Source organism: Poeciliopsis prolifica, unplaced genomic scaffold, assembly GCF_027474105.1.
Source record: "Poeciliopsis prolifica strain line A6 unplaced genomic scaffold, Auburn_PproV2 SCAFFOLD186, whole genome shotgun sequence".
Classification (NCBI taxonomy): Eukaryota; Metazoa; Chordata; class Actinopteri; order Cyprinodontiformes; family Poeciliidae; genus Poeciliopsis; species Poeciliopsis prolifica.
Genome location: NW_026562561.1, coordinates 152,501 through 215,000, shown reverse-complemented (window position 1 = coordinate 215,000; position 62,500 = coordinate 152,501). Strand labels below are relative to the sequence as shown.

Below are 62,500 nucleotides of genomic sequence, written 5' to 3'. Positions count from 1 at the left end.
GGTCTGAGTTTTTCCTCCAGGACAAATTGGAAAATTGACGATAAAAGTGAAGATTGTCTCTACTGAGACAGACTGTCTCTGACCCGTCGCTTTGTTCTTCACCTCCTGGCAAAAAAGGTCATAAAGATAATCAAGCTTCAGAGTAAAGCTCCTGCTGCAGGCCAGGGTGTCTTCCACTGTCTCTCCTCAACTTTCTCCGCTACGATTTAAGAGCTCATCTTCCTGAAATGGGAGCCGCAGTAGAAAATCTGAAAACTGGGAATTTATTTTGCAGGGCAGTAAGTTTCCTTCCCTGGAGGAATGCTGGTACTAATCCGTAAAAAAGTCTCTTTTCTGTCTGTTTGCAGCCACACCTCCTTTCATCAGGCTGGAAATTAGCTGACTTGCATGTTTTTCATATCTGAAGACTTAAAAAAATACAATTTCCACACAAAAATTGGAGCACATGCACCAAAAATGCAAACTGTGCACAGCTGCATGTGGATGAATGCAAATGCGAAGCAAATACTCACATTCACACCCAGAGAGGGAGGAGGAAATACAAGCATTTAGCTGTGAAACACTTCCCACTGTGATTATTAATTACATTCTCCTTCCCTCACCACCTGTGTGTGTGTGAGTGTGTGTGTGTTTCTTGCGTCATCCCTCTGCCTGAACGTAATGACCCAGCTTCTAGCACACTGCGGGGAACGCGCTCCGGCACACACTGACGGATAATTAAGGGAGTAATCGGGAAAGAACGACACAGGAAGACATTAAGCTTTACACGCCGTAAAACGGCGACTGGAGAGGAAGAAGTGGAGGATTTCTGTCCAGGATGAACCGGCTCTGTTCAAACTGAGGAAGTTCTGTTCATTTCCTACAAACTGAACCAGATCAGCTGCTAATACTCCAACCAACACCAACCAGAGCCGCAGACATAAAATCCACAGTTTCAGATAAATTAAACCTCTGAGCCTTGAAAGCTTCAATCAGGAGGGAATCAGCAAAGGAGGAGCAACACAAAAACTTTTTCTCTTTATTCACATGAAAAGATGTACATGTGTCTTTATCGAATCGACTTTCTGATAAATTGTTTACAGATTTTATTGTAAAGAAAACCTAAAAGCTGATCATCAGATCATCAACAGTTTTGTTCTGATTTTCTCTCAAATGATGATTTTTATAGAAACTTTGTCCAAATTCAGATTGATACCAGAATCTGCTTTCAGGCCAAACCGGACCTGTGGTTCTGAAACTGGGTCCAGTTTGGATGCCAAAGCAACAGAACCTGTTTTTTTTTCTCTTGAAATCAAATAAAATTATTAAAATCAAACCAGGTTTGAAAAGTTTTCGGATATTAAAACAGATCCGGCTCTCCATCCAGGTTCTACCAGCCTGAAGCTCCAGACCTCAGATCCAGATCCAGGATCTCCAGAACCAGAAACTCGGAGCCCTTGTTGCAGGCAGAGAGAGCAGCTCTGTGCCGCCACAGCAGCTGACAGTCACTCTGATCCTGAGCTGCTGCTTCCTCCTCCTCTTCCTCCTCTTCCTCCTCCTCCTCCTCCTCTTCCTCCTCTTCCTCCTCCTCCTCCTCTCCTTTTGTTCCTCCGTCTTTGTTGACACTTTCTCATTTCTGTGTCACCCCGCCCCCATGGAGCGCTGTGCAGGGCAGCCTCTGTGTGTGTGTGTGTGTGTGTGTGTGTGTGTGTGTGTGTGTGTGTGTGTGTGTGTGTGTGTGTGTGTGTGTGTGTGTGTGTGTGTGCGTGCGTGTGTGTGTGTGTGGGTGTTGATGAGAAGCCACTCACTGGCCGATTGAGACGATTTGATGGAGGCAGAGGGGAGAGGGACGGTAAATGAGGACGGACAGGAAGTGTTCAGCGTGGCTTTAATTGTGCTGCATGCTAATGGAGGTTCATGCATAATAAAAGTCATTTCAGGTGCAGGATGTAGCACGTTTGTTATTTTCTCTTTAAGGCAAAACTCCAGCAGGCAGACGGTCCTGATCCAGTCATTCCAGCTCCACGTTTTACTGAGTTTGGAACCATAAAACTCAACATCCAGGCTTCAGTCTCTCAAACTGACATATTTTATGCTTGTCTGACTTTGTTGATGGATCTGATGATGGAAACTAACCAAGGCTGCGATTGGTTGCTTCAGAGAGGCACGGCTCGCTCTGATTGGTCTGATTGGTGTGTACTGGACTTCCTGTCTGGGCCGTAGACGCAGCAGCACCGGGATCCACCAGAACAGAACCAGGATGTTCAGTCCTCTCTGCATCAGAGGGCCGTCGACATGGTTACCAGGTTCTGCATGACTCTGTTGTTTTTGCAAACATTTATTTTAACAAGATAGCGTTTCATTTGCATAGAGCCACACACAGTAGAAGTTATCTGAGCTTTAAATCTGCAGGTGTCCGTTGACTTCTGAGTCCGGTTGGGTTCTGCAGGTCCGTCTGCAGGATAACCTGAGATTAGCTGCAGCAGCTGAAAACATCTGGAATAAAGACGACTTCCTTCAGGGTTCTGATGTCGTCTGCAGTCAGAACCGGCAGCTCTGGGTTTGGACCGTGAGGGGTTCAGATGAAAGTTCTCTCAGCAGGATGAACAGATCAGCTGATTTTTGGCTTTAGCCTTTTTGCTAACTGTGATCCTGATCCTCAGCGGTTTGCCTGCGATCTCTGATCTGAGGTTCCTCCTGCTTTCTAACTGAGCTTTGTTTCTACATAAAGACTTAATGCAAGCGATGTTGTTTTAAACCACAATGCTCCATTTAACATTCAGAGAGTTGCTCTATTTATTTTTCAGCATTGCTGAATCCTTAAACAAGGCAGCTATGTGTACAGCAGCGATTATTGATCCAATTAAAGCCTCACAAAGTTTCTCCAGCACAACCAATTATTCAGATTCTGAGTTTTATTTCTCTAATCACACCGACAGTGATTAGAAGATTCTTCAACTCACTAAGATGTTGGATTATAGATTTAGGATGAAAAATGTAACAACAAACAGAAGCATAGAGAGAAATCATTGAGGAACCGAGGAAAAGGTCAGAGAGAGAAAAGCTGCAGGGAGAGAAGCAGGAGAACAAGCGGAGCAGCTCAGATGGAGAGCAGGGTTCAAGAGATCAGCAGATCAAACATTTCAATTTAGGCTGGATTCTGTCTGTTCCCATTTCTCCCTCGTCTTCCTCCTCTCCCTCCTCTCCCTCCTCTCCCTCCTCTTCCTCCTCTTCCTCCTCTCCCTCCTCTTCCTCCTCCCTCCTCTCCCTCCTCTCCCTCCTCTTCCTCCTCTTCCTCCTCTCCCTCCTCTTCCTCCTCTCCCTCCTCTTCCTCCTCTTCCTCTTCCTCCTCTTCCTCCTCTCCCTCCTCTCCCTCCTCTTCCTCCTCTCCCTCCTCTTCCTCCTCTTCTCCTCTCCCTCCTCTTCCTCCTCTCCCTCCTCTTCCTCCTCTCCCTCCTCTCCCTCCTCTCCCTCCTCTTCCTCCTCTCCCTCCTCTTCCTCCTCTCCCTCCTCTCCCTCCTCTCCCTCCTCTTCCTCTCTCCCTCCTCTTCCTCCTCTTCCTCCTCTCCCTCCTCTTCCTCCTCTCCCTCCTCTCCCTCCTCTCCCTCCTCTTCCTCCTCTTCCTCCTCTCCCTCCTCTTCCTCCTCTCCCTCCTCTTCCTCCTCTTCCTCCTCTTCCTCCTCTTCCTCCTCTCCCTCCTCTTCCTCCTCTCCCTCCTTTCCTCCTCTCCCTCCTCTCCCTCCTCTTCCTCCTCTCCCTCCTCTTCCTCCTCTTCCTACTCTTCCTACTCTCCCTCCTCTCCCTCCTCTTCCTCCTCTTCCTCCTCTCCCTCCTCTTCCTCCTCTTCCTACTCTCCCTCCTCTCCCTCCTCTTCCTCTCTCCTCCTCTCCCTCCTCTTCCTCCTCTTCCTCCTCTCTCTCCTCCTCCTCCGTTGCTGGGGGAAACGAGCCGCTCTCCAGACCTGAAACAGGAATCTCCTTCTGAAAGCACCAATAGTCACTTAGTGCCTGGTTCTGTGTGCGAGGCGGCGGAGCAGAGCAGCGGTTCTGACCCGAAGCTGTGGGCGCTTTGCTTCCAGGTGGAGGATGAACCACGGAAACCATGGAAACAGTGATGAAGAGGAGCACATCTGTGTTTGGGAGAAGAACCTGGTGATGAATGTGCGCGGTCCGTCCACACAGCTGCCGGTTCAGCTCAGGGACCATCCCAAGCTCTGCACCAGCTTTCTGACTCCTTCGCCTCCGAACCATCGATTCGAGCGAAACGTGTCATTTTCATCTTGTATTATTGAGAAACCGGCGCCAGGTATCAATAAATCCTGCGGATCCTCAGCAGACGCTCCTGAAGGAGGGCAGATTCCAGCCGGCTGCGCTCTGCCACCAACGACGGCCCTCAAAACCTCAAACTGACAAAGGAATCAAACCCACAACCCAAACTACCCGAAATAAACCGGTTTTATCTGGAAACGTCCCAGACAGCAAACAGCAGTCCCATGTCAAAGGTTAAAGGTCATGAGCCTACAGCAGCGTGCATTAAACACCCAAGGAAAAGTTCATCATGTTTCATAAACTGCAGTTGAAATGTTGGACAGATTGGATTAAAGTTCATGATAAACCTGGAGCTGAAAGGATTTTGGTGAATTTTTAAGCCAAAAATGACTGAAGAGTTTAGAGTTTAATGTAAAATCCCAGATGTGCAGCTGAGAAACAATCTGCTGTGTTCAACATGTTCACGCTGGAGCAAACCTTCAGTCCCTGATCAGCTTCCTGGTCTTTCCTGTTTCCTGTTCAGTTAAATCCAGCCACTCCAGCAGATCGGCTCCAAATGGGATATTTAAACCGCAACCCAGGATTGTTCCCTCCTTCAGCGTTTAATGTGATTCTGCAGGATGTTGAGCCGCTCTGTCCCCAAAGAGAAGACATCTGGGGTCTGTCCACAGCAAGATGGGAGGTAAGGAGCAAACGTTCAGCAGATGCCAGACAGCAGCTGGTCTCCGTCCGTCCAGGGAGAACTAAAAGGCCGGAGCTTCTCCGAACGCAGCAGCTGAACAAGGAGAGGAGAAGCTGGAAAACACGGAGTCTGGCTGACAGACGAGAACATCAGAGGTTTGATCTGCTGCTCAGAAACACTTTATCCAAACTGGGCCGAACAGGACTGGACCCGGCCGGGCCGGACCGGGCCGTCACAGGACCGGACCCGGCCGGGCCGGACTGGGCTGTCACAGGACCGTCACAGAACCGGGCTTTCACGTTTAAAAGAATTTGGGTTATTTAGTCTGATTTCGTCTGAGGGAAAATGAGGAGTTCAGTTTCAAATGTGAATCATTCTTTCATAAATGTTACAGTTTCAAAAGAACATATAAATATAAGAACGACACATTTAGATGTGAGGCGCAGCAGATCTGCAGCGACAGATGATTCAGAGTTTATATTGAGCTTCTCAGCTTTTAGTTTAACATTAGCCTGCAAGTACATTAGCATATTAGCTAATCATGTAACTCTGAGCTGACTAAATATTTGGCTGGATCAGAGCTGAATTTGAGCCAAATTTGAGCTACTTAGATTGTTAATTAAATATTTAGTTTAATAACTGAATGATTAACACGATGAAAATATGACTTTGAAAAATGATCCCCATTTTGTTCTGTTCTGACAAACTAAATAACCCAAAATACTGCTGATAATTTATGACTGTAACTCCACAAACATCAGAGGCAGCCAGTAAAAAACTACAATAATTCACAAAGTATTTCATTGTATTAAAGGTGAGATATGGCAGCACAGAGCTTTTGTGACACATAGTGAACCAGAGCCAAAGGAACTGGAACCGCCATGACAGGAAAGCAGGACGATGAGAGGGCAAAGGTCACCAGGCCGGGAATCGAACCGGCGACTGCCCCGTCCACCACCAAGGCCTCCCCACGTCCCGCTTCCCGTCCCGCTCAGAAGTGGATGAGGACGGCGCAGAGGGAACCTGAGCAGGTGAAACGGCGTTTAGGAAGGTGAGAGTCTCATGTTTTTTACATCGGATGGTTGGTTCATGTGCAGACGAGTCCAAACTGACAACATTTGGTTCACAGGAACTCTGGGAGGAAATGTGAACAGAGAGTTTTATTCAAACTTCAGTCTCAACATCATCAGACTCCAAAACCTCTGGACCAAACTGGTTTGTGTTACTGATTGGCTGGTATCAAACTGATAATAAGGAAACCAGACATGTTGGAACCAGAACTTTTCTCTGCAGACATTAACCTTGCCGATCGCCTTATACTCGTGCTTTGATTGGTAATCAAACAAACCAATTTAACATCAGTGCAGCGAAGCAGAACCAACATCTATCAGCTCCAATTAGCGCCTGATGACGTCGTCACGATAAAACCCGACTCTGAGATAAACCCGGTTCTGTCTGGTTTCTCTGATGTGTTCATGCTAAAGGATGGGGAAGGGCTGATTTGGACCCGGCAGGTAGAACCCGGCGTGGAATCAGTCAGCACAGAATCTGGAGTCAGCAGGCTTTCTCCACTGACTTCCCAGTCGGCCATGTTGTTCGTCTGGAGAAGTTTGATAGGATTTTCTGCTCATTTGTGTGGATCACACACTGTACCACCAAACCTGATACATTTATGTTTATCAGGATGCTTGGAGTCCATCAGGTTTTGAAAAATTGTCCATGTGAACCAGGCATTACAGGAAATCTTCACCTGGTTCGCGGGTGAAACAATCCCCAGTAACTGATTCATTCCTTTCTGTTTCACAAAGTGTGACGTTAGAGCCACTGATCATCCAAATTATTGTCAATAAAACTCACGTATCCTCCTCTGTGTTGAGGTCTGAGGTTTATAATGACATCAAATCAATATTTCCATGTTACTTTCTTAGAATAAAGAGATTTGTGTTAACAACAAGTCTTTTTAAAATAATCAGTGAACTATCATTTCACCAGGGCTGCTGTTTGGTTTTATGGTCTAAATGAGATCAGAACCTGGTTGGTATCGGTTCATCTCCCGGTCCTTCAGAACCAGAACCACTATCTGGTTTGTCATCCTCTAAACGTTTGCATCGTCTCTGTGTCCCAGGCCAGCTGAGCAAACTAATCGATTATAGTCAGGTAACTAATCAGGGTGCAGGTAGACCAATTAGGGAGCGGCAGGAATCCTGGGAGTTTCAATTAGAGGAACTGATTCGGTCTAATTTAGAGCAGCTGCTGCCGAGCTCCGGGTGACGCTGCTATTCCCTCTAGCTAGGACCAAGGTGTCTGCACGACACACACACACACACGCACACACACACACACACACACACACACACACACACACACACACACACACACACACACACGCACACACACACACACACACACACACACACCCACACACACCCACACACACACACACACACACACCCACACACACGCACACACACACACACCCACACACACCACACACACACACACACACACACGCACGCAGAAACGGATAATAATCCAAAGTATTTGCTCAGACTAACCATGCAGAACCACACTGAACTCTTGAGGACAAAGTGACTTTCTGTCTGTCTCCTCTCCCTCTCTTCTGTCCTCTTTATCTTCTGCTGGTTTGCATCCCTTCCTCCTCTCATCCCGCCGTCCTGTGCTCTTCTGTAGAGGTCAGAGTGTAAAAACCTGCAGTTTAGTGTGACTTGACATGCAGTAATATCCTGTGTCTGCACTGTGAGCTGATAAGGAGCAGAGATTTATCAGCAGGTTGGTGCAGAGTAGTAAGATGATGTCATGATGTGAAGCTGCAACCGGAGCTGCTGCACGCTGCTACACACAGCGCTGACTCAACCTCACTCTAAACTCCTGTTTATCCACGATCACTAATGGAGTTTGGATGTGATGGTTCCCAGTATAACAGGCTGAACTGCAGCCATTTTAAGTCTCCTTGAGGTTATTGTGTGTAATGCTTCAGGCCCTTCGATCGGTCCCGGATGAATCCCGCTGCTGCCGTTATCTCGGAACAGGAGAGGTTTGTTGGGAGCTCTTCAGGTAACCTGCTGGTCAGGATAACCTGTTGGTTTAATTTAGCGGCTGTAGATCAGAGGAGTTCGCTCTGCCTGGGTGAATATCTCTGGGTGAAACAGACGGACTAAACTCTTCCTGTCTGTCTCTCTAGCGCCATTTCATTTGGGAATATCTGGCCACCAATGTTCCCTCTAATTGTTCATGTGTCTTGGCGTACACACAAGCTTCCTGGGCACACTGAGGACCACTGTGAGCATCATCAGTGTGCACGGCGTGGCCATGCACAAGTATCATAAATCTGGGATCATAGAAAGTTGCATGGCTTATTACGAAAATCAAATTACATCAGCAATTTTCATTCGTTTGCTTTTAATTTAAGTGATTTGCTCAATTAAAATAATAATAAAAATAAAACATTGCTGTTCATGAGATGCATGCTATAAGTAAGAGTCCTGCTTCAGCCAGGGTGAGAAATGAGACATTACACCTTTCAGACATAAATGTTTGTTCATATTAAAACATTCACATTTTGCACAATGAAATGTTTTCTGTAGCTTGTGATGCAGTATAAATTCTTGTAAAATATTTAATTACAGTTTTTTCACGTCTGCCCTTCTCACTTCTCCAGTGGTTGTTCACTTAGCCCAGGTTGATGGTCAGTCTGCTTCTTGCTTTATGTGCTTGAATTCAGCATATTGACTGTTAATGGCCTCCATAATCTGTGGGTGGAGGAGAATGGCCTCATACTTCTTTGCCAGTGTACAAATGTCTGCTTATCCATAGTCAAAAGTCTGAACTCAACATTTCAGTATCAAATGCAGACCATTCCTTTCATTTGATTTGATTCCATTTGGTCTTAGAAGAAGTGCATTTCTTTTTTTTTTACTGTGGCTTGGTGAGTGGATGTCCCACTAGACATGATAAGGTGATGGCTTTCACGTTTTTTAACTCTACGCTCTATTCTCACCTGCACGGCCATATGACCAAGGCACGTAACCCACGTAGCGAAAGTGAACCGTATCGTATCATTGGCTGGATTCCTGTCACTCACTGAGTTCGATCGCAAAGTAGTACGGAAAAAAATTTTATTGGTCCATAGTCAAAACTGATGTCTGAGCTCAATGTCCACTTTACGTTGGACTTTATTTCATGCGCTACATAGATTTTCTTGTGCGCTGAGAATATGTGAGCAGTGCGCGATTGCGCAGCTTAGAGGGAACATTGCTGGCCACTGCTGCTACCAGGAAGGCTTTCCCATTCCTCTTCCCAACTCTTGAAGAGTTCCTGGAGTTATTTTGGTTCATTCTTCCTATAAACACGTCTGACAATGTGAAGCAGTGGGAGACATGGTTCTATTTCTGGTTCCCTGCTCCTCCTCAGCCGGGCCTTTGGGTCGGACCGACCCGCCACAGGGACATTTCATTTCCCTGCTGTAAGAAACTGGAACCAGATGACTAACTATCAGCAGCTACATGTTTAGCATTCAGATGCTATTTTGGGCTAGCATAGCTTCGCTGATAGGCTAGCTCCTTTTAACACAACTTCAGCACAGTGATGGTGTTTCCATCGTCCAATCAGATCGCTGGAGTTGAAGGACCAGAGAAGCAGCTTGGTTGTCTATCGCTGCTGTTGGCGGATGTAGCTGTGCATCAGATTAATGGGCGTACCAGAAACATGCAACCAGAAAGTTCCTCACAAAGGTTCCCGACCTGCGAGAACTTTAGCATGTAAACAAAATTTGGATAAAATGAATTCAAATCTTTAACATCCAGTTGTTTTCTGCTCGATGACGTTTGGTCCAATGTTTTCCTCCCAGGTTCTGCCTGCTGGTTCTAAATGCCAAGGTCAGAGGTCACGAAGCTGAAGCTCCTCCAGGTTCCTCCCAGGGTTTTTTCTGGTTTTATTCTGAGAAACATGCCGTCCTTTCAGCACCAGCTGTCCTGGCTCCGTGACCAACGCAGCATCGCTCTGGTTCAGACAAAACCTGAAACTTTCCCAAGAGACGAAGATTTTCTCTGATCCCACAGGAAGATTAGAAGAAACTTTCTGAAGGACCTAAAACACCCTGACCTGCCGACCCTGGAGCAGCTCAGAGACACGTTCACACTCTGATCCTCCCTCTGCTTTCACACACGCACACACACACACACACACACACACGCACAGAGACACACACACACGCACACACACACACACACACACACACACACACACTCACACACACAGACACACACACACAGACACAGACACACACACACACACACACACACACGCACAGAGACACACACACACACGCACACACACACACACACACACACACACTCACACACACAGACACACACACACACAGACACAGACACACACACACACAGACACGCACACACACAGACACAGACACACACACACACACACACAGACACACACACACACACACACACACACACACACACACACACAGACACACACACACACACACAGACACGTGCGTGTGTGTGTGTGTGTGTGTGTGTGTGTGTGTGTCTGATAATCAGTCTAATGGTTCGATTTATTAACTTTTGGTTTGTATCTCTGAAAATGTGACGGGCGATCGCGGACGGGAACAGCGCGACCTTTGACCCCACAGGGCGTCTCATTGAGCCGGTGCGCTGCAGCAGTGTGGGCGTTTGCTCAAACCCAGCAGCTTTCAGTAAAATTAACTGGCTTTGTTTCCACGGCGATCTGCTGGAAGAGCAAGGCACTTTCCCAGTCAGGGTCAGAGGTTTGATTCCCTGAGGAGCAGAAACACACTGAGCATGAGAGCCGCTTCTTTCAGGCTTCATGCTGTTAAAAACGGATATAAATCCACTGCAACATCTGATTCATCTTTGATGTTTGTCCGCCTTCAATAGTTTGCATTTTCAACGTCCTGAAAATATCCGATTTATGGCTGAAGGTTCACCTTCACCTCGTTGCCTCGTTGCTCTGCTTTATGAAACAAACCAGACACTCCTGTTCATTTTTCTACAAACTGATCCAACGTTGGCATGGCTCCAACATCACCTGAGTCTCCAAACTTCTTCTCCACCCAGGAGTCGGTTTATCTGCTGCTGTAGGTCTGCAGCTGCGACCGACGTGAGAGGGAAAACACGCAGCAGCAGCACGTCGGAGTTAACCTCAGCTGATTGCTCCAGAAACATCCAGCCGCCTGCAGTGGATTTAAACTTCTGATCCCATCGCTCCATCTGAGAGCACCTCTGACCTCTGACCCCTGTGGGATGGTGGCTAATGGAGGAACCAGACGGATGAAACTTCCTGTTTTACATGTTGTGGAAATCGGAAATCGGCAGCACCTTCTGTAGGTTCCAGGCGGATCTGAAGCTGGACTGGCTTCAGGCTGGAAAGCAGCAAACCGGGCCGGGGGCCCGGCCTCCTGCTGGACCAGAGCAACGCTCCGTCAGATCTGCTCCACGTGACATTATTGCGACATGGTGCTGTAGAAATAATCTGAATTTACTTAAATAGATCACAGAATCCAACACAAACTTTCATCTGAATCACAGTTATAAAAACTAATGGAAAGAAAATCATATTTAAGATTCGCAGGTGCAAGAAGAGTCATTTCTGAAACCATCAGAGGAACTTAGCTCAACCTCTGACAAACTAAATCTGGAAACATAGAGGTGACAGAGTGATGGCTGTCATGTTTCCAGAGGTCAGAGGTCACAGATGACCTGCGATGGAACCCTGAGACACAAACCCACAGAGACGCTCCTGCATATCACTCATTTTAAAGACCAAGGTGAGCAGAAGCTCCGTCCCTCCTCCTGTCGCTCGCAGGTCAAATTAGTCATTATTCTAAAGGTGACACTCGGAGGTTGCAGCGTGAGCGGAGCTGCAGGGAGGAGGAAAAGACAATCAGGGTCCATTCTCTCTTTGGATTTTAATCGAGACTGAAACTGCTGTCGTGATCAGAGCACCTCCTGAACCCGGCCTCATCACAATGGCTGCTTAATGAGAGCGCAGGTGATTGGAGAGGGTCGGCTGTTGCAATAACAAAGAGGAGGACATTCATCGCTGATTAGGCTGCGCTCCGCATGCAGCCGCAGCGGCTTCCATAATCACAGGGCAGCGATACGCTTTCAAACAAAAACACTGCGGATCCACAGAGACGCTCATCGTGCTTCCATCAGAGCCGAGTCCAGAAAAACCTGCAACCAGAGTTCAGTCCAAACACCAGCAGTGAAACCAGGCTGGGCCGTGGATTTCAGGGCCTGAGAGCTGGACGACACGTCAACGTGTTGCAGCCATCTTCAGAAAACTTTGACTACACCAGCTGAAAAGAACAGAAATAAATCTGTGGCTCCTGCTGGAGGTGGATGAAAAACATTCAAAATATTCATAATTTCAATACCAAATCTGAGTTAGTGTCAATATTAGCATAACAAAACTTTAGTTTCAGATTCCCTCTTGATTTTATTTGGGTTGTCGTTTCTCAGCTCTACTTGCTCTGAAATATATTTTGCATTTTGATTTTTCTAAAACAATCTATACATTTTATTTTTCTATTGTTTTGTTTATCATGTAGATATGTCAAAGTATTTTATTGGCCGAAATATGTTTAATTTTTCTGCTAACTAACAATAAGCTGCTATGAAACGTCAAAAGTCACAATTACTACAACTATACAAATGTTATATTTCCCACCATGGAGGGCGCCATTTTCCACCTTCCCAGTGCATGCTGGGTGGACGGCAGTCTGGTGTTCAGTGCTGGAGTCTACAGACTGAACACAGGGAAAGTAACTTTACCCGAGTTCTTCTATAATGTATAAATTTAGACAGCGTCTCTGTTAAAAATAGTTTGGAGAGTCTTCATCACTTCCCACAGTAAATCATGAAGAAGAGCGCAGTGGGATACCTCCACTGATTTACGTTTCCCTCCATAAGACTGGGCCTGGTCTTATGGGCTCTGACAGATGATCGGTACCTTCACAGCTAAAAACAAAGGCAGTTTCCATCGCAAAGCAGAGCCGCCACCGGACCGGACACAGCGCTACAGAACCGGATCTCAGGTCGGACCAGAGGTCATTGTTTCGTTCATGGAGGCCGCAGCTTCTTCCTCCGTTGCTCCTCCTCATCTTCACAACGCCGCGTGATTTCAGTCACCTGAAAACCGAAAAAAGCCCAAATAAAATGACTCGTTAAGCCCCAGACGCAGCATTTGTCATTTACCCAGAATGCATTGCAGCGTAAACAAAATGCCGACATCTGTGTGGTAATACTATTTTAAAATAGCATTACTACACAAAAGTATATTAAAAAACAATTCACAGTATTTGTACTGTATTGTTCTTACAACTAAAATAAGTATTTATCAAATATTGTCTATTGTTACAACTAGTTGTGAATCTATAACCACATAATTAAAGGAGAGAAACAGAAAAATGCCTGAAGGCCAGAAGTTTGCTGTGGGCTGTACTGGCCCTGTTCTGACCCGGTATCTAATAAACACCAAAATGCAGCACTGCACACCTAAACATTCACAGAACATTTGTTTGGAAATAAAGTTATTAGATGATTTGACATTTTGCAGAAACATTTTCATTCTCTGCATCGTCACTGGGATCAGATCCAGCGCTGGGATCTGATCCCATGCTGCGTCTGTGTGTGTGTGTGTGTGTGTGTGTGTGTGTGTGTGTGTGTGTGTGTGTGTGTGTGTGTGTGTGTGTGTGTGTGTGTGTGTGGCTGGATCTGATCGGGGATCAGATCCGTTCATCCTGACGGAGCATTTGATGATCTGTCATCTTTATTCCTTGCTTCACACTTGCTGACTGTGATATTTTCGATCATGTGAAGCACTTTGATCTGCCTTGTTTCTGAAATAAACTGGACTTGACAGCAACAGGAAGTGCAGGGATGAACATGAGAATCCAGAGCAAAGTCTGGATTTGCATTTTCCATAATAAATCAAGAAAATGTCAGAATCAGTCGGGACCCACCAGCATGCTGCCATAAGACAACACAACTGAAATAATCACTGATTATAAATAATCAGTGATTGATTTTGAATTTGACTGCAGATCAGATGTGGCTAAATGTTGCAGAGGTTTTAACCTCTGGTTGCTCAGAGTAATAATCCCTCAGATCGCAGGTCTGACTGCAATCTGAGGCTGATAAACTCTCATCTGAGCCAGATGAGAGTTTATCAGCCTCAGATTATATTCTGAGGGTAATGATGCAGCTCGGCTGCCTCTGGGAGCTGCAGCTCCTCTCATGTGTACAACAAGATTTCTGATGGATTCTGGTGATCCTGATTAGCTTTAGCAACACACACACACACACACACACACACACACACACACACACCACACACACACACACACACACACACACACACCACACACACACACACACACAGAGAACTCAGCTGAAAACTTGGTTCATTTTATTCAGTTTTAGAGTTTTAGATTGATCAACAGTCTGAGTCTGAAGAAGTTACCGTGAACTTTGACCCTGTGTGATCAATGGGGTCGGCCTGCAGGGAACAATAAACCCAACCTCATCTCAACAGGAGTTTGACTCCATGGACTTTGTTTTTCTCTGACTCCAGCACTCCTCGTCTGTGAAAGTCGGTTCTGACCGGAGGACGGATCAGAGTCGATGGACCGGGAGGTTCTGGTTGAATAAAACAAACTGTTTCTCTGAGGAAGGTTCCTCAAAGAACCACATCATGACTGACTGCAGAACCTGGGACCAACCACGTTGAAAGTTTGAATCAGCAGTTCTTACAGTTCTTCTGTAGATGTGCACATTCAGCCTTTTGGACTTTCTTACCATCTCTCACAATGAAACATGGTGGTGGCAGCATCATGCTGTGTAGAGATATGTGAAGACTTCCAGCTCTGCTCGACCCAATAGGTTCCTCCACAGTCATTGATCGTCAGTGACACATTATGCTTCACTTTGTGTTCGTCTGTTACTAGAAATGTTTTAATGGGATAAAAATATGAAAATCATGGAGTGTGAAAATAAAACAACTCTACATCAACACTGACGTCTGTTTCTGACTTTGACCAGAGAAACTTAGGAAAATAAAGTTGCTGGTTGATTAAATCTGATAGCTGCTAGTTTCTAGTGTTAGCTGCTAGCTTCTAGTGTTAGCTCTAGTTTCTAGTGTTAGCTGATAGTTTTCTAGTGTTAGCTGATAGCTCCTAGTGCTAGCTGATAGCTTCTAGTGCTAGCTTCTAGTGTTAGCTGCTAGTTTCTAGTGCTAGCTGATAGCTTCTAGTGCTAGCTTCTAGTGTTAGCTGCTAGTTTCTAGTGTTAGCTGATAGTTTCTAGTGTTAGCTGATAGCTTCTAGTGCTAGCTGATAGCTTCTAGTGCTAGCTTCTAGTGTTAGCTGCTAGTTTCTAGTGTTAGCTGATAGTTTCTAGTGTTAGCTGATAGCTTCTAGTGCTAGCTGATAGCTTCTAGTGCTAGCTTCTAGTGTTAGCTGCTAGTTTCTAGTGCTAGCTGATAGCTTCTATTGCTAGCTTCTAGTGTTAGCTGCTAGTTTCTAGTGTTTAGCTGATAGTTTCTAGTGTTAGCTGATAGCTTCTAGTGCTAGCTGATAGCTTCTAGTGCAAGTGGATAGCTTCTAGCGATAACTGCTAGCTTCTAGTGCTAGTTGCTGGCTCTCAGCTGCTGCTAGCTTGTAGTGCTAGCTGCTAGCTTGTAGTGCTAGCCTCTCGTCTTCCTCCTCTCTAAACTCAAAGTTCACATGAAACCTTTCCATCATAACCTTTGGAAAAAAACAATCTGACTTTGATTTCCTTCTGAATATTTATAAGAAATTATCTCTGAGATTACATAAAGCAAGACAACAGTTTTCTCATGTTGTTTCAAAATTAACTGCAGTAAGTTGATTTATTTTGTCTGCGATATTTTCATAATAACATTTTCACCATGTAATTGATTTTTTTTTAAATGTCACAGTTTCAATTTTAGAATGGAACTAAATATTTAGTTCAATTTTTAATCCTTTTCTCTGCTCTTCCTTGTACCTTGAAATGGACTATCAAAATAAAAGCTGGGTTCTGAGAACCTTTGCGGAAATGTTTCCTGCTTTGTCCTTCAGCCTTCAGTGCTGAATCATCCCTGTTGCTGCAGATTCATTGGAAACGTTGCTTTTAAAACGGGTCAGCCTTCGGTTGCAGGTGAATGTTGGACCTGAAAAGAGGAAAGAAACGATGAACACATGAAGTGATTCGAAAACAACTTGAATTATTGTTGTTCATTTTGACTGACGGCTCCCCGGGGATTCTGCTCCAGTTCCACACCATCGGTTCCCCGACCCGCTGCAGAGGTCAGCGGTCAGCCTCCTCAGGCGGGTGGACTTCAACCCCCTCGGCTCTTCGTCCTTTCAGAAAACGCAGAGAAACGGAAAAGGCGCCTCCTTCACGGCTTGTTTTAGAAAGCAGCTGTTGAGTTGAATGTGAGATGAATCTGAAGCCAAACGGCCCAATTAGCTGTCAGAGGGAGACGGTGGTGCAGAGGGAGGAGCAGGGCTGCCGTTGTTCTCCAGCAGGGAGCCCTCATCCATCCAGGGTGGCCCGGCTTTAAGCCGTTAAGCACTTCAGACGGGATTGGTTGGACGTCTAAGAGGATTGGCTGGAAGTGACCTCCAGATCATTGCCTTTGGTTGCAACAAATACGACGAGAGCTTTACTGCAGCATGGCTGAGTTCACAGCGGGGCAGAGGCTCCGTGGGAGGGAAGGCAGAAAACGCCTTTTGCTTTGTTTCATGGTGGCTTTTTAAAAAGAATCATCCAAACTACAAACAGAACTCACATTTCAGCAGAACCTTCAACCTGGGTAATAAAAGGAAGGCTGCATTTGTTATGGATCAGCGTAAAGAGCAAACTGTCGAAGTGAAGACCGGTCTGAGACCGGGGGGCCGGACCTGGATGGTACAGAATCTGGACTGTGTGGATGAAAGGTTGGTGATGCTGCTGCCCCTTGGCACTGCAGCCATCACTCCTCTCACTGCAGTTCCACACAGCCCCGGGCTGCAGGTAATCGCCATTGATCTGTGTGTGTGAGGATTGATCCAGCAGCTCAGCCTCCAGAGTACACAGTGTGTGTAACAGTGACAACAGATACTGGAAAAGCTCTGTCATCAGGCCTTAATAAACTCCATCTGCATGTTTAGTTCTGGGCAGAACCTTTGGACCGACACACACCTGGAGGCGGTTCCTCTTTCCGATCGGATTCCCAGCAACACGGCGCCATTTAAATGATTTCCATCCTGAGCATCCAGCAACATGTGAAACTGCAGGTTCACTAAAGGTTCAGTCCACTTCAGTCCCACTCCAGTCCGTCTACCTCGAGAGTCCGGTCCGGTCCGGTCCGGTTGGAGAGTATGAACGCCAATTGACCTCTGACGTCTGGTCCTCCAAACCTCAGTCTGAGTTCAGTTGAAGTGAACTCAGACTGTGAACGCCAAGCAGACCGAAGACCGCTCCAAAAGCAGGAAGTGGAGCACAGCGCAGGGCATTCTGGGTAAATCCAACCAAAACAGCAGCCTGGAAAGGGTTGCCATACGACTCTCAGGCCTCGGGACTCCAGAGAGCCGCAGCGAGACCCACGACCCACGTATGGATCACAGGTGGATCATGGGACAGTGGACAACCTTCAGCATTAGTCGGTCCACCAAACTTTAAGACCAAAACTGAGTCAGCGACTCAGATGCTGGTTCTGCTCACTAACCGCAGAACCAGGCAGGATGGTTCTGCTGCTAGTTTTCTATGAACTGATCAGGAACCGTTGGTGCTGTCCACCCAGTGGATCCGCCGCTCTTCAGGAAATATTTCCTCCAGTTCCTCTTCAGCCCTGCTGGAGGAGGACAACATTTCTGTAAACGCCCCAGAAAACATTCAACAACGAGTGAAAAAAAGAATTTGAAGTGGTGTCAAAATTTCTGCACAGCTCAATAAGTCACACTTGTTTCTGGATTGTTTTCCAAGCAGTTCAGTGGTTGAGGTTCTGGTTCTACAGCAGGTCCGGTTATAGTATCTTTGGGTCTTGTTGGCTGTACCCACATCCACGGTACCGTCTGTCAGGGCGGAGACAGAACAGAACCTCCCGTGTCTGCGTTGACCCAGTCAGGCTCTGGTTGTGGACCAGAACCGGACTGGGGATCATTTGGATCCGGTGAGGATTCCTGCCTCGATGAACAGACCCACTGAAGGTCCACCAGCCGTTTTCAGGACACATTCTGCTTTTGGTTTGTTTTTTACCAGGTTCATAAGTATTTAAGTAAAAACTGAACTCTGGTTTCTGACCTTTCAAGAATTGATTCTGTTTGCTGACCTTCCTTCTCTGCAGCCTGCAATCGCTCTTCTCTTTGTTTCCTGACTCATTCTCTCAGCTGAAGGTGTGTGTGTGTGTGTGTGTGTGTGTGTGTGTGTGTGTGTGTGTGTGTGTGTGTGTGTGTGTGTGTGTGTGTGTGTGCGTGTGTGTGCGTGTGTGTGTGTGCGTGTGTGTGTGTGTGTGTGTTTATCTGCTCGCATGCTGAAGGTCGCTGCAGCAACAAGCCCATTGATCAGATTCCAGAGAAACTCCGGGGGAACTGGCGCTCTTTGTCTGCGTGACTCTCAGGAATCTTCTGGAGAAGAATCCCGGGTGTCGGCCCGTCGGCGGCTCCCTCCTTTCTCTGCTGCGGTGTTGAGTTTCAGCTCCACCTCCAGGTGTGCAGAGACGATTCATCAGAAAGCAGAGCGTTCCTGCTGGAGGCAACATGCAGAAGTGAAGCTGGATCATCATCTGGGTGAAGGAAGTATGGACGGTCGTCTGCTCTGAAATAATCCTGATTCAGATGAAGCTCAGATCAACATTTCGTCAGGATTTAGTCGTGTTTATACTTGTAGTTGATTCATGTGAGTTTCCTGTTCCTGCAGGATTCCTCAGTTATTCCCAGGCCAGACTGGCCTTCAGTTGCCTCAAAATGGGGCACACCTGGAAAACCTGAGGTGGTGATTGTCATCAATGCATCCTGAAGCTCATGAAGAGAACACCAGCAGAACTCTGACGTCCTAACCCAGCCCAGGACCGGACCTTAAGCTCGACCAGAGAAGTCCGGATGGGACAGCACTGGGGACGTTCCTCTGGCCTTCGCCTCCCTCTCCGGGGTGTGGCTCTAACTGGTTCTTTCCCAGTCCGCCCAGGCCAGATTCGTTCCCATTTGCATTTCTTGCACGAGTCTTTCCTGATTTCTGGACCAGTTTAGGCGTGGTACAGTCCGGGTATTTCACTCAAACGATTTGATTAACAGAAAACTGTATTTGTTGGCATGTGGAGTTACATCACTGGGCGAGTGAAGGCGGCTCTCGCAAACTCCTCAAACAACAGTAACATATCAGAAACCATTTTAATCTGCAACAAGAAGGTGAGCCACGAATCAACATAAACAGAAGTGCATAAAAATATAGTGATAAGCCAGAGAAACTGACCGCTGAGCAACAACACATCCACAGAAACCAGAGACTGGAGGAGCTCCAGGATGTCCACAACATCCGAGTGCAGTTACTGACTTGGTGTTGAATGAAATTCAAAGTAAGGATGTGGAGCGATGGATGGAGTCGTTGCGGTCTGCAGGAAAACATGACTGATGTGACGGCTTCATTTAGGGAATGATTCAGCAGTGTTTTCATCCAGTGTTCATTGATTTTTAACTCTTCGCGGAATCACAGCGCACCTTCACTTCAAACAGACGCAGCATGAAAAACAAGCAGAGGGCCATGGATCCATGTACCTTGTTAAAGCCATTATTGCTCAGTTAACCTTGTTTGCTCTGAGTAAAGATGAATGCTTGGTTTTGCTGAAAAATTGGGTGTGTTCATGCGTCAAAGATGGAGGCTAGAAATGGCGAAATGAATGCCTGTGTGAGTAAATGGATGAATGGAGAAATGTGCTTTCTTCTCTTTGTAAATGGAGGTTGTGAAGCAGAAAGTGATGTGAGAGCAGATGAGGCTCTGAAGCCGATCGTCTTCTGTCCAGGTTCCTCCTGAAATGTTTATGCATCGATTTCAAGCTCTGTTTGAACCCACGGCTTTTGTTCAGCTGCATGTGTGAATGAAAAGCATCTTTAAAGATGGCAAATGTGTAAACAGTGAACTCTGGCAAAACAAACATCATCATCATAATTAACACCTGCAGCCATCAGGGACCCCGGAGTCCTGTCCTCACCGGAGGACAAGGACGAGGATTCGTCCTCATTATCGTCCTCAGAGCTTCAACCATCACTTCTTTCATTTGTTTTACTTTACTGTGACATTTTAAATCTGCACTGCAGAAGGAATTATTCTTTTAAAACTTCACTCTTTGAGATTTTACTCAGTAGAAAATATTTCTGACTTTTTGGCAGATCTTTGTTTAAAGCAGCAGCTTGGATCCTTCAGGGATCCAGTCGGGTCTGCAGGGCTCCTCTCACTAGATCCGTCCAGCTGACCGCCTTTATGTCCACAGTAACTCACCATGGAGCCTTCAATGAACGCCAGATGAGGCTCAGATGGAACATTTCTCGCTTTTGCTGTGATATTTTTCTGACTTGTTGATATTTTCTATGTTTGCTGCAGTGGAAAGTTTCAGCGTTTCCGTCTGCTGCATCTCTGAGATGCTAACTGAGAGAAAAGCCAGCAGGTAAACCTGGAGGAAGTGATCAGGTGAACCACAGGCGTCAGCGTCCTTCAACGTTCAGATGTGCCTCTGAAGCACCTGCACCAAATAACCGGGTCATTAGCAGGACTCTGGAGAACTTGTCCTGCTAATGGACAAGTCAGCAGGACTCGCGTGGAGTTTGACAGCTCTGAATAATCAGCAGGTGTTCAGGGCCCGGCACGGTCGGTCCGGAGTCAAACTGCTTTTCACCAGTGAGCCGGGCTCCAGTGAGTCGGGCTCCCAGTGAGTCGGGCTCCCAGTGAGTCGGGCCCCCAGTGAGTCGGGCTCCCAGTGAGGCCCCCAGTGAGTCGGGCCCCCAGTGAGTCGGGCCCCCAGTGAGCCGGGCCCCCAGTGAGTCGGGCTCCCAGTGAGTTGGGCTCCCAGTGAGTCGGGCTCCCAGTGAGTCGGGCCCCCAGTGAGTCGGGCCCCCAGTGAGTCGGGCTCCCAGTGAGGCCCCCAGTCAGGCCCCCAGTGAGTCGGCCTCCCAGTGAGTCGGGCCCCCAGTGAGTCGGGCCCCCAGTGAGTCGGGCTCCCAGTGAGCCGGGCTCCCAGTGAGCCGGCTCACTGGGAGCCCGACTCACTCACTGGGAGTTGGGCTCCCAGTGAGTCGGGCCCCCAGTGAGTCGGGCCCCCAGTGAGTCGGGCTCCCAGTGAGTCGGGCTCCCAGTGAGTTGGGCCCCCAGTGAGCCGGGCCCCCAGTGAGTCGGGCCCCCAGTGAGTCGGGCCCCCAGTGAGTCGGGCCCCCAGTGAGTCGGGCTCCCAGTGAGTCGGGCCCCCAGTGAGTCGGGCCCCCAGTGAGTCGGGCTCCCAGTGAGGCCCCCAGTGAGGCCCCCAGTGAGTCGGCCTCCCAGTGAGTCGGGCTCCCAGTGAGTTGGGCCCCCAGTGAGCCGGGCCCCCAGTGAGTCGGGCCCCCAGTGAGTCGGGCTCCCAGTGAGTCGGGCCCCAGTGAGTCGGGCCCCCAGTGAGTCGGGCTCCCAGTGAGTCGGGCCCCCAGTGAGTCGGGCTCCCAGTGAGTCGGGCCCCCAGTGAGTTGGGCCCCCAGTGAGGCTCCCAGTGAGCCGGGCTCCCAGTGAGCCGGGCTCCCAGTGAGCCGGGCCCCCAGTGAGTCGGGCTCCCAGTGAGGCTCCCAGTGAGCCGGGCTCCCAGTGAGGCTCCCAGTGAGTCGGGCCCCCAGTGAGCCGGGCTCCCAGTGAGCCGGGCCCCCAGTGAGTCGGGCCCCCAGTGAGCCGGGCCCCCAGTGAGTTGGGCCCCCAGTGAGGCTCCCAGTGAGCCGGGCTCCCAGTGAGCCGGGCTCCCAGTGAGCCGGGCCCCCAGTGAGCCGGGCCCCCAGTGAGTCGGGCCCCCAGTGAGCCGGGCTCCCAGTGAGTCGGGCCCCCAGTGAGTCGGGCCCCCAGTGAGTCGGGCTCCCAGTGAGGCCCCCAGTGAGTCGGGCTCCCAGTGGAGGTCATGGTGATAAACATCCTATCACCACTTCACGAGTTCGTAGGAGGAGGAAATAATGATTAACGAGGCGTAACGTCTACGTTTATCTTCCACGTTGTCAGAACAGAGTTGAGTAGTTGGGAATGTTTTCCACATAAATAATCCGACCAGCCAGGCTGCGTTTCTCCAAGCAGACGGGGTGAAATGTTCACCGGGGCGTTGACCGGAAGGCGGACAACAAAATGACGTGATTTTTGTTAGCGCCACCTTCACCAAACCCTCCTTAACTGCTCTCACTGCTGACTTGACCTCTGACCTCAGAGCCTCCACAGACGTTTGTTTGCACCCAGCCTGCTCTCCCTACAATCACAGCATCATCGCGTACACCGCTAACCTGTCTGAACTCAACTACCGCAAACAAGTCGCAGTTTAGATCCGATGCCCTTGATCCGTGTTATGGTAGAGGTCAGAGGTCAACTGAGTCTTTTCAGCTCAACCCTTGAAAACTGTCCATGTTGTCATGACTGCGGTACAAGCCAGAGGAAACTTCCTGCCGTGCTGCAGCTGAAATGACGGATGTTGAGCAGCATGACTGTGGTGTGCGCCGATCCGCCTCTGAACGCAGACGCCTCCACCGCAAGGCGGAGGCGTCTGCAGGGCGCTGTGTACGCACGGCTTCCTCATCCGGCCCGGGCTGGGCAGGTTGGGTCATGAAGACGCTTCAGCAGCTCCTGTTTTCTCCTCATGAGGAGGAATGGATCATTTACCTTCCTCCCCCCGACTCTGGAAAGTCCCGGTGGAAGTGAGATGATGGAGCACTGAACACACTCTCAGTGATGCTTCTCCACCTTCTATTCTGGAGTTGAACGGTTTCAGTTATTAAAATGCTGTTCTTGCTGCTGATGTGTTTAATGCAAACACTATTTGCATTAATGCAGCGACTTGTTATTCAGCCTCCGCATCGCCGGAGCTGCTCCAGAGATTTGCTCCTCACAGGAAGGCTTTCCGCTGTCAGACACTCTGACAACATCTGACTGGATGCTTTAATATTCAGCGTTAATCGCAGGTATTTATTAAAGCTGGAATAAGTTCAGTGCATGATAAAAATCGAACCAGTCCCTCTGCTGTCACTGGTTATTCTTATCTAAGGGCAGCAGCTGCAGCGGCGCTGCGTGCCTGCAGCTGCAGCTGCAGCTGCGTGCCTGCAGATGCAGCGGCGCTGCGTGCCTGCAGCTGCAGCGGCGTTTCAGAGCAGACTTTATTATTGTCTGTCGTCATGGTATGTGGGTCAGCAGTTCTTAGTTTGTACATGAAGCTGAGTCTGCTGTCCCACACTCGTTTTACTCCTGCTAATCTTCATGCATGATTCAGAACGCATTCAGACAAAGACGAAGCGTTTCCACGGCCCTAAAAAGACTAAACAGAGAAAACCAGTGGAAATGGGAAAGACAAGAGAACATACCATTAAAATAAAATTTTTACTTTTTCCTCCAGCTGAGGAGAAACTGCTGGATTTCCTCTGAAAGCCAAACTCAGATTAACAGAAATTGATGGATCTTCATTACTGGTACCAGTTTTATATGTTAGCTAGCACTTTATTTAGCAGAAAACCACCAAAAACGTCTGAATTGTTCCTGGGAGCCAGTGAGGTCTAATGCCTGATGAAATGTGATTCCCTGCCTGTTCTTGACCTCTGCAGGGTGTTGGGACAAATGCTTCCCCAGGGGACTGGAAACCATTCAATGGTTCTGCTGGGGGCTCTGGGACTTTGGTGTTTGTAAATATTTGTATTGATTAAAATGTATTTTATGGATGCAGATGGAGGAACGGTGACTGCAGGATCTGCAGCCTCTTCATGAGCTGCTCGTCTGACACATCTGGACAATAAAACGTTTGTCGTCTCTACTGAAAACTTGACGCTTTAAAACTTCAACCTGCACGAAGCTGTTGGTTTATTTCAGACATGAAGCTGCAGTGACTTTAGCGACTGGCTGCTTTCAGGAGTGAGTTTGAACCTGAAGTATAAAACAGGCTTTTTATTCCCTGTTTAGCATAGAATCAGAGCAGGAAGGTGGACCTGGAGGCCTGGGGGGAGGGACGGTACCACCAGAACCGCACCTCGTTACCTGCACCCCTTAGCGACGCACGGCGGGTCCAGATCTGTCATCTGGTCGTGTCGGGCCGTTTCCCCACAGAACCGTCTGACTGTCTGAACAATGTGAGCCCTGAGGGAAGCAGACCTGCTCTGTTTTCACATTCCTACAGCCAGGGGCAGCAGCGCAGTCAGGGAGGGGCAGATTGGACCCTGAACTCCAGAATTGCAGCATCCATGACATGACTTCACATGTCGCTCAGCACAACACAGAATACCTTTGTGACCCGGTCATGTGGCCTGAAGGCAGAGTGTGTGTGTGGTGTGTGTGTGTGTGTGTGTGTGTGTGTGTGTGTGTGTGTGTGTGTGTGTGTGTGTGTGTGTGTGTGTGTGTGTGTGTTTGTGTGAGGTTGTAAAGCCATGAAGAAGAGAGCAGCTCTGTAATTAGATGAGGGATCCTGGAGCCTCCTGGTTATTGATGGCTCAACAGGTGCTGCAGAAGATCTGATCTCCGTGTGAAGGAATCCTCCTGCTGACCGCGCCGCAGCGTGCTGCAGCACGCCGCAGCGTGCTGCAGCACGCCGCAGCAACTCCATCTATGCTAATGTTTCCTTCTGTTCAGAGAAGTCTCAGCGGGAAGAAACTGGGCTGTTATTAAATCTGATCTCAGAACAACATGTAGAAGCAGCACACGCCATCGTCCATTTGGCCTGCAGGCCTCACTGAGCAGGTCAAAGGTCCACAGGACTGAGATTAGCAGAGCAGCATGAGGAACGAGATTTCTTCATGCTGAAGTGAAAAACAACACACTGAAAGAGTCCAAATGATGGAGAACTCTTTGTCTTGGTTATCACTGTGGGGTTTTAGGATTTATTATTTCACATTTTAATCGTGTTTGTTGTGCCAACCTTCAGTCACAGGGAAACGAAGCGGAGACATCTGGAGATTAATGTCTGCTTCATCAAGCGCCGCTGATCTCCGGCTCTTTGAATCCCTAATCAGACCCCTGTCGCTTTCAGGAGACCACATCCAGATCCCTGATCTTGTTTACCACATAATCCTCTAACTGGATGCTGTCCTCATGTCCCAGTGGCCTTTTCATGCCTCAGCAGCACAAACACAGCATCCAGTTACCAGCAAACACAGGAAGCTCAGCAGCAAGCAGAGGCTGGATAGTTTATATCTGTTAAACATGAAGAAGTTTGTCTTTATGTTCTTTAAAATCCCATTGATGGATTTTTCTCCTGTTTTCTCTGTTTCTTCCTCAATAACATCATAATATCTCATTATGGGGTCAGGATTTTATCATCATGAGTTTAATTAGGGAATTTGAAAGCTGATGGATGGATGGACGGATGATGGATGGATGGATGGATGGATGGATGGATGGATGGATGGATGGATGGATGGATGGATGGATGGATGGATGGATGGATGGATGGATGGATGGATGGATGGATGGATGGATGATGGATGATGGATGGAAGAGGCAGAGGTCACGGTGAGGCAGAGGTCACCGTGGGATTGTGTCAGGCCTGGTCAGTGTCTGTTCTGGTGAAAAGAGCGAGAGGTCAGAGGTCAGACGCTGTTATTTCAGGACGAAGCCCTGAGGCTCCTGAACATCAGTTATCTCCTGCCACAGGCTGAACACTCATCTCTGCCCGAAGTGCCCCCTGCTGCTTCCCCGCTCATATCTCTGCTTCTGCTGGCTCTAAAACGCTCTTATCTCCACCTTAATTCCCCACATTTCACTTTAAGAGCCGCTGTGCAGCTTGATAATCCTCACAGCTCTGTAATGTAGTCGGGACGCTCTGCTCCCGGTCGCAGCCAGTCATTTCATCTCCTGTCCAGCAGGTCATGATGAGTCTGTGTTTTATTTGCTCCAGTCACATCAGTTTGTTCTCATGGAAAGTCTTCAGCAGAAACCAGCAGCAGCTTCATCTACTCTGACAGGACCAGACCAGTTTGGGCTCAACCAGCCGCCACTAGGCTGAGGCTGGACTGGGGTCATCCTGCTGGTCCGGGCATGACCTCTGACCTCAAACAGACACACACTGTGACCCAAACAGAACTCTGTTAATTTAACTTTGGCTGACCTTCCCTTCATGTTCTACTGACATAAAAATCTGGTTTATTCAGAAAAAATATGTTAATTTCTGACATTTTCAGCATGTTATTTATATTTTCACTGTTTCACAGTAAATATGTAGCTCCAAAGGCTAAGTTAGCAAGCTAGCTGTTTAGCTACAAGCTACAAGATTACTGAACCGGGGGTTCGATAATCAATTTACCTGCTGTCTGTAAAGCTATTTAGCTACAAGCTAAACAGCTAGCTCAGAGCTACATGTTTAGCTTGGAGCTAAATATATAGTTGAACAAAATAATTACCTAAACACATTCAGGCTAAACATTTAGGTTACATAATAAATATTTACATGAAGGTTCATGTTTAGCTCAGGTTTATACTAAATATTTAGCGAGCTAAGAGCTAAATGTTTAGTTTGGGCTAAATAGTTAGCTAGCTTGGTCTCCAGTGAGATTTTATAAACATTATACATGATAAACACAAATTTACAGATTCAGTGAGACTTTATATGATTTTTAAGAACTGAAGATGGAGATGACGAGCTGTAAAGGTCATCGGGGTCAACCGGGTGTGAGATGGACAGAAATGAACAATTCAGGCTCAGAAAGGATGATGCATGTGTGTGTGTGTGTGTGTGTGTGTGTGTGTGTGTGTGTGTGTGTGTGTGTGTGTGTGTGTGTGTGTGTGTTTCTTTGCCCCATTTCTTTCTGCCACAGCTGAGATGAAATATTAATGAGGAGGGCAACACCCTAACCCACATTCTGTACCCTCCTCTGGCAGGAAACACACACACACACACACACACACGCACGCGCTCACGCTCACGCTCAGATGGCTGATGTCTCAGATATTTCTGTCTGAGCTCAGAGAGGCGGGCTGTGCCGCCGGTTCCGGCCCGTCAGACGCCGTGCTGCGGCAGCCGGCCGTTCATCGTTGTGTTGGATTGATGGAGTTCAGAGTGAAGTTTTTCCATCACGCTCATCAAATAACCCGACGCGCTCTGAATGCCGGTTCGATAATCAATTTACCTGCTGTCTGTAAAGGTGTGAGCAGCTCCAGAGTTTGTTCCTAACAGCTGCTGCTCTCTGTTTACCTGCTTATGACACGTTTGCGGGCGCAGGCCGTCTCACAGGCCGTCTCCCAGGCCGTCTCCCAGGCCGTCTCACAGGCCGTCTCACAGGCCGTCTCCCAGGCCGCACAGTGCCGCGGGTAATTAAAGCACAATAAGCCGCATTAGCAGCACGTTCTCAACAATGAGGGGATCTTGATTGGGGGGCGGTTGCCGCTTTGCATTAGACACGGTCAGCTGGACGAGCCTCGCCTGGTGCATTCCCTGCATCGGTGCAGAGACTCTGGGAGATTCTCCCTCCGCTCTGTGTGTTTGTCTGCAGCTGTTAGTTTAATGCAACACTGACTTCAGTTGCTGCTGGCTCCCTGCTGCCTGCTCCTGTCAGGGTAACTTTATCTGCAACAAACAGCTGTAAGTTTTCAGTCAAACTTACACAAACAGACTCGCATTTATTCACACACTAATGTTTAGTTAGCAGGCTGCACCTCAGCGCCGGGTTTTATGTGGTCAGTATGAGGCTCCAGCAGCGATCTGACTGAGTTCTTGTTCTGCTGTGAGACCCTGAAGGTCTTCATGGCTTCATTAAAATAAAATGACAGCATGCTTCATCCATCTGGGATCATTATCCTGCTGCAACAGCCAGCTGTGTCCAGCTTTAACCATCTGACCCGAGCTGCGGCTCAGGTGGAAGGAAATCCAGGAAACCAAAAGTGTCCAACTGTAGAGCATGGTGGTGGTGGCAGCATGCTGTGGGCTGTTTGGCTGCCAGTGAATGGGAACTACCTCCAGGATCTCTGGAGGCTCTTTTGAAAAAGTTGACAAAATGCGACATGATGGTTCAGACTGCAGACGGTTTGAGAACCGCCGGTGCAGATCCACTTCAGGAAGTGGCATAGATCTGATTTTTAGGAGATAAAAGATCTGAATTGGAGCGCAGGGACTGCAGAGGAAAGTTGAGTCAGTCACATTTGGGAAAAAAAATTCTGATTTGTTTGGTTGAGTTCAGCTAGTTGAATGTCAGATCAGCTCTCCTTTCTGGAAGAACTGGGAATGATGACATTGATGCTGAGTTCACAAACTGAATGTCGCTGCTGTTTTATTCCGGTTCAGCTGCAGCTGAGAGCCGGCAGGACGTTTTAAACCCGGCCGTTTGTCTCCTCTGGCTGCAGACGGACCTCTCTCTTCATCTCTTATTGAACGCTCCCAGAATCTCCACTATTTGCTTGAGGAGAGAAATTAAAGCTGAATCCAATGAAACAGTTCCTCCTCTTCTCTCTGGTGATGATCCCATCATTCCAATAATCCAGACGACGCGACACGGATACGGAGATACCATCAGAACCAGAACCGTCCTCATCACTCCAGAGATTAACTGGAATTAAGCCGTTTCTGTTGGAATCAAAAGTTCTGCTCCAGACCTCTGACTTCCTTAGACACTTTCTGAAAAGTCTCGGTCGGGTGACATTTAGGCGGGGAATGGAGAAAACGACTCGGAGCGCTTCGTTGGAAATCTATTAGAGAATTCCGGACCTTCCCTTCAGGACACATCCATCAGCCGCATTTCTGCTGCTGAAGCTCACGCTCCGCCTGCAGACGTTTGCAGCAATGCTCAGGTTTACAGTCAGTTTCTAATCAAGAGAGCAGGAGAGGAATATGGAACCAGAACCAGAACCTGTGGAGGATAACGCTCCAAGCAGACTCCCAACATGGAGTCTGGAGTTTCTCCCTGAAGCCTTGGGCAGTCAGCAGCGTGTTGGCTGATTCTCTGGTTTTTATGAATTTTGTGTAGAAATCTTGCAGCGAACAGATTCCTGAACTGATCCGGATGAACTGATCCGGATGAACTGATCCGGATGAACTGATCCGGATGAACGGATCCGGATGAACGGATCCGGATGAACAGACTCACCACACGACTCTGAGCTGATGGGAAGAGCCTGCATGTCAGCAGGTTCCTGATGACCTTTAACCTGTTAAATACTGACATGTGAAGGCAGCACAGCCTTCAAATCTCATCATCTTTAATGTATGAAGAATAAACCAAAATCCAGAAAATACTGAGTGAAAACGTGAAACATGATCCATCAGAGAAGCTTACCTCCTGGTAGTCCAGTCGACCCGGTTCTACTGGAACCAGAACATCTGGAACAGAACCTCCAGCTGCAGTGGTTCTGAGTCCAACCAGCCTGTTCCCCTCCTGGCCTGTGGGGCGCTGCACCAACCCTGCAGGAAACGACACTAAAACCTCTGAAGACGCTGAGAGCAAGTTTAGTGATTTCTCTTTAGTCTTTGGCTGAAGACCAGGAGCCATTTCTGCTGCTAGCGCTAGGCTAGCATGTTAGCTTTGTTGGATTTACCCAGAATGCCCTGCGCTGTAGTCCACTTCCTGCTTTGGAGCGCTATCTGGTCCGCTTGGCGTTCAGATTGAAACAGAACCGGACCGAGGTTTGAAGGACCAGAGTTTGAATTCGCATTCAGAACCAGGAAGTGGATTACAGCGCAGGGCATTCTGGGTAACCAAAACAGGCATGCTCGTCTAGGGCTAGCAGAAGAAATGGTTTGTACCAAAGACAGAAAAGAAAGGAAGCAGAACCGGATCTGGACCGTGAGTTTTCATCCTCATGCAGTTTTTCTCCTTCAGTTCTTCCTGACAGGCTTTTGATGATGAATCGTTCTTTAACTCCATGTTAATTCACTGATGATGAGGGAGAACCTGAGCTGCTGAATGGGAACTTTGTGGCAGAGCGAGGTTCTGGTCCGGTGCTCGGCCTTAAAAACTGCTGCTGAAGCAGATCATAAAAGCTGATTTTATGAATTCATTAGCAGAGGTTTTATATCCAATTAAGTTTATTTGAAGCGCTGCTAAAATGGCATGAAGTATGAAACTGCTGCAGGTCTGAAGATGAGGCAGTGGGAGGAGCTAAAAAGTTCTGGCACATTCTCAGAAAAACCCGCTTTGTAACTGGGATGTCGGAACCAGGCGGGTTCTGCAGGAGGGTTCGGAACCGTCCAGAGGAGAACCAGAACACATTGAGGGGCTGGAGAGGAGGAGGAGGCAGCAGGCTGTGGGAGGAGTCAGTGAGGAAAGCTGGGCTCTCTCCTCCTCCTCTTCCTCCTCTTCCTCCTCCGGGTGGAGAGCAGCGGACATTTGCGTGGATCTCCGCGGGGATCGGGACTCTGGCTGCCGTGAACGCGGCTGAGCTCTCGGCTGTCCTTCCGCCGTTTTTCATGAGATTCCGGAACATCCAGCTGATCCCGACCCTCTGGTTCCGGAGGAAGATTGCGCTGCTTTGTTCGCGTTCTGGTCCCGGTGCTGGTTCGGAGCCTCTGGATTGATTGAGGAGCTGCTGCTAACTTTGGAGCAGCCTGTCGGGAGGAGGGACCGAGAGACCTGACACCGAGCACAGAGCTATATCTGTCCGCCGGACCGGACCGGACCGGAGCTGCGGGCAGCGGGAGGAGCCGCACACGGAGCGCCGCCACCGCGGCGACAGGACGGCTTAACCGGGGAGGAATTTCACGGTCAGTCTCCCTTCCTTCCTCCCTTCCTCGCTTCCTTGTTTCCCCCCTTGTTTTTCTCAGCTGTTCTTCCTGCGCTGCCTGAGGAAGAGCGGCGGCGGCAGCGGCTCCCGGAGCCGCTGCCGCCGCCAGACGGAGCCCGGAGTGCGGGCAGAGCGCCTGCTGAGCCCCGCGGCTCCGCGGAGACTCGCTCCGGCTTCGGGAAAAGGTTTTTGGTTTTGGGTTTCGGAGGGGCTCTTGTCCGTGACATTATCCGGGCGGTCACGAGCTTCCACGCCGAACAGGTGCGTGATAGATGCGGGAGGGACCGCGCCGCCCGGGCCCGCCGCGCTGAGATTTCCGGAGTTATTTTGGGCTCCTGAAGGCAGCAGACCCGGAGCTCCCGCAGCCTGCGGGGCTCGGTGACCTCACTGGTCCTCGCTCCATTTTCTGTCGGTCACGAACCCGGCGCGAGCGCTAACGGGCCGGTAAGGGGCGCGTGCGCGCGCCGGGGCACACCGGGAGGGCGCGCGCCTCCTCCTGATTCCCCTCACGTTGACTTTGCCATGGAGACGTTTGACAGCGAGGACACAGAGGGTCCACACGACTCCTGCTGCCTTCAGGGACACCCGGACATGTGGAAGTCCAGCCGGTTCGGTCCTGATGAACCCAGCAGGACCTGAACGTCCCAGGGGCTTCAGCTGCTGACCTTTGGGTTTGACCTCTTGACTGTCAGCTGAAAGTCATGTCCTGAAGTAATGAGACGGGAGCCAGTCTCAGAGGATGGGCCCCTGAGGGCCTCTGAGGAAGAACTCCACTTCGCCTCTGTTGGGAACCCAATCAATACTTTCTCAGTTCATCACAATCGGTTCTGTTTGGAGACACAGTGACGTAAATCACTGACCTGCTGCTCTGTGTGTGTGTGTGTGTGTGTGTGTGTGTTTCTCTATGTGTGTGTGTGTGTGTGTTTCTCTATGTGTGTGTGTGTGTGTGTGTGTTTCTCTATGTGTGTTTCTTTATGTGTGTGTGTTTCTCTGTGTGTGTGTGTTTCTCTGTGTGTGTGTCTGTGTGTGTGTGTTTCTCTATGTGTGTGTGTGTGTGTCTGTGTGTGTGTGTTTCTCTATGTGTGTGTTTCTCTATGTGTGTGTGTCTGTGTGTGTGTGTTTCTCTATGTCTGTGTGTGTGTGTGTTTCTCTGTGTGTGTGTGTCTGTGTCTGTGTGTGTGTGTTTCTCTATGTGTGTGTGTTTCTCTATGTGTGTGTGTGTGTGTCTGTGTGTGTGTGTGTTTCTCTATGTGTGTTTCTCTATGTGTGTGTGTCTGTGTGTGTTTCTCTGTGTGTGTGTTTCTCTGTGTGTGTGTCTGTGTGTGTGTGTGTTTCTCTATGTGTGTGTGTGTCTGTGTGTGTGTGTGTGTGTGTGTCTGTGTGTGTTTCTCTATGTGTGTGTGTGTGTGTGAAACAGTCTCAGTACTGACTGAACAGTGCTGAGATCTCGGATCCGGACCTGCAGCAGAACCTGGGCTCCTCTCAGCTCCTTCCTCCTGCTGGTCGGTTTCTCCTCCATCGGCTGATCCTGGATCTGCTCTCTATTGGTTCTGTTTTCTCCTCTGACGGATCGGATCAGAACATCCCGTCGTATTGCTAACACCAGTTGGATCACAGCTGATCATGAACCGGATCAGCTTTCCTCGGTTCTGGATCTGTGCAAAGCGGATCCTGGAGCGGGGAGACGATCGGTTGATCCCAACAGACAGGGCGGGTTCTGGACGGATCCAAACCGAACAGGCTTATATCATGTCACTGGAACTTCACAATTTATCACAAATTTGTCTCAATATGCAGAGAACTGCTTGGACGCCTGTAGATATTAGCTGGAGGGGACTGGATGTGTTAGTAGAGGTCAAAGGTCACTACCTGAGCGAGTACCTGAGCACCCCATCATAACAACTCTGTCTATTTTAGTAGCTAACATGCAGAGTGGAAACCATGGAAACCACAGAAGCTGCAGTCCTCAGCCAATCAGGAGCCAGGAAATGAATGGAGCTCCTGACCAGCCAATAGCGTGTCAGCTAGCATAGCGCTGAGATATTTTCAGCTTCCCAAACAGCATCTTCTCCAGAGTCTCTCAGGCGGGCTGCTGCAAATGATTATTTTAGAAATCTATCGATTATTCTGACAGTTAATCAGGTAAATGTTGTCCTGGTCACTTTGTCTCAAGTCTGAAGTGTGAAAAACTATTTTAAACAATTTTTTCACCTGAATATTGTTATTCATCAGAAACTACGTCCAACATTATCCAGAACGTATTTCCTTGTTCAAATCTCCTCAGCGGACTCTCTGACAGCCACAGATAAAAGTTTAGAGTGTTTGGGAACAGACTGTTAGCTGTTAGCTGTTAGCGGTCGCTGCATGTGGTGGATGTTTCCTGCTGAGGCGATGCATCATCAATGACGAGTTAATCTGAAACACCAGCTCCATCTGCAGCACTCGGCTGCTCCTCTGTCCTGGTTCCTCTAAAATGATCCCACACTGTTGCCACGTTTCGTCTCTTTCTTGGTGGCTCTTCTTTCTGTTGCTTGCCAGCTCCCTCCACAGCTGCTAATAGCTGTTAGCATTCTTTAACGGCCCACTGGCAGAAACGCAGCACAAACATCCACCTGGGAAACGCAGAACTGAATCAAATGCAGCAGGCGGGGCTTGACTGCACCTGTAAAAGTATTGAATCAGGAAGGAACCAATAAAATCTTCTGCTGAAATCGTTTGGAAACTAAAACTCTGCAGATAAACCGTTTCAGCAAAACCATTTTCAGTGAAGAACATTTAACGGTTAACTTTACTTCCTGCAGGCGTAGCGGAAACAGGAAGTCCGTCAGAACCAGAAGCTCCTCCAGATTAAACCAAATGAAAATGTTTGGCGATGCTTTCAGGCAGAAGAGCTGAAGTTTTCCTTGTGGGCCTGGCGGCGGACGGGTCGGTGTCGGCCCGGTAATTAGTTCAGGGACATTAACTGCTGATCACTGGCTGCTTTTATTAGCCATTGCTGAGGCTGCTTAGCTTTCTGGACACCAAGCCAGACGGTCAGCTGGTCGGCCATGACGGCGTTCCCTCTGCCCACCAGGAGCGGTAGACCCAGCCGGGCCGGACCCAGCCGGGCTGGACCCAGCAGGACGGGACGCTGGTTCTGGTTCCGCCAGGACCTGGTGTCGGTTAATCGCAGAGAAATTTTTCTGGGATCTCCATGACAATGAAGCGGTAAACCGTCTCCAGGATGATGTCCGCCATGATGTCCGCCATGATGTCCGCCATGATGTCCGCCATGATGTCCGGCTGAGACGCGTCCGCCTGCTCTGGTTGCTGGGGAGATGCCACATGCGGGGAGCGTTGCTCGGTCCGCTGTGAAGGAATCCAACATCAACCCCAAGCAGAGAGGAGGAGCTGCAGCTTAGAAGACCTGCCTGCAATGCCACTCTGTTGCTCAGGTGCAGAACCAGAACCAGAACCAGAACCTCCATCCTGTTGGATGAAGAATAAACCCCAAGATCCTAAAACCAGGCTTAAATTTATAGCATTGAAAATAATCAATTCACTGGAAAATAATCAATTCACTGGAAGGTCCGGTTCTTCAAAACATCTCATATGATCCACAGATCGGATCTTCTGTATTTTCAGCAAAACCTGTTCTGATGATGTGGAGCAGAAAAATAGTTTCTACCAACAAATCTGCAGAAAACCAGAACAGATCTTCAGTCAGTGTGCAGCCATTTTAAAATAACACTGTGCGTGTGTGTGCGCGTGTGTGTGTGTGCGTGCGTGTGTGTGTGCGTGTGTGTGTGTGCGTGCGTGTGCGCATGTGTGTGTGTGTGTGCGTGCGTGCGTGTGTGTGTGCGTGCGTTGACTTGGACTAACTGGGAGCCACTGAAGCTTAGGTGGGAAACAAACACAGCTGGCCGAGGAAATGAGAGCTGAGAGGAGCCGACTTGTTAAATCTGACGGTCAAACAACAGTCAACCCTCTTCACACCAGTGTGTGTGTGTGTGTGTGTGTGTGTGTGTGTTGACCCAGACAGGAGGGAAGCCTCAGGTTGCTCAAATGCTGCAGGTGTGAACGAGTCAGCAGCTTTTTAAAATAGCAGCAGTCTGACCATCCAGGATCAGCGCTGCTGCAGAGCTCAATATTCCACTGTCCCTGAACGTCCCTCAGCAGAAGAACTGGTCAGATTCAAACCACATCCCAGTTTGTAGTTATGGTTTCATCTACAGAGAGAAATTTTTTCAGTTGGTCACAAATAAACATTAAAATCCTTCTGAGGTTAATCATGTGATGCTACTTCCTAAAAAACATGGAATAATTTATTCTATTTAACGACCAGATCTATATTTAATGATCAGATCTATATTAATGATCAGATCTACATTTAATGGTCAGATCAGCTCCACACTGTGACATGGTTTAGTGGTTTAGAGCCTGAACTTTTCTCATGCTGAAGGTTTTCCAGCTGCAGGTTCATTGTTCGCTACAAACGCAGATATGAACTTGTAGCAGGTGATTTGCTCTCCTGGTCTTTTCGTCTCTCGTTGTTCCAACGTCCAGCGGAGGGAACGTTCTCTGAAACAAACACATCCAGTTCTCCAGAAACTCCCGGCTCCGGTTGAAAAGCCAAAAAAGCTCCATGACACTCACGAAGCTGCGCTCCAATCGCGTCGGCAAAGGCGGATCAGGATGTCATGTATTCATCCCATTAGTCAACCCAGCCGTCCAAACGTTCATCAGCACATTTATTCCCCTCCCGTTCAGCCGTCAGTCATGTAGCAGGAGGCAGCAACGAGCCGGAGCCGGACCTGAGAATGTGACGAGTTGATTTATTGGGCAGGAGGCTGCTGGGAGAAGACGGGGTTAATAGAAAGTGAGAGAGCGAAGATGGAGGAGGAAACGAGGCCTTGATGGATGCAGCAGGAGGGAGCGTCCGCCCAGGACGACCCCAGAGGACGGGGCGGGGGCGTTACATGCAGCACAGCTTTACAGGGCGATAAGGCAAACAGACGGCACGCCCAGATCCCCGCTGCTGGCAACACGACGACTTCAAAGAGCCGCCAGAGATCCTGATCTCTGCAGCCGCCAGTTTCCGGTTCAACGCCCAGGAAACGACTGCTGTTGGAGCATCGAGACGCAGCAGCAGAGAGCTGGCAAACGGCGGCCATGTTGGTTCAAGATGGAGCTGGCAAACGGCGGCCATGTTGGTTCAAGATGGAGCTGGCAAACGGCGGCCATGTTGGTTCAAGATGGAGCTGGCAAACGGCGGCCATGTTGGTTCAAGATGGAGCTGGCAAACGGCGGCCATGTTGGTTCAAGATGGAGCTGGCAAACGGCGGCCATGTTGGTTCAAGATGGAGCTGGCAAACGGCGGCCATGTTGGTTCAAGATGGAGCTGGCAAACGGCGGCCATGTTGCTTCAAGATGGAGCTGGCAAACCACAGGTTTTGTTGTTCAGCTCCACCTGGATGTTGATGAGGTGTTTGGATCTCTGCCAGCACTGTGAGGGGTCAAAGGTCAACTCTAAAGCCATACATAAAGTTGAGCTCTACCTGTTCTTTTTCAGGATTTCCAGATTCTTTTTATTACTCCTGCTTGTGTTCATAGCTCAAATCTAAAGTCTGAAAGAAACTGAAGCTTGAAGCAGAAATGGCTGCGCGTTGCTCCCTGACACGCTATTGGCTGCTGTTTGCAAGCAGCCAATAGAAATGCGTTGTTCGTTTCCTGTACTGCTGACTGGTTAGCTACTGTTGTATCGCTGGGACAGTTGAATGAATATTGAGCTGTGTTTGGTGTTTGAACTATTGACTATTAGTTAAAGCTACACTAATCATTTATCCTGATAATTAATGGATTAATTGGACAATAACTTGCTGGTTAGATGTGGACAGATTATTTCTGATTCTATAACTTATGATGAACATATTTTTGAAGCGCTCCGTGGTTCTCCCAGTGGAAACAGACACACTGGCCTACAGGTTTTAGTTTCCCTGCTTTAATGTTCAATTGATTGCAGTTTAACTATTAATAAGTGATCAATTGAAACCAGCTGGAAACATGCAGGACATGGGAAACACAACACCTTCCTCTAAGCACTCAGTGGTTCTGCTTCATTAATAAATGGTGAGGAACACAATTACTGTCCTCAGGTCAGAGGTCAGATCGGAAGATTTACTGACCAGCCGGGTCCTGGAGTACCTGTCCCAGTCTGAACGGAGGAACAGAGAAACTGTGTGTGTGTGTGTGTGTGTGTGTGTGTGTGACACAGCAGATCCCTGCTGAAGGTGTGTCTGCAGCTGATTGGTTGGTTCTGCTCTAATATTTCTCGCTGCAGGTGAGATGAGAATTGATGACCTGCATCAGCAGGGAGGATGGGAAGAGATGCCTATCACACACACACACACACACACACACACACACACACACACACACACACACACACACACACACACACACACACACACACACACACACACACACACACATCCGTTAGGAGACACAGCGTTCCAGAGTTGGTGCATGTCGGGGTTTCTGGCAGCGGACCCAGATCGGACCAGTTTCTCCTGGCTGGTCAGGTTATTGGTATCGTATTGGTTATTGATTAGCATTTTGTCCTCTCTGCATGTCAGTAGAGGACAGAAAAATCCCTTTTGGTTTTACAACAACCATTAATTATTTGCTCTGTTTGTTTGAGTTGATTTAAAATTGAGCCCTAACTCATTAACATTTCCATGTCATTACATGAACTTCAAACGCGATGCGTTCGTTTCCTTCCTGGTTCTGTCAGCTGGTTGATGCATTTGGTGTTTAACAACAATATTTTAAACATCAGGATTTTGCAGCATCTGTGTGAGATGAGCTGAATATTAGGAGGATGATGGTGAGACGTTGTGCGGGATGAATCTGTGCCAGTGAGTCAAAGTTGTGGTTCTAAAACGGGTCGGCCGGTTGGAGGCTCCCTCCCACACCTCCTCTGTCTGAATGAGTCACAGAGTAAAAATAAAACCCGACCCGGTTTTCACCCAAACGCGTTTGACCTCTGATATATTTCTGTCTGACGTGGAGCGCGGAGCCGCTGCAGCCAAACCCAAAACCAATATGTACGACATGGCCGGACCGCTCCGTTTGGGACAGTCGCCGTCGCTTCACGAAGCTCGGCTTCACAGCAGGAGAAGGCGACTCGTATCCGACGTTTTCACTGCCGTCTGAACAAAACGATTCCCACGCAAAACATCAAATCTGAAAACTTTCAGATGTGGAAAATCTGGACATGAACGATGTGTGAAAATCACACACACACACACACACACACACACACACACACACACACACACACACACACACACACACACACACAACACTCCCAATAGAACCACTGAAGATCCCAGTTCAGGTTTCTAACAGGAAGGTGAAAAAAATAAAAACAGACCTGAACAGTTTAAACTGGGAGAGTGTGTGTGTGTGTGTGTGTGTGTGTGTGTGTGTGTGTGTGTGTGTGTGTGTGTGTGTTGCTGTCCAGCTGTCTCTTTCAGTCAGCTGTCGATCTCACACATCCAAACACACGTGACCTGCTGCCGCCCAGCTGTCAGAGTCCATCATGTCTGACCTGGTGGTCCGGTTTGACCACACACACACACACACACAAAACACCACACACACACACACACACACACACACACACACACGCTGAGCTGCTGCTCCTTCATGTTCCAGAATAATATTCCAGGAACCTTTAAATCTGTGTTTTCTGCCTTTAATTCCCCCAAAGCTCTTCAGGCTGAATCAGTTTAAATTTGATCCGCGGTTCGTTGAGCGGTTCTGGTTCTGGTCCTGACTTCCAGCCCAGGTTCTGTCTGGTCCGGCCGTGTTGACGTCGGACCGGGTTTTTACTCTGACTTTCTTGTTCGTCTTGCAGGGAAACATTTGAGTTGTTAATGTTGATGAATATTCATGAGGCTGTAATCCCATTAAACTCATCTCAGTTCCTCTTTATTCTGGTTTCAGAACCGACCCATGATGAGGTTCTGAAGCTTTTTCCTCCCTGAACATGTTAAACATTTTCATAACTTTAGTTTCGATTTGCTGGTTTTGTGGTTGAGATTCAGAAAACTAAACATCTTTTCTTTCAGATGACAAACAAAGTCATAGAATCATCTGATTGATCAATTGGACGCTGTCGTTATTTATTAAAAACATCTTTAATCTTTAAAGCGGGAGGAACCATCTACTCTTCCTGTTTCCCCCGACGGTAAAAACCTTCTGCTGGTTTTACACCAAATGCTTCAGTCATTCAGTTGCACATTCTGTACAGCTTAGTAATGATTCTCTACTTTAAGAAATCTTTTATCTAACATCCAGCAGCAGGTAGGGGAGGGCAGCAGATTCTCAGGCTGTTTTCCTCCTTCAGTCGGGTCGACCCGGTTCTACTGGAACCAGAACATCTGCTCCCCCTCCAGCTGCTGTGGTTCTGAGTCCAACCAGCCTGTTCCCCTCCTGGCCTGTGGGGGCGCTGCACCAACAACCACTGCAGGAAACGACACTAAACCTCTGAAGACGCTGAGAGCAACTTCCTGTTTCAGCAGATGAAACAAGATGGAGGCGTCAGAGTTTAGTGATTTCTCTTTAGTCTTTGGCTGAAGACCAGGAGCCATTTCTGCTGCTAGCGCTAGGCTAGCATGTTAGCTTTGTTGGATTTACCCAGAATGCTCTGCTCTGTAGTCCACTTCCTGCTTTGGAGCACTCTCTGGTCCACTTGGCGTTCACATTCAAACTGAACCAGACCGAGGTTTGGAGGACCAGAGGTCAGAGGTCGATTAGCGTTCACACCTGACCAACCGGGCCGGATTTTCTAGACAGATGGACTGGAGTCGGGTGAAAGCGGGCTGAATGCTGCTGCTTCACGGTTTTATGACAGGACCGTTAGTTTCCAGGATTTCCCAGCAGCCTCTGGGTGAGCCCACGCCTGCAGACTGGTTGACTCGCGGCTTGGTTCTTGTTTTGGAGGTTCGGTATCGTGTCAGATGAGCAGTTTGGACGTTGTGCTGTCAGCTGGTCTCTGCAGATGAAGCTCAGAATGTAATCAGAGGTTCTTCAGCAGTAATTATGTCTCGGCCCTCCCTGCGAGACGCCTTCATGTTTCATTCCTGCAGCAGTTGCATCGTTATAATGAAAAGATTCTCAACATTTCCCCTCATGAGCTGTTAGCATCCTCTCTCTCTCACACACACACACACACACACACACACACACACACACCACACACACACACACACACACACACACTGAAAAGCTCTGATCAAAGTGGACGCATGTTTGGCTGCGTTTGCAGTAGAACCATAATTCCCATGATTCCCTGCTGCTGCTTTCCTTACAGCTGTTTATTTGTTCAGGGCCTCTCCTCAAATTAAATCCTCATTTAGGAGAAGCTGCTGAGCCCCAGGGGCCCAGGGGCCCGGGCTCCTCAGTCCATCCCGACGATGTTTTCAGATCGCTGCATGCCGGGGCGTCGGTGAAGGTCAGGTTAGTGCTGGCCCGATGTCCCGGTTCCTGCCGGTTCCGTCCGGATGTCTGGCGCTCGGTGGGGCCCGTTTTCCTCTCTGGATGGTTCCACAGATGATCTTGTTTGTGGAGACGAGGCGTTCCAGGCGCTGCAGGTCGTCTGCTTGTGTAGCTCCGGAGCTGTAATCCGTCCCGCTCCGTGTTGATGGAAGCCGGGAGGTCAGAGGTCGCCGCTCCGCCTCTGTCCTGCTTCCTGTCACCGATGTGACGGCGCCGCGCCGCCTCCCGCCGGGTTTCGTGTTTTCATCCAGGAGTGGCCCAACAGAGGGTCACCTCTGGAGTTCCTGCTGTGCCGACGTTCCTGACTCGCCCTGCTCCCAGCGAGCGGCCGGGGGAGCGGCCGGGGAGCGGCCGGGGGCGGCCGGGGGGCGGCCAGGGGGCAGCCGGAAACGTCTGCAGATGTTCGGTCAGATGTTGTTGTTTCTGAAGGTTCTGTTGAAGTGACTCGGATCAGAACTCATCCCAACTCCAGATCCCATGAAGTTTCTAGTTTCCAGCTGAAAGCTGTCAGGAAGTCTGATGTTTTTGATGGAAAACCATTTTCAGGTCAGTTTTCTCACCAGTTTTTCTCCAAATCGTCATTCTGCCGTTTGTCTTCCTATAAACGCGTCTGGAGAGTCCGACGGTCCGGATCGGGATCCGACGTCGCGGCGGTTCCCTCCCGTTCCTCAGCCGGGGTTCTGATCACGGACTCTCTGTGGCGAATGCTGCTCCACTAACAGCCCCACAGCATGATGCAGCCGCCTCGGTCCTGTCATCAGTTCTTTCTGATTGGGGAAAATCGTCTCTATGATCAGATTTAAATAAACACTGTCAATAACATCAATATCAAAAAATGAGTTTCAGTTTTGGAGAAATCGTTGTGATTCAGGAATCATTTCTATAAATATTGATCTGTTTTCCTTTAATCGCCTCTTTTTATGCATCTCCATGTTTTGTCCTGTAAAGTCCAGTAAATCCTGGGTTCCTCCATATTTGACCTACTTTGCTGCTCTGACTCATTGCTGCTTTCATCTGGAACCGGGTTTAAATGTTCTGCAGTCATCCTGTCTTTAGAAACGCGGCCCAGTTGGACTTCCTCCTCCGCTCAACATGCTTTTTAATTCATTGGAAGAGTTTCAGTGTTGCATGGCGCTGGCTCTGCCTGCCACCTTATGTTCACACATATGGCCCAGCGCAGCGGCAGCTAGCGCCGGCTCGGCCTTGGACTAGACGGTGGATTGCCCGGTGATTGATTGCCTTTCTGGCGGCGCATCGCTCCGTCCCGATCCAACTGCAGCCGAGCTAATTACAGGAGTAATTAAGAGCGGGAGCAGATTAATCTGAATTCAGTTGAAGGATTTTTGGAGGCAGCGTAGATCGTTCGCTCAGAGGTCACAGCTGATAACGAGGTCGGAACCGGCACAAAGACTCGGAACAATCCGGACTTCTTCCCTCCAAGAGCAGCAGTAATCTGTTTACCCTGAACACCAACACCGAGTCTAATCTGAGGGCTGAACACCTAAATCTCATTGTGCAGGTAAACGGTGTAATCCTGCTTCCCTCCAGAGGAAATGCGTCGCTGGCGGCCAGCGGTCCATTACTACAGAACCGACCCGGTTCTGCCAGGCGTCTCTCCGTCTGATGGGCCCAGGTGGGAATCTGTCACTATTATTGGCTCCTGGCTGGTTCTGCTGCGTCTCATTGGCTGCTGGGGAAATTCCAGCTGACACTCCGGTTCAGGTCCAGACAGGAACTTTCACACCTTCTGGATCCAGTTTGTCTGAAACGGGCTCAGTTTCAGCCCGGGTTCTCATCTCCACAAGCCCATCAGAATCAGAACCTCTTGCTGAGATTAAAACTTTCTTCCAGGTTCAGTTCTGACACGCTGAGCCGTTTCGGATTTTCTGAAGGAGGAACTAAAACCCAAACCGGGTTGGGTCTTGATGACTGCAGACTTTCCCTTGTTTGTGTGATTTAGTTTTGTTCTGCAGTATTTTAGGGCCTCTGAGGTTTTTCCTGTCCAGAACCTGGATTCTGCTCTCGGACGTTGATCTGCGTGTTTCCGTCTCTTTGCTGCTGCTCCAGTATTTCTGGACGGGTCACACGGCCGTAATTATTATTTGGGTCGGGATGCGGACGCCGTCTGAGTCGCGCTCTGATGCGGCGCCAGGAGCAGCTGCCTTGTCATTCACACCAAATAGGAAATGCATCTGCAGCTTTCTATCTTTAGATCCACTCAGCAGTTTTCACATAGTGTTCTGAACCCGACCCGCTCCCTGTGGCCCAGTCCAAGCACCGCTGACCGGCCGCATCACAGTTGGCGTTTAAAAATAGAGCAGAGCCTCTTTCACATTAAACTCACAACCCCACATACAATAACTCCTAAAAGGTCGAACCAGAGAGACCAGCAGAACCGGCTGGTTTCTGGTCAAAACCCGCTGGGTTCAGAAGTTTGTCATTGCTGGAGCCGCTGCAGTCTTGGTTCTGCTGGTGAGAACTGGACCACGGGAAGAGTTGACCTTTTTTACACTTCTCATTATCTTCAGTTAATCTCGAGATTGATACATTTCTGTTTTGTTTGATCGGTTCTGTTTTGTTTGATCGGTTCTGTTTTGTTTGATCGGTTCCGTTTTGTTTGATCGGTTCTGTTTTGTTTGATCGGTTCCGTTTGTTTGATCGGTTCCGTTTTGTTTGATCGGTTCTGTTTTGTTTGATCGGTTCCGTTTTGTTTGATCGGTTCCGTTTTGTTTGATCGGTTCCGTTTTGTTTGATCGGTTCCGTTTTGTTTGATCGGTTCTGTTTTGTTTGATCGGTTCCGTTTTGTTTGATCGGTTCCGTTTTGTTTGATCGGTTCCGTTTTGTTTGATCGGTTCTGTTTTGTTTGATCGGTTCTGTTTTGTTTGATCGGTTCCGTTTTGTTTGATCGGTTCTGTTTTGTTTGATCGGTTCCGTTTTGTTTGATCGGTTCTGTTTTGTTTGATCGGTTCTGTTCTCTCTGCTGTACGGTGGCCCTGAGCTGTAAACCACTTTAATATTAATGTAGCACAACTGTAAATGACAACAACACCACAACATTATGAAAACGGAAAGAGTGTCCCAGTTGGAGACCTGAGATCGCTGATTGGACGACGGTGCTTTTGAGCCGGAAGTGATTGTTGTTGCGATGCGCTCTCGCGTCGGCCATATTGAAAGTGGCTTCACACCTCTACAGTGATGGACTCACAAACATATTAACACAATTTCATAATCCAATGTGCATCTATTGAAGATATGAACAAAAAACATGACTTCATTTCAGGTTTTATGCATTTTAGTGTAAAAACAAACTTTGATGATAGTTGTCAAACTTTAGCTACATATTTGTACTGTTTTGTGTAATATGTAATATGTCAGCTGTTCTATAGACAGCAGTGTGAACAAAATCTAACAGACTAAATTATTTTCAATTTTCCTCATAAATTCTCTTAATACCCTAATAGTTCATATTATACAGGCAACACAGAGACAGACAGGGATTCAGTCTGCTGGTCAAACTGGGACCAGTTTGGTGACTGGCTAGCCACAGGCTAAAGCTAATGATAACAATGATTTAACAATAGAAAATACATCCCTGATTCATTCACATTCAGAAGAAACAAACATATCTCCACCATATCATTAGCATCTGTTGGTGTCTGTTAGCATCCATTAGCATCTGTTAGCGTCTGTTGGTGTCTGTTAGCATCTGTTAGCGTCTGTTAGCGTCTGTTGGTGTCTGTTAGCATCTGTTAGCATCTGTTAGCATCTGTTAGCGTCTGTTGGTGTCTGTTAGCATCTGTTAGCGTCTGTTAGCATCTGTTAGCGTCTGTTGGTGTCTGTTAGCATCTGTTAGCGTCTGTTAGCGTCTGTTGGTGTCTGTTAGCATCTGTCAGCATCTGTTAGCGTCTGTTAGCATCTGTTAGCATCTGTTGATGTCTGTTAGCATCTGTTAGCGTCTGTTTTATCAGATGTCAGTGAGGCTGATGTGTTCTGTTGGAACTTATTTTATAACATTTGCTAAACATTTCAGTATTTTTGCATTATTAAGGTTATTTATTGCAACAATAACAAAAGTTTATCAGAGCCTCATAATCACACGGCTGCAGATATAAACCCAAACAAAACGTCTGAATCATTTTCTCTGATGGATTAAAGGTTGATGTTGATGGAAAAGCACAGTTCAGTTTATGGTGACAAGAAGTCATAAATCTGACCTGCATTGTTTTTCATGGTGACAGGAAAGGACAGAATAGATTAATAATTAAATATTGTTTATTGTCCCAGAGATGGGAAATTAAAGATAAATAGAAGCATCTGTTTTCTCGCTGAGGTTTTAATAAGGTGTTACTAATTTACAGTACACTGTAGTTAATACTGTAGTTATTAAAAATTACATATGCAGATCTGGAGAGGTGAGGCAACGACCAGAGCAGCAGGATGAAAAGCTGGCTGCAGAACGGAGAAGGCTGCGTCTGGACTTTTCGCTGATGGAAAAGTGTTTTTAGCAGCTTTAAAGGATTGAAAGCAAAGTTTGGTGGGAGGCGACGTGTTGTTGCTAGGAGGCTCCTGCAGAGAATGCACTTTCTCTGACGGGACAAAGTGGAATCACAGCGGGACTCTCCCTCTTTCCCACCCGTCTTCTCTGCTTTCTTTCACTCCCTGAGGCCTTTTGTTCCAACACACACTCAGTCAGGAGGGGATCTGAGTTCAGGCCTGCAACACACACTCGGTTTGACCTCACAATGGAGAAGGCATGCATTCATTGGGCTCCCCCAGAAAGCCCCGGCTGGTTGGCCATTGTTGGTTAAGTCACCTCCCCCTCCTTCATCTCTCCATCTTTCATCCTTTATTCCCCAAACCGGAGCTGAACTAATCAGATTACTCCCGGCGCTCCGGTGCAGGATGGATTTTTATCAGCCAGATTTCTGAGGTTGGATTGGCTGTGAGGTTCTTCATCGTCGGCTCACCTCTCGTCTTCCTCTCGTCTTCCTCTCCTTCCAGATCTCCGACCCGATGGGACCGCCGGTGCTCTGAGGACAAAAGGAGGCGGGGGGTTTGGAAGGACGGATTTGGTGGATCTGCTGGGGGTGCATGCTTCCCCTGCGGCCCGCCCCTCCTTCCTCATCATCATCATCCTCCCTCCTGCTGCTCTCTGCTTCGCTGTCGGGCAGACAAAAGGCCCAGAATGTGCGGTGAGGGCGGTGCGGGCTGGCTGAGGAGGGTCAGAGGTCACGGCGGGACTCTGCCCAGGACTACAGTCTGGCTGTTGGTGCTGCTGCTCGCCGCCGCGGGCTGGACGCCGCCTGCGGCCCGCGCCGAGCTGGAGCTGGACATGCTGGGAGGACTGGTGCTGCTGGAGGCGGGCGGAGACGGCGAGGAGCTGGGCGGCGACCTGGAGGCCTCCATGCACTCCTCGCTGCTGCAGGACTTCCAGGAAGCGATGGACAGCCGGCAGGCCGCGGAGCTCGGCAGCCTGGCGGCGAGCCGGCAGGAAGCCGTCGCGCCCGCAGCTTTCCCAGACTCCTCAGCGGCGGTGGGCCGCGTTTTCCAGATCAAGGTGCCAAACAAGATGGAGGTTGTTCAGCTGGGAGACATCGTCAAGGTGAGTCAGCACAAAGCGTCGCATGGAAAGATGCATGCTGAAGCAGGAGGTGAAGCCGGTTATCCTGGAATCTGTCCTGTAATCGGTGGGTTGCCGGTTCGATTCCCACTCAGTCAGCCGGCCCACAGCGGCGACAAGCCAAAAAAACCCAAATCCCTCCAAGTCATTTTGGTTCTACTGAGACTCCATGTTTTTCCAGTGTTATTAGTGAAATAATCTACCAGCGGAATTAGAACTTTTTCATCAATATTAAGGAATTGTTCATTTAGAACAAATCTGAAAAGTCACATGCAAGTTAGTTTTGTCTTATTTCAAATTAACTGACATATTTGTACCAAAATGACTTGGTAAGGTTTGTGTTTTTGCAGCTTGTCACCATCAGGTTGTGAATGAAGCTTTGGAGTCCTCTGGACTTGATGAACGCTGCAGCACTACTTACCGTATGATGACCGATAAACGATGAGTTCAGGAGCTGCAGCTGGTTTATTGAGGAAGTCCTCAGGAGTTTCTGGATTCTGCTGAGAAGAAGGTAGATCAGAGTCCGAGCGGAGACTCTTTGTGTCGGCCGTTGGACCTGATGGACCTGATGGACCTGATGGACCTGATGGATCTGATGGATCTGATGGATCTGATGGATCTGATGGACCTGATGGACCTGATGGATCTGATGGATCTGATGGACCTGATGGACCTGATGGACCTGATGGTCCTGATGGACCTGATGGACCTGATGGACCTGATGGACCTGATGGTCCTGATGGACCTGATGGACCTGATGGACCTGATGGATCTGATGGTCCTGATGGACCTGATGGACCTGATGGTCCTGATGGACCTGATGGTCCTGATGGACCTGATGGACCTGATGGACCTGATGGATCTGATGGACCTGATGGTCCTGATGAACCTGATGGTCCTGATGGTCCTGATGAACCTGATGGTCCTGATGGTCCTGATGGATCTGATGGATCTGATGGTCCTGATGGATCTGATGGTCCTGATGGTCCTGATGGACCTGATGAACCTGATGGTCCTGATGGTCCTGATGGATCTGATGGACCTGATGGACTTGATGGACCTGATGGTCCTGATGGACCTGATGGATCTGATGGACCTGATGGACTTGATGGATCTGATGGTCCTGATGGTCCTGATGGATCTGATGAACCTGATGGTCCTGATGGTCCTGATGGACCTGATGGACCTGATGGACCTGATGGACCTGATGGTCCTGATGGATCTGATGGACCTGATGGACCTGATGGATCTGATGGACCTGATGGATCTGATGGACCTGATGGACCTGATGGATCTGATGGACCTGATGGATCTGATGGACCTGATGGACCTGATGGATCTGATGAACCCGATGGTCCTGATGGATCTGATGGATCTGATGGACCTGATGGATCTGATGGACCTGATGGTCCTGATGGATCTGATGGACCTGATGGACCTGATGGACCTGATGGTCCTGATGGACCTGATGGATCTGATGGACCTGATGGTCCTGATGGATCTGATGGATCTGATGGACCTGATGGACCTGACGCAGTGCGGCTTCCTGCCGTCCATCAGCAGGTCCTGGAGGGAGAGGCTGCTGACCCTCTCCATCTTCCTGTGGGGGAGCTGTGAAGTTCCCGGGCCTGAAGAGGTTCCTCGCCCCTCCGGTTGGTTCTCCTTCCAGGTCCATTCAGAGCTCTGAGGCAGAACCGGCCCGGTCCCTGAAACTTCTCCACTCCTCGTGAACTTGGAGAATCATCTGTCTGAAAACCTGCCGCAGGAATCGGCGCTGTGTGGTCCTTTACAGAAATATTTCACCTGTAATCGCAGCTCATTTTACAAAATAGCCGATTTTCTGTAATGAAATCTCAGGAGGAAACATTAAAGTCTGTGTCCTTCCTGTCCTCCTTCACCTGCAGCTGGAGCACCCTGCCCACACACACACAGACACACACACACACAGACATACACACACACACACAGACACACACACACACACAGACACACACACACACACAGACATACACACACAGACACACACACACACACACACACACACAGACATACACACACAGACACACACAGACACACACACACACACACACACAGACATACACACACACACACACACAGACACACACACATACACACACAGACATACACACACACACAGACACAACACACACAGACACACACACACACACACACAGACACACACACACACAGACATACACACACACATACACACACACACACACACACACATACACACACACACACACACACTCTCTCTGTGGGGAACGCTGTTTGTCTCAACAAACGTTCCATCAGCAGCAGGCGGCTCTGAAAGTTTCTGCTGGTTTTGTTGTCCTGACACTCATCCCTCGTTCCGGGGCGGGTCGCTCAGCTAACACCCTCTGCTGGAGGGTGGGGGGGTTAGGGGCGTCTGGGGGGGCAGGAGGCCCTTCAGGGCCTCAGGAAGGTCTCTGTTTGGGGAAACATCCCGACTGTCTAATGGAAGGTTACAGGTTAGATTCCTGTAAAAGGTTAGAGCTGGGAGTTTCTTCTCCTTATTTTTCCTTCCATACTCTCTTCCCCTCCTCTTCCTCATCTTTTATTGCTCGTCCTGCACCCCTCCCTCTGCACCCCTCCATCTGCACCCCTCCATCTGCACCCCTCCCTCTGCACCCCTCCCTCTGAACCCCTCCCTCCCCCCAGCTGTTCTGGAAGGTCGGCGGGTTTCAGAGGGAAAGGCCAAATCAATTTCTCAGCTCAGGTTGGGGCGGGGTCCGCCCGCAGCACGCCCGTCCCGCCTGCACGTTCAGCCTCTGCTGGCGGTTTTTAGGCCAGGACAGTGAATGCATCACCGTTTATCTGGTTGTATGGCGTTTTCCTGATCATCACCTGCAGCCTCCATCAGGTTCCAGCTACAAAACATCAAACTGGTTTTGCGAGATCGTTCTTGCTGCTAGTTTAATGAGACCCCAGTCAGACTTCTGTGTGAACGGTTTCCGACCCACAGCAGTAAAGATGGCTGCCGCAGCGCTCCTTCTGCAACAGTAATTCAGCTGGAGTTTATTTGGTGGTGTCAGAGTAAAGGGGATCAGACAGTCTGATTTAGTCCCCCTTTTCAGTGGGACTAAATGTGGAAGCCTATAGCCCTCCTGTTAGCTTAGCAGCCCTGCTGTTAGCTTAGCAGCCCTGCTGTTAGCTTAGTAGCTCTGCTGTTAGCTTAGCAGCCCTCCTGTTAGCTTAGCAGCCCTGCTGTTAGCTTAGCAGCCCTCCTGTTAGCTTAGCAGCCCTCCTGTTAGCTTAGCAGCCCTCCTGTTAGCTTAGCAGCCCTCCTGTTAGCTTAGCAGCCCTGCTGTTAGCTTAGCAGATGGCAGCCCTTTTAATCAGACGGTCTGATGTTTCACGGTCGGTCGGGGTTTGGTTCTGATCCAAACTTCAAACCTTTTCCTCATTAATTTCATTTTTCCTGAGAAATGGAAACACGATCTGGTCTGAGATGTTCTGTCGGATCTTCTGCAGAGGAAGCTGCAGAAGAACTGGTTTCCAGGGAACTGCTTCTAAAACAGCCAATGTTTTTATATTTTGCATTTTATTTTACATTCCACACCTGGCCCTAGAAAAGTTCCCCAGGATTTAACTAGGACCCTGAGACGGCACTAAAACCTGCTCAAATCCTCAGCTGTTTCAGTTTTTTTCCCTCTCCAGCTTCTGTTTTTTGTTTTTGTTCTTAACTTTTTGATTCCCCCTGCTGGGCTCTTACTGCAGCTTTGCGGTTCCTCCAGAACCCGTCGCTTGGTTCTCCGGGTCTTTAATCGTCGTCTCTCTGCTGCTCGGATCTCAAACCGTTGTGTTTTTCCAGTGAAGCTCTGCAGCCTCTCTGGCAGCTGGCAGGACGGGAGCGGAAAACTGGAGAACTGGGAGGAGATAAAACCCAGCAGAACATATGAGTCCCGGGCCGGGCCGGGCCGGGCCGGGCCGGGTGCTGTAGCACGCTGCCATGAGGTTCCTGGCGCCGCAGCGCTGGCGGCCATGTTGCTATGTAATTAAACGTACAGCAGCAGCTGGACTCACATGTTCCGGATTATTTTCTTCCACATTCATTCATGATTCAACTGGATGTGCTGGTTCTGGAAACCATTACTGGTTCTGGAAACCATTACTGGTTCTGGAAACCATTACTGGTTGAAACCATTACTGGTTCTGGAAACCATTACTGGTTCTGGAAACCCTCCTCCCAGGTTTGGCTCCGCCCACTACCATTGTTCCTTGCTCCTCATCGTGTGAACTTTGACCTCGGTGAAGCTCAGTCTTCCTGGGAATTCAGAACCAACGTGAGTTTGAAATGTTCCTTCATGTTTGGAGTTCCCTCTTTGCCTCGGTGCTTCATCAGAACCTTCCAGAACCGGCTGCTTGATGACGTCACAACAAACAGTGGACTCGTTTTGTCATTTTATATTTAAAATTGATTTGGGGACTTTGTGTATCGATTCTGAATTGTATAAAATGAGAATTGGGAATAAATGTTGTGGCTCACCCTGAATGTTCCTGTTCTGACTCGGTCCGGGTCCCAGCCGCTCCGATTGGACCGTGGCGGTCTGACCCTTCCCCCTCCTCCCCTACGCCTCCGGATCTGAGCCTCCTGCTGCTTTATTTATTAACTCCAGAATAACATCATTAAAAAGTGATTTCTGTCTTTACTGGGGGTTCGGTTGGGATCTGGATGTTCAGGATGTTTCCGTCTCCGGGTTCTCCAGCTTCCTCCCAGTAACGGTTTGAGAACCAGCAGCTGGAGGATCCTGGGAAAAGCAACGTTTAATCACCGGGAGGAGAGAGGAGAGAGGGAAGAATGAGGAGGAATCGAGAAGATGAGGAGGAAGAAAGCCTCATTGTTGGAGGAGAAAGGAGGAGAAAGGAGGTCATTGTTAGAAAAGCCTCATATTTAGGAGGATGAAGAGGAGCTGGCAGAGGGACATGCAGCGGAAAATGTGATGGATAGAGAATGGAGGGATGGATGGAGGGATGGATAGAGGAATGGAGGGATGATGGATGGATGGATAGAGGAATGGAGGGATGATGGAGGGATGGATGGAGGAATGGAGGGATGATGGAGGGATGATGGAGGGATGGAGGTGAAGCGCTGGCCGCTGCCAGCCGCTGCCAGGTGGATGTTCACAGCAGCGTTTCCACCTCTGGCTCATTTTCTGCTCTTAAAAATAAATTAGTGGCTGAAATCCACGGCAGCAACTTTCCCACTGTGGGAGCAGAACCTGCAGAACCGAGCCGAACTGGCCAATCAGAGCTCAGCTCGCCACCACTACCTTCTGCTCCTCCTTTTGTTTACACTGAAGGAAATGAACGGGCAGAACCAGAACTCCTGCGGGCCGGTCCAAACGGAGGACGGCGGTGCCGGCTGAGCGGTTCGGGAGCCGGACGGAAAATTCCCCGAGCCGCAGCCGGTTCCAGGAAAACGGGCCGGTACTATTAATGGATCTAATCTGGGAGCGGCGAACATGAGGAAGACATTACGGGTCGTAACTTTCATGTCTTCAGACGGGCGGCTGCGCATGCGCGCCGCACCGCAGCCCACAGACACGCGGAAGCAGCGGCCATTAAAATATGGCAGAACTGAACGGCCCGGTTCTGGTTCCAGCTGGGACCCAAACAGGAGACCGGACCGCAGGGTGGGACTCGAACCCGCGACCCGCCTGCTGCTAGGAAACAGAGACAGCCAATAATAGTCTTTTCTAAATACTGAAGCTGTTTCAGATTATAAAAGCAAATATTAAACTAAATAAGTTTGGAAACAAGTAACATGAACTTTGACTACTTTAATTAAATACTCGGGTTAATTTTGTTAGCCATCTTGGCTCCGCCCACCTTGGCTGCTTTCCAGACACGTGACCTGCTCTTCATCTCCAACGCATTCAGGACAGCCGCCCCCTGGTGGCGGAGGTCTGGAACTTCATTTATTCATCCGTACATTTTCTAAATGGACCAAACTCAAAGCACATTATTGGTAGATTAATTTCCACATTGATGAGTTTTCAGTTTAGATCGATTTATTAAACATCTGAAGAGCCAATCAGTGGCCGCCTCTGGCCTCCAGCTCACTGATTGGTTAAATTCTGCAGTGAAATCCTCTGAAGCAGTGAAGTCTGTCGCCATGTTGTTGCAGCTTCCAGTCTGACGTTAATGATGTCGCCCTCATATGAAGCTGTCAGGTCAAACTTTACGATGATGAGCTCACTGTGCAACCCTTGACCCCGCCCACCAGGAGGCGGCCACGCAGAGGAATCCGCCGGATGCGGTAACGTCTCCCTGCGTTTCACGCCTGTCGCTCCTGGAGCCGGTTGGTTTGGAGGCCAGCCTGCTGCACGGCGGCGGCTTCCTGGCTGTCCTGCCTGCTGATAGTCACGGCGGCTCATGATGATGAAAGGAGCTGCAGCTGATGAGATTATCACTCGTTTCCTTTTAATGAAGCCTTTTAAGTTGGGGCCAAACAGATGTGGCTGCTCCGCCTGCCGTTCATTCTTCAAACCCGACATTATAATCCATCATGGAGAGCCAGTTCCTCTGCAGTAACGCTCCTGAACGAGGCGGATAAATTCACTCCGCTTGCCATCCCTGCGCCACTGCTGCAGCTTTCCAGAGACGGGTTCTGACTGCAGCAGCTTTCCAGAGACGGGTTCTGACTGCAGCAGCTTTCCAGAGACGGGTTCTGACTGCAGCAGCTTTCCAGAGACGGGTTCTGACTGCAGCAGCTTTCCAGAGACGGGTTCTGACTGCAGCAGCTTTCCAGAGACGGTTCTGTCCCGTTTCTTCCGGACCCGTCCTGCAGGAGGCTGGTTTCTCTCAGCTGACGGCCCGTGGAGCCGAACATCAGGCTCCTCTGAAGCTTTACGCCGGAAACGACTGGAAACTTTTTCCAACCTTCCTCTGAGAGAGGAGGAGGAAGGACGAAGTTTCTGCCGGGAGTTGAAAGGGTTCGACTCCAGATGAGCATTTATCACTGGGTTCACTGGTCGTTTTCCATAACGATTTCACATGTAGGAACAGAAACAAGAAAAAGTTTGATTGCATAAAATTATTTTGATTTTGATTCCAACAGGAAAAGTTTAGTGGTTTTCCTGTTTTCCAGCCTGCAGAGGAACCTGAGCCACAGGTTGGTTTGGTCCGTTTCCCACAGGTCAGAGGTTCACGATGGAAATAAAGTCTTTTTCTAGTTGAACTGGAGCCAATCAGAGGAGAGGATCTGCTCCTTCTCTGCATTTGATTGGCTCTGAGCTCGACATCATTTTCTCAGTCTGAATGGAAACGTCCCTCCTTCAGGACCGAGTCCAATGAGAAATCTTTTGGCTTATACAAAATGTTGACCTTTGACCTTTGAATTTTTAGGAAATGTTCTTGGTTCATCGGCTCATCCACCTACCTGTTAGTCACATTATGCAGATTTCTGATTTCACTACATAACATTGTTTTAGACAATGTTGGAAATACATGAGAAAATGGAAAAAAGCAAATGATTCAGTTCCTTCCTAATGATTCAGTTCCTTCCTAATGATTCAGTTCTTTTCTGAGTAATAAATATTTCATCATTCCTTGGTCATTTTTAGCAAATAATGAATCTGCAGTTAAAAATCCTTCATACATCGACATGAGAAAAACTTATTAACCTAAACAGAGTTTAGGTTAATAAAAGGAGTTTAGAGGAGATTTTGTTGAAATTCAGCTTTTGAAACTGTTTTGTCCCGTCTCTGTTGTGGTGATGAAATCTGTGTTCTTGTTTCGTGATTTAAAACCAGCGGCGGGGCAGCAGGTGGAGCAGGTGGAGCAGGTGGAGCAGCAGGTGGAGCAGCGGGTGGAGCAGTGGGTGGACAGTGGGCAGCAGGTGGAGCAGCAGGTGGAGCAGTGGGTGGAGCAGTGGGTGGAGCAGTGGGTGGAGCAGGTGGAGTGGGTGGAGCAGCAGGTGGAGCAGTGGGCAGCAGGTGGAGCAGCAGGTGGAGCAGGTGGAGCAGCAGATGGAGCAGTGGGTGGAGCAGTGGGTGGAGCAGAAGACGTGAACGCCCGTCTCCTGTCTCGTCAGAGGACCTGCTGTCTCCACAGGGATGAGAGCCTTGAGCTCCGTCTCTCGGTTTGCTTCTTGCGGTCCTGCTGCCGCTGTAATGATGCATCCTGGGAGCAGCTCGCTGCATAATTCATTAACTGGGATTTATTAGCCACAGAATTAATTTGTGGGTGGGGGAGTCACGCTTGTTCCTGAGCTTATCTTCATCGTCCCTCCCCTGTGATCCATTTCTCTTCATCAGCCTCATAATCGACCGACTTATTTTAGTTTTAGCCGCGTTTAAATAACGATTCAGCTCTGCGTTTGTATTTGCATGTGAGGAAGAGGAGGGCGAACTGGATTTCTTGTCCAGGTACCTGAATCGAAACGCCGACTGATTCAGCCTCTCGCAGCAGCTGACTGGTACAAATACAGCAGATGGAACCAGTTCACAAACTGATCATGGTTTATTAGCTCAGAGTTGTAGTTTGGCCACCATCCAGAAGAGGGCGCCTCTGGGCCTCCTCAACCTGAGCCAGTTCATACAGAAACAAAGATGGCAGCACTAACCAGGAAGGAGAAACGGTCCAAACAAAGTCCAGATGCATTTCTGCGGTTCTGTTTTGAAATATAAACTCGATGTAATTCAGCCGACTCAAGAAATTGTTCAGATTTGTTTCTTTGTTTTTTTAATTCACCACATTTAATTTGACTGATTTTGGTGGGTATGATTTGGAAAGATGGCCGACCCTCTTGATAGAAACGAAAAGCCAGAATTTTAAAGGCAACATGACGTAAAATATCTTTTTGTTATTGTCATCAGAAACAAACATGGAGCGTTGCTTTGATTGTTTTATGCATGTTTGAAAATCCTGTAATCTCCATGGCAACCGTTCAGCTGTGAAAATCACCTGGATGGACGTAGCCCCGCCCTCCAGCTGCTCCCTCTCTCGGCTCCTTCAGACTAGCCAGCAGCAACTAGCAAACAGCAGCTGAGCTCATCATCGGAGCTGCTGCTCAGAGCAGCGTTGGGAAATAGAGGAGCCATGTTGGGACCACTTCCTGGAGGCGGAGCTTCAGACAGAGCAGGAGCTTCTTAAAGAAACAGACGTTTTATCAGTTAATTATTTGTCGACTTTAACTTATCAGTCGATAACTTGTGCTCTAATCCAAGTTGCCGTGGTACCCAAAGTGTGAATCTCCCGTCTTGATGACACCGGCGGCTCATTGCTGCTCTCTGGTTTGTCTCCAGGTGACGGAGGTTGGGAAAGGCTCGCTGCCCGCCTGGCTGCACTGGGACGCCGGCAGCGGCGTCCTGCGGGGGCTCCCTCTGGACGAGGATAAAGGAGTCCACTACATCTCTGTCACCATCTCCAACCGCACTTCCTCATCCTCAGAGGAGTTTTCCATCGAGGTTCACCCGGATGACGGCGACTCGGCGGCGGCGCTGTCCGGCGCGGCGGCGGACGATCCCGTCCAGCTCTTCTTGTGTAGCAACGAGGAGCCGGTCACGGTCCTGACGGTGATTCTGGACGCCGATCTGACCAAGATGAGCTCGGCGCAGCGCGTGGAGCTGCTGGACAGGATGAGGAGCTTCTCAGGCGTGGAGCTGCAGGGCATGAAGATGCTGCCAGTGGTCAACAACCGGCTGTTCGACATGTCGGCCTTCATGGCCGGGCCAGGAAACGCCAAGAAGGTCAGCAGATAAAGATGGTTGGCTGTAAGCTAACAAAGGACAATAAGTTAAACTTTGTTCATAACTTCTCCTGGTTTCTGTGCATAATTAATATGTTTAGCGTTTATTCTTCTTCTTTCGAAGTTCAGAGGTTCAGTCACATGAACCTCTGAGCTTCTGTTAGCTGTCGATGCTAACAGGGCAACAATCTGGTTCTCCTCCCAGCCTTCAGTTTGCTGCTTCCATCTTCAGCAGCTGGCCAGATTATCAACAAGCCAGAAACCAAAACAGTTTCTTTACTTTCTGAAACATCTTAGTAAATAATTCACATGCATCTGTTCTCCCCACACAAACATAAAAAATGTGATTTGTCACCACAAAAACTCAAGCTGCCATATCTGCAAGACACTATTTTTCCTTAGTGTAAGTGAGTAAAACTCAGGATTTACCTTTCAGGTCCTAAAAGACTGGAGTTCATCAGCAGGCCTTAAACTCAGCCTAATATTTCTCACAGAGCTTCTCTTGGGTTCAGGAGCTGCTGCAGAAATCGAACTGCAAAAATAATCCGTCTCATTAGAGCAGCTATAATGTTACAGAACGGTCAGCTGCTGTTTCTCTCCTCTTTGATAATTGAATCATTGGCCGAATCGTACAGAAACCCAGCAGCTTCACCGCTGTGTTTGTTTCTCAGGTGGTGGAGAACGGAGCTCTTCTGTCATGGAAGCTGGGCTGCTTCCTGGACCGGACCACCGTTCCAGACATCAACAGCGTCCAGGGTCCAGCTAAAGACGGATCCATGTCTGCCAGGCTGGGGTACCCTGTGGTGGGATGGCACATCGCCAACAAGAAGCCACAAGTCCCAAAGCGAGTGAGAAGGCAGCTGAACAACACCCCGACGCCCGTCCTGGCCGTTCTTCCTCCAACCACGGCGGCTGAACCTCCGGTCAGGATCGTCCCGACTCTCTCCTCTCCCTCCATCGCTGCGCCCACAGAAAGTTCTGCCCCTCCGGTTCGGGGCCCTGTGCCTCTGCCAGGGAAGCCTACAATCAGAATCCGTGACCCCATCGCCCACACCCCGACCCTGGCCCGCCTCAGCCGACCAAGGTTGTTGTCACCACCAGCACCGTTTCCATTCAGCCGTCCATGTCCAGGAAGATCCCTGTAGAGGCTACCGCCACGCCCACCATCCCACCCAAAGAACCACCCAGGAAACCAACCAGCACCACCCCGAAGAGCCCACCACCCAAAGCCCCCACAGCCAGCACGCCGTCGCCTGGTGTCATCGACGACCCAAACAACAAGAAGCCGGTGCTGAGGAACCCCATCGATCAGGTCGTTGCACTGGTGGGAACGTACTTCGAGGTTAAAATCCCGTCTGATACCTTCTTTGACAAAGAGGACGGAACCACAGACAAGCTCCGCCTGTCTCTGAAACAGAACCACAAGGATGTGGTTGGAGAGGAGTCCTGGATCCAGTTCAACACCACCAGCCAGCTGCTGTACGGCCTGCCGGACGTTCAGCACGTCGGGAAGCACGAGTACTTCATGCAGGCGACCGACAAAGGAGGCCGCAACGCCATCGACGCGTTTGAAGTCAAAGTGAACCGCTGGCCTGCCAATGACAAAACGCCAGTCGTTTTCACAGCCCGCTTCGAAGGAGAGCCACGGCTCATCACCAACAACATCCACAAGAAGATCCTGCTGGTCAAGAAGCTGGCGTACGTTCTGGGCGACCGCAACAGCAGCACAGTGAGCCTGAGGAACATCAGCAAAGGCTCGATCGTGGTGGAATGGACCAACAGCAGCCTGCCGCAGCAGCCGTGTCCCAAGGAGCAGCTCAGGAACATGAGCAGGACGCTGGGAGACGCCGACGGAAGACCCTCACCAAAGTTCAGAACGTACATGGGGCCGGACTTCTCTCCGCTGGAGGTGAAGGTGCGGGGCAGAGCCAGCTGCCGGACGTATTCCTTCATCCCGCCAGCAGAGGTCGACATCCCAGAACCTTCCGCTGTCACTCCAGGCCTGGGGTCGAGCCGCCACAGCACTGATGACGTCTACCTTCACACGGTGATCCCTGCCGTGGTGGTGGCGGCCATTCTGCTCATTGCGGGGATCATCGCCATGATCTGCTACAGGAAGAAGCGGCGGGGAAAGCTGACCATCGAGGATCAGGCCACCTTCATCAAAAAGGGGGTGCCTATCATCTTCGCCGACGAGCTGGACGACTCCAAGCCGCCGCCCTCCTCCAGCATGCCGCTGATTCTGCAGGAAGAGAAGCCGCCGCTGCCGCCCCCCGAGTACCCAAACATGGCCAGCCCAGAGACCACGCCCCTCAACCAGGAGATGCTGGGGGAGTACACCGCCCTGCGAGACGAAGACCCCAACGCACCCCCTACCAGCCGCCTCCTCCCTTCACGGCTCCCCAGGAGGGGAAGGGCTCCCGTCCAAAGAACATGACGCCGTACAGGTCGCCGCCCCCCTACGTGCCGCCATAAGGCCCGGCTGCCCTCCCCTCACGGCGGAGGGAGGCTCCAGGAACTGCGCTGGGTTCTGCTGTTTCTGTCTGGACTTTTACAGGAAGTGATGTCAAGAGGTGCTAAAGTTCCAAAACAACGGAGGCGATGGTCTGGGTGGGTTTGCTACGGCTTTGAGGGACCACTGGTTCTGTGGTAGCCGCCGCGTTCTGATCCCAGCGGGCCGCTGACTCGACCCAGAGGAAACCACCGGGAGAGCCGCTCTCCTCTCAGCATTTCAGCTTTTTCTACATTTGAAAACTGGATCTGACTTTTTGTCTTTTTCCCCGATAACTTTTATTTTTCACTGGACTGAATCGTTGCCTAACAGCCGCTGTGTCCTGCTAGCGTCACCAGACACGCATCAGAACCTCGAGCCCTAGACCGCGAGAGTGTGTGTGTGTGTGTGTGTGTGTGTGTGTGTGTGTGTGTGTGTGTGTGTGTGTGTGTGTGTGTGTGTGTGTGTGTGTGTGTGTGTGTGTGTTTGGATTCATAACGGTTTGCCTTTTAACTCGGTTTTTATCCTTATTCACAAAGTCTAGCTGAGAATAACAAGGTAGAGATGAATAATCGTTTGTTTTGTTGGTTTTAAGTTCACTGTTTGTCTGGAAGATTTTTTATTTGGTGGAGCAAAGTGGGAGAGAAAGAATCATCTTCCAAAATATTAACAGGTGATTTTTTTATTCCTGTTTTTCTACAAGACAAATCAGCCACAACTTTCAGTCCAGTCCTCTGAGACTGGAGAAACCAGACAGTAAGAGCAACGACTGGAGTCCTGTGGGAACTAGTGGGAAGTGGTGGGAACTAATGGGAACTAGTGGGAACTAATGGAACTGGTGGGAACTAATGGGAACTGGTGGGAACTAGTGGGAACTAATGGGAACTGGTGGGAACTAATGGGAACTGGTGGGAACTAGTGGGAACTGGTGGGAACTGGTGGGAACTAGTGGGAACTGGTCCCAATCATGGACCATCCAGTTTGCACATCAAAAAACCAAAATATGACAGAAAACAGATTGAATGTCCAGCTGCTCCGTGTCGGTGTGGAAACGCTCCGGTTTGGACAGAAAGCCGTCCACATGCCGCCTGATGGGTTGCAGGCGGTAACCAGAGCAACCGACAGCGACTCAGAAACAGAACCGGCCTCGTGGCGAGGAGGTCGGTTTTTACCTGCTCTGATGTCACATCCATCAGCTTCACCGTGACCCCAGCGTGACCCCAGTGTGACCCCAGCGTGACCCTAACGGCTCAGCCGGTCATCTACTGGACATGCTCTGTCTCTGCTGACCCACTGTCAGACGCTCTGGTAACTGCCTGATGACCCTGCTGGCGCCCCCTGGTGTTCAGGCTGCATGTGGAGCGGGTGTGTTCCTGGTTACTGGTTAAACTGGTTTCCCACAGGATTCCAGCTCCGCCTCTTTCCTCTCCAATTAAAACCTGGAACAAGAAACCCGGAAACTTTGAACCAGGGATCGTTTCATTTGATTTGCTTTGATTTTTTTCTACGTGACGTTGGGTCTCTCCAGAAGTCAACTTTTGTTTTCCTGGTTTTTCCAGAGATTCAGGAAAACAAAAACATTGAATTTCCAGCCAGTTTTCTCCCAGAAAAACGTTTTTTTTTTTTTACATTTTGATACAGCCTCAAATTGTTTATTAAAATGATCTGAATTGATGATTAGTCTTCTGTGATTTGTTAAAGTTTTAGCTTAGTTCACCTCTTGGGTCACGTTGGATTGTTTTGCTGTGGAGGCGTCTCCGAGGCGCCGCAGAGACCCGGAAGTCGTTTTGTTTCCATCCTTTGCCTGAGTTGGAGCAGGAAGTGACCCTTTGCAATAAGAGCAGGCGGCGTGGCGTGGCGCCCCGCGGCGTGGCGGGGCACGGCGCTCCATGCAGCCTCACGCTGTGACTCATACTGTCATGATGTTGGTTTTCGCGGGATGCCAAGGCTTTTTTTGCTTATCCAGTGTGCATTGTAATAATAAAACCAACTGGTACCTTTATCAAACCGACGCCTGGTTCGTCTTTCTTGCTTCTCGCCTCAGACCTTGTCCAAACTTCTGTCCTGGTTAAAGGTTTTGCTTTGAAGACCCGGTCCAGTCAATCACATGATTCATGACGGAGTTTCATTTGGAGGCGAGTGAAGCGACGATGAATCAGTTCCTGCAGGAGAGTCGGACCTCAGGGATGATGGAGATTAAGGGAGGATCGATCCGGCCTGATCGATTCCAGCCTGATCGATCCCAGCTTGATCGATCCGGCCTGATCGGTCAGGCCTGATCGATCCAGCCTGATCGAGGTGCCTCTCTGCTGTCAGGCTAAACCAGATGTGTGTGCAGCTGCATGTTGAGTCAATCAGCTGCTGGTCCAGTTGAAGCTGGAGATCAGACTGACTTTAATCAGAACACTAAACATCATGGCTTCCTGTTCCAGGTCCAGTTCCTGTCAGACCCGGAGTTTCAATAAACTGATCATCACCTGATTTCTACTGAAGGCTTCGGCTGCATTTCTTCATATGAATTGATCAGAATTAAAATCCAACAGCTTTAGTTTGGATCTAATCTGGACTCAACAGTAACTGGCATGATGTCCATCATTCCAGTGAGTTTGTGACCAATCAGAACCGAACCTGCATCCATTGTCAAACGCCAGTCAGTGGCGGAGCCAGAGGGGTGGCCGGGGTGGCACTTGCCACCCCCAACAGAGCCCTTGCCCCCCCTACTGCCACCCCACTGGAAATGGTCATTTTATAATATAATACTTATGAGATCGGCAAAGATTTGCCAGGAAAACTGTACTTTCCGACTGTCCCTGAAGGCAGCCCGATGCCAGACGCTGTTCATTGGTTAAACTGACATGTAGTTCCTGCTTGATCCAAAACACATCAACGGCTTTAGAGTTACACCGTCAGGAGTTCTGCAGGTATTTCCAACATTTTACCGCTCAGCAGTAACCGCTGTTACCTTCCTAATGAGAGGCGGCTCTTGTCATACATTTCTAAAAAGAAACAAAATGGTTGTGCACCGCTGCATAGTGTCTGGTTTATTATATTAGCCATGCTAATATATTGTATTAGCCATGCTAGTGCTGGTAGGTCGTGTTTTAGACAGATTCTTTTAACATAATGTTTTAGTGACATGCTGCCCTCTAATGTTTTATTTCTCCCAGCTCTTGCTTGAAATGTGTGGTAAGAATATGTGAAAAACCATTAAGTTTTATAATGACTGAAATGTAAGTAGGCTATGTCATATGAAAGCTTTGAATTATAACCTCACTAGTTATATTAATTAATTTTGAACGAAAGGAAACAAATATTTTTTCCTTTCGTTCCATGAAACGGTCCATTTGTATATGGACCCTCTGATAAAGCCTTGCTCACCCTTTGGCCCCCCTTGGAAAAAAGTCTAGCTCCGCCTCTGACGCCAGTGAGGAACATGCAGCTCAATCCGCCGTTACCCAGAATGCTTAGAGGCAGAATAAGATTTATGACATTTCTAAAACCAAAACAGTCAAAACCCGAACCTTCAGCCAAGCTCAGGTCCGGTTCGGTCCACTTCCTGCTCATTTGTACAATGAAGCTGGTCGTAATGACGCCGACTGATGGTCTAATCAATAATCAATAAGTGAAGGTAGTTCTGTTTGATTCTATGCCTGTGAATTGTTTCGATGGCAACATGAAAACGCGCTGCAGTAACTCGGATTTTCCATTTCATCTCTTCATGTGTTTTTAGCTCACAGTCACAGAGTTCAGCAAACAGAACAAAAACATAAAAACAACATTAATGTACATGTTTGTAAACATACAACAACTTTAAATGTGATCAGATGCTGTTTTATTCCAGCCGATTAGAAACTTTTCCGTTTTGATTGGAAAACATCTTGAAACGTTAAGAAGCATAAAGTTTCAAATCCAATGTTGATTGCAGGAAGTTTCCAATCATAAAATCCATTCTAAAGTCTGAACGGCCGTCTACCTGCACGTCTTACTGCACTTTGTCTGGTTTCCTGCTCATTTTATTCCCAGCAGGTCTTGGTACCGGCCCACCGAGCCAGCAGTACCAGAACCAGTTAATGGTTCCAGGTTCAGACCTGAAGCCTGAACACAACAGAGATTTCCTCAAGCTGAAACTTTCTCCACATCAAGAGGAAAGAAAAGCCTTTTTGGATCCAGCCAGTCAGATGATGAGGTGGAATTTCAGAGACTGAAGAACTTTCTGCAGAAATTGAACAAAACCGTGAACAGAT

General features: G+C 49.0%; 1 protein-coding gene across 1 annotated transcript; it reads left to right on the top strand.

Moving 5' to 3' along the window:
* Positions 1–30,377: 30,377 nt before the first annotated feature.
* Positions 30,378–60,263, top strand: LOC129356693 (dystroglycan 1-like). The gene is given in 6 exon segments (XM_055026256.1): positions 30,378–30,846; positions 45,411–46,011; positions 55,323–55,766; positions 56,437–56,824; positions 56,827–58,131; positions 58,134–60,263. Coding segments are annotated over 5 exon segments (2,661 nt in total). The 5' UTR covers positions 30,378–30,846; positions 45,411–45,594; the 3' UTR covers positions 58,241–60,263.
* The last annotated feature ends 2,237 nt before the right edge of the window (positions 60,264–62,500 follow it).